Raw genomic sequence first — 72,089 nt, forward strand, 5'->3', positions numbered from 1 at the left:
GTTGACCTGTTTGTGGTTAACAGCAGACTATACTGAACATCACTGTGACAGCAGCCTGCAGTATATGATAGCAAGTCATACAGCAGAGGACCCTAGTTGCCAGTAGCATATGGAGGGAACATAACAGCCTAACAGCTATGTGAAATACAGAATTACTATGTAACTAAAAGAGATGTTGGAATAACTGGAGTTGCAATGTTTTAATTAATATCCCAGGTGCACAGGCATAGCAGTGTTTACTGCACACTATTTAACTCAAAGGAACAGAAATAAAAGAGGTTACTTTGAGGAAAACATCACTTGCGCAGTGTGTACTGAGAAATTATAACAGGGACGTAATAGCAAGCAGTACATAGGTGTAAAAATCACCACCTCATCCAGATAAGTATCGAAGCAGTCAAAGACGATGGGTTGAAACTGTCTCAAAGTAGACATAGTAGCCCATAGAGAGACAAGGTGGATGAAGTAGTTGGACCAATTTCTGTTGGTCAGAGAGACAAGCTTTTGAACTGACACAGGGCTCTTCTTCAAATCTGGGAAACAAAGTCAAAGTTTCACGGCTAAATACAAAATTTGAACAAATTGTTGTATTCTTAATGCAAGGGACCATTCAAGATGAAGAGGCCTGTTAACTCCTCTACAGTCATAGGGAGAAAAGGAAGTGGGGGTGAGTGGGGGGTGGGGAGAAGCAGCTGGAGGTGGTTGTTAGTGGGTTAGAGATTGTTATAATAAGCCATAAATCCAGTGTCTCTATTCAGTCCATGATTACATACCAGACACACCATCCCAAAGCAGCACCCAACCCTGCCAGAACAACAGAAGCAAAATATATGCAAACATATGTGCACTGCTACAATGATCAGCACCCCCCATAGCATTCTTTTCAAGATCCATAGGCCCTACACATGCCTATCACAATACATGGTATGCCGCATACAGTGCACTAAATGTCTCAACAACAACTATGTGGGTGAAACCAGACAATCACTATAGTCTCAAATGAACTCACACAGGAAAATGATAAAAGACAAAAAAGCACCCCGTAACTGTGGGTGAACACTTTTCACAAAGCCATCACTCTGTATCTGACCGTGGGGTGCTGGAACAGGGCAGGCTAGGGGGTCATGGCCCCATCACTTTTTACTGGCCGTGAGGACAAGCATGGGGGGACTGGAGAAGAGCAAATGGGGTATTGGGGGAAGAGGCGGTGCAAGGTTGGGGACTCAGGTGAAGGGGAGGGAGTGGGACTTTGGGGGGAAGGGTGGCGCAGGGGCTTGGCCTTGGGGGAACGGTGTGACGACAGAGGCTCTGGAGAAGGGGTGGTGTGAGGGGGGGACTTGGGTGAAGGGGTGGGCGTGAGGCACTGGGGGGTAGGATGGCACAGGGGCATGGCCTGGGGGGGGCAGTGTGAGGGCAGAAGCTCTGGGGAAGGGGTGGTGTGAGGGTGGGGATTCAGGGGGAAGGGGCAGCACAGAGGTGGAGCTTTGGCGGGAAGGGGTGCCACATGTGGGCAGGGGCCATGGTTCAGACTCTGGTAGCCTCTCCAATTCTAGGAAGCATCTGTCTCCCATGTCTGTCCTCCCAATCCTCATTCTCCAAGGAAACCTGCACAACACTTTCTAAAGGCGAGCCTGAGAGGTTAAATTCATAACTTTGCTAGACACTAAAAATCATGGACTGAATAGAGACACTGGATTTATGGCTTATTATAACCATCTGTGACCCACTAACTAGGTTGACTATATCATAGAATCATAGAAGATTAGTGTTGGAAGAGACCTCAGGAGGTCATCTAGTCCAAGCCCCTGCTCAAAGCAGGACCAACCCCAACTAAATCATCCCAGCCAGGGTTTTGTCAAGCCAGGCTTTAAAAACCTCTAAGCATGGAGATTCCACCACTTCCCTAGGTAACCGATTCCAGTGCTTCACCACCCTCCGAGTGAAATAGTGTTTCCTAATATCCAGCTTAAACCTCCATCACTGCAAATTGAGACCATTGCTCCTTGTTCTGTCATCTGCCACCAGTGAGAACAGATGAGCTCCATCCTTTCTGGAATCCCCCTTCAGGTAGTTGAAGGCTTCTATCAAATCCCCCCTCACTCTTCTCTTCTGCAGACTAAACAAGCCCAGTTTCCTCAGCCTCTCCTCGTTAGTTATGTGCCTCCGCCCCCTGATTATTTTTGTTGCCCTCTGCTGGGCTCTCTCCAATTTGTCCACATCCTTTCTGTAGTGGGGGGCCCAAAACTGGATGCAATACTCCAGATGTGGCCTCACCAGTGCCGAATAGAGGGGAATAATCACTTCCCTCGATCTGCCGGCAATGCTCCTACTAATGCAGCCCAATATGCCATTAGCCTTCTTGGCAACAAGGGCTCACTTCTGACTTATATCCAGATTCTCAATCCCCAGGTCCATTTCTGCAGAACTGCTGCTTAGCCAGTCGGTCCCCAGCCTGTAGCAGTGCATGGGATTCTTCCTTCCTAAGTGCAGGACTCTGCTCTTGTCCTTGTTGAACCTCATCAGATTTCTTTTGACCCAATCCTCCAATTTGTCTAGGTCACGCTGGACCCGATCCCTACCCTCCAGCTTATCTACCTCTCCCCGCAGCTTAGTGTCCCTTTTTGGCCGGGACAGTCCTCTTTTTCAGCTCTGCTCTGGTCATCCCTACATTTTCACTAAAACTGGGCATTTGTCCCTGATTTGTGCAGGCAGTGCTGCCTTCAGAGCTGTTCTCCCCAGGCAGCAGCCACCCCCTCTTTCTGGCTGCAAGGCAGAGCGGAGAGCAGAGGCTGCTGCCATTGGGTCAAGGCAGGCACAGCATCAGAGAAGCGCTACCTTTTCCCCCCAGGCAGCAGCCCCTGCTCTCCGGCTTAACATGACAGGTAGTTCAACCTGGGACAGCTGTCCACTGTTTGCATCACCGGATAGTGAGGAGTTTACTTAAAAGATTGTGCCTCAGAGATGTATAATCCCTTCCCAAGCAGCCTGGTGTTCTGGTCAAATGAGTGTGCTGCCCACATTAGAATGGTGCACTCCTCCCTGAGCTCAGTGACTGCAGCCACTGGTCTTGGAGCAGGCTGCACAAAGAGTAGGGCGACAAAGTGGAAAGTAGAGATTTGTGCTGTTGCTCTGAAGGCACTGATGCCCGCCAGCAGCAGCAGAGGAATTTGCTACTGGCAGGCCATGATGCTTTCTGAGCTGACCCCCACGGCAACAGCCTCACTTGCCAGCTACAAGGCGGAGCAGAGAAATAAGGGTGACATGGTATTGCCACCCTTACTTCTGCACTGCCTCGAAGTCTGAGCCTTCCTTACTGTGAGGCTCAATAGAGAAGGCTTTGAGCAACTTGACCAGGAGGCTGTATAGAAGCACTAAATTAATGTTCCTATCAGCTCAGTGCAAGGTCAGCAAAAAAAAGGTAGGAACCCCATTTATTGACGGGCACAAAGCATAGCTAAATGGATTGTCAGCATCAGCAGGGTTGAAGGATGCCCCAACCGATGGGGCTTAGTGGCAATGCTCTAATTTGTAAACACTGATTTTTGTTGTTTGGCTGACTTGCAGCTGCAGGCTGAAAGCAGTGTGATGGTCTCGCCACAACTCCAATGTTTGCCTAGCTTGGGAGCCTGAGTGCTGAGGCACTTTGAAATCGGAAGGGTTTTTAATTGCACATTTTGTGGTAGCTAAGAGTCCCCCTGAGCCAAAAAAACAGGCTGCCTGCAGTAGAGGCAGAGAGCTGGGTTCAGATTCTGGGCTGAGCCAGTGTTCAGAGAATGCCTTGTGAAGGAACACTTGCAAATAAATTCTACCGTGGTGTTTAAGTAGCAGATTTACCAGGCCATAGAGATCGCTGGTGTAAACCATTTCACTTGGAGATTATCTTGGCCCATAACAAGGAATTTGTTCAGCAAAACAGAGGCTGTCAGGAGATGATAGAGAAAAACGATTTGTGTGACAGAAGTTGCATTGCAAATACGTTATCGGAAAGGCTTGGAGAAAGATTTGTCACACAGAAGTGAAGAACTTACTGCATGCTCTTGTAGAATGCGGGCAAATGAAAGAAAGGGAGTTTTACGATGTAACTGACAATTTTTACACAACATGATTGTCCTACTTACAGCACTGGAAACCTGCCTTTGAGTGCACCAAAAAGTTTAATGGGCTCTGCTGAAGAATATGCTGCAATGGGAGCAAGTACAAGACAGCCTCACTGCATGCCACACCAGAATTCCCACCTTAAATATGTTGGATGAGAATCATCTCTTTGACGAGTGGTCTAGTGTAAAATCAGTTGTCTCCAGTTGTCTTTCAGACTGGAACCATCAGAGAATGCCCATCACCGAAAGGTGGCAGAAGATTTTTCGAGAGATGGACTGTAATGCAGTACAATACACACATCTAGCCAAGGCTGTGGGATTTGCGCTGTGTCTGCCTGGTACTACAGTGACTGTTGAACATGTCTTTTCAATTATGAATTATGTGTGGTCTCCTGAAAAATCACATCTGAATGTCTACACTATGAAGGCTGTCTGGTGTGTGCAAGTTAATTTTTCTCTAGACTGTACTGCATTCTACCACAAGTTGCTGAAAGACAAGCAAACCCTCAGAAAAAGTAGCAGCTTCCAAGAAATACAAATGATATCAAGCAGCTTCACACCCTGAAGAATGACAAGATGAGGAACAATGCCAGTAACCACTGAGTTTTAAGTAAAATATATGAAACCATGAAATATATATATATATGAAACTGCCTTATCTTTTTTGCATACCCTAAGTTATTTCCCCTGAGCACTGACCATCTCTTACCCGGTGTCCCGTTTTCAGTTTAGGGAACTATGGTCACCCTGCCACTAACAACCTCCCTCAGCTGTTCCTCTCCCTTCCTTTCCTCCCTATTATTTGAGGGGCCACTTCACCTTGGATGGTCCCTTTGAAATATGTGTTAACTACTCATGCTAAACAATCTGTTCAGATCTTGTTTTTAACAGTGACACTTTGAGTTAGTTTTCCAGGCCTGAAGTAGAGCTTCATGTAGCTTGAATGCTTGTCTCTCTCACCACTAGAAGTTGCTCCAATAAAAGATATTATTTCACCCACCCTCGTGTCTCTAAAATCCTTGGACCAACACAACAATACCTCATAAAACACACAAAACTTGGCTACAACAATACCCCAAATAATAACCCATGTTATGCTCAGTAGAATATGCCCAACAACACCACACTTCAATATGTAAGTGATCCATATCATCCATTAGTCACTGCTTTAGATACAATCATGAATCAACTCAGCAGAGGCTTGGAATTGTAACATAGATGAATTCTACCTTGGAGCAATGCTAGTAAAAGTTATGAGTAATATTAGGTTTTGCTCAGTGTACACCTGTGGGCATTTCAAACAATACACTTAAAGGAGGTGGACCCAAATATGCATTGTGTGTTGTATGACCTTCTCTATGTATAACTGGAAAGGGAGAATGCAGCATGCTCTGACCACACCTTCGTTTTGCATAACCAAGCCCAAGTGTGCCATGGAGGTAGAACAGACACTATCTCTTTTGTTGCAACTGCTAATCTGATATCACAATAATTGATAATTGGCTTTGACAGTGAAACCCTGAACCCTGAACTGAATCTATTCACTAGGTGGCAGAAAATGGAAAAAGAGTTAAATAAACTCTAAAGTACTCAAACAATTATCGGTAAATAGAAATTCTGTATTGTGACAACTCAACTAACTAGTTCCTTTTTTGTGTGATAATTCTGTAACTGTTATGTTAGTATATAGATCTGTTTGTTAGCCTGGGATAGAATTTTGGGTTTGACTTTTTAGTACTCTTATACTAATAGATTCAAAAAAAGGACAAAGATAGTGATGTTGCTTCTGCCTAGTCAGATGGATTTGTCAGTACAATGGGAAAAGAGAAGAGAAGTTAAAGTGTAACAGAATGGCCGCTGTGCTTCTGCACTACTGCTCACTACTAGGCAGAGTCAGAACAGCTCATTTCATCCTAAACCTAAAATGTTAACAGATAATAGAGATTCTCCTTTGCTGTTTATAGGAGTGTGCACTTTTGGAGTGGGTCTGAATTCCAGATCCTACATCACATTGAAGTTCCTAGTGAGCATAGTGCACAGCATAGCAAGACCAACGAATTCGTAGGGCATGAATTTGATACGTGTCGGTGTGTCTGTTTGTCACTTTTTTGAGGGAACCTTAAATAAACTTACACTTCACCTGTTCCCATTTTCCTAATTGCATTTTAAATAATAAAGAGTTTTTGCCTGGAGAAGATTTCCATAATTTTAGCCAGAAGCGAAACTATGTATGGAGCGAGGAAAGGAATTAGTCCTGCAAAATACTTTTCTTTCAATCTTACCATGACTTTTTAAATCAGCATGTTTGCTCACATCTGGTGTTTTTCCTGGTCTCATTTAATCAGTCCAGTTTCATGTTGCCTGTAGTTCTCTCCATAGGACTGTTTTCTTTTGGCCAAATCCTGCTTTCACTGACAATTATGATCGCACTTATTGTAATGGAATTAGGATTTTACGTATTGAATATAGAAGGTTTTAAACTGCCCATTTTTAAACTCCTTTTTCTGGGCTGCGAACCCCTGAGGTACTGAGTCAAGGTTAGGGAAGCTGTGCATAGTTATTTTTGTGCTTTATAAAATGTCTAACATTTTTGGTGCATAAATCAGTTTTAGCTTTACCTAATTTCAGAGCATAAAGGGCATGTCAAACTTTACTAAACCGAAGCCCCGGGAAGCAGTCGATAACCATGATGGATTTTTATAATGATATAACCCTTAATGAATTATTGTAGTTCTTTAACAAGGTTTTAATAAGAAATTTCTTTTTGCCAGCATGGTTATTAGTTCTCTCATATGAATAGCCCTGGGCTTGTCTTCCATAGAATAGTACAACATAATATTTCTTTCTGTGTCAATCATACAGTACTGCAAAACTCCAAGCCATGAATAAAATACACTTACTTTTTTTAAAAAATTTATTTTAAAGGTCAGGTTTTTAGAATATGTAAGGTGAAAATAAAGATGTGCTGACTGCAAGACCACTGTTAGTCATGCATAATGGAAGAATGCCCACCACAGTATTCTGATCACCAGTCAGATGTTTCCTATACACTAAAGTACCTTTTAAAAAAATGAGAACAATATACATATTTTGCTCTAATTGGTACATGTGTATAATGTACATTATAGTATACTAAACTGATTTTCTTCAGGTTCTTTAAGGAAGCATCTGAACAGTGATCTGAATACTGCAGTGGGCCTTCTTCCATTATATATATATATATATGGAGAGAGAGAGAGAGAGAGAGAGAGAGAGAGAGAGAGAGAGAGAGAGAGAGAGTCAGGAATGGCAACTGTCTGTCTCCAAAAGTTGATGGTACACACACCAAAGCAGTTCAGTTACTGTGTGATGCTGCAGCAACACAAGTGGATAAAAAACTCCATTTCTCAAGCGACAGTCCTTGCTACAAATAGTGCAAGTGCAAGGCACAGGGCCAGAAGATAATGTTGGAGCACTACTAGCACTTGAGGCCTCCTAAGCTTTCTTCTTTGCTATCTTCATTTTCCTCTCTCTCAACCATCAGTCTTTAGCCTCTTTGACTTCCTAGGCACAGCACAGAATTCCAGTGAGGCCTATTGCTAGCTTCATCTTCTCAGCTTGTGGTGTCAATGTTTAAAGTTTTCAAGTCCCACCTGCAGCCTAAGCCTATGTCAGCTAAGTGACCTTGCAACATCCATGAGTTCTCCATACAGGACAGCCTTTGGAATGCATCTGGTGCAATGGAGATGTCTGGGTTTGAGAATAGTGATTTGACTTTGAAATTTTGTTTTCTCAAATACTTTGGTGTCAGGAAATTATTTTCTGATGTGATATTTAGAATATGATGAAGACAGAGAGTTTGGAAGGTGTTTAACTTCTCATGTCTGCTGTAGGTGGTCCAGATTTCACCATCATACAGCAGCATGCTCAAACCACACATCTAGTAGAACCTATCTTGGTGTTCAGTGTCAGTTTCCTGTTATTCCACATGCACTTGAACAGTTGTCCTAATGTGGTGGCTGCCTTTCCAATGTGAGAACTAAGCATGTCATCCAGATACAGTTGATACTAGATAGCAGAATTCATGCACATCTTCTGGTGCAGTCAACACACCTTGTGTTATAATTGTTGTCTTCTTTTGACTCATGTTTCAGAGTAACAGCCGTGTTAGTCTGTATTCGCAAAAAGAAAAGGAGTACTTGTGGCACCTTAGAGACTAACCAATTTATTTGAGCATGAGCTTGTAGCTCACGAAAGCTCATGCTCAAATAAATTGGTTAGTCTCTAAGGTGCCACAAGTACTCCTTTTCTTTTTGACTCATGGTTAGTCCAAATTTGTCAAAAGCTAGCAAAGCTATTGCAAAGTTTCTGGAGCTCCTCTTCACTGTGTGCAGTGAACACTGAATCATTGGTGAAAGAAGTTAATTTAGGAGGTGTTTGACTGTGCTTTTTGCTATTAGATGTGCACTGTTGAAGAGTTTTCCATCTGATCTCATATGAAGATTTACACTGTTGGTGCCAGGTGAGAAAGCACGATGAAGCAGCAGAGAGAAGAATATACCTAAAAGTGCTGGTGCCAAAACACATCCTTGGCTGACACAACTGCGGATTTCAAAGCTGAAAGACTGATCACCATCATACTGGACTGTAGCCTTCATGCCATCATGGAAGGATCAAATCAGATGTATGAGGACTCAGGGCAACCAACTCTCTCAAGCGATTGGAAAAGATCCTTTATGGTGATCAGATCAAAAGCCCCTGTAAGACTCATGAAGGCCATGTAGAGAGGTTTTCTTTGTTCTCAACTCTTTTCTTGAAGTTGCTGTAGTGCAAAAATTATATCCATAGTTGATCTAGTAGCACAGAAGACACACTGACTCTCTGGATAAACACATCAGCGAGAACTTGCAGTCTATTGAGAATGGCCTGTGCAAATGCCTTGCCAGCAATACTAAGGAGAGAATTTCCTCTATAGTTGTTGCCATCTTTCTGATCTCCTTTGTTTTTATACAATGTTATGATGCTGACATCCTTCATGTTTTGTGATAACTCTCCTTCCCTCCAAAAGGTAAGCAAGACATTGTGCAGTTGTTTAAGCACAACCTGGCCTCCTTGCTTCAGTATTTCAGCTGGAATTCCTTCTTTTCCTGTAGTCTTTCCTGGTGCTAGGGAGGTGATTATTTATAGATGGTTCTATATCAAGCTTTTCAGTAGTCTGCAGTATGTTGATTTCATTTAGGATTGCTTCAGAAGCAGTGGTTTCACGTGAATTGTTGGTGACAGTGTTGCATTGCTTTGCTTCTCTCAATGATGATGTCTCCAATAAGAGAGTTGAGTGGAGCAGTCTTCTTGCGTTAAGGACCAATTGCTTTCTTCATTTCATCAAATATATCTCTTAGATGTCCATTCTTAAAGTGTGTTTATATCTCCTCAGACAGATAGAGCCAGTATGCTTGAGCACATTGCTTACATGTTGGTTACAATACAGTCTTGGCCAATATGAAGTTAGCACATGTCTCAAGAGAGGGGTTCATGTTATGACAGAGATATGCTGTGAATTTTGCTTCAATAAATCGAAGAATTTCTGCATAGCAGTTGTCATAAATATAAAGGGAAGGGTAAACCCCTTTGAAATCCCTCCTGGCCAGGGGAAAGCTCCTCTCACCTGTAAAGGGTTAAGAAGCTAAAGGTAACCTCGCTGGCACCTGACCAAAATGACCAATGAGGAGACAAGATACTTTCAAAAGCTGGGAGGAGGGAGAGAAACAAAGGGTCTGTGTCTGTCTGTATGCTGGTTTCTGCCAGGGATAGACCAGGAATGGAGCCTTAGAACTTTTAGTAAGTAATCTAGCTAGGTATGTGTTAGATTATGATTTCTTTAAATGGCTGAGAAAAGAATTGTGCTGAATAGAATAACTATTTCTGTCTGTGTATCTTTTTTGTAACTTAAGGTTTTGCCTAGAGGGGTTCTCTATGTTTTGAATCTAATTACCCTGTAAGATATCTACCATCCTGATTTTACAGGGGGGATTTCTTTATTTCTATTTACTTCTATTTTTTATTAAAAGTCTTCTTGTAAAAAACTGAATGCTTTTTCATTGTTCTCAGATCCAAGGGTTTGGGTCTGTGGTCACCTATGCAAATTGGTGAGGCTTTTTATCCAACATTTCCCAGGAAAGGGGGGGTGCAAGTGTTGGGAGGATTGTTCATTGTTCTTAAGATCCAAGGGTCTGGGTCTGTAGTCACCTAGGCAAATTGGTGAGGCTTTTTACCAAACCTTGTCCAGGAAGTGGGGTACAAGGTTTTGGGAAGTATTTTGGGGGGAAGGACGCGTCCAAACAGCTCTTCCCCAGTAACCATTATTAGTTTGGTGGTGGTAGCGGCCAGTCCAAGGACAACGGGTGTAATATTTTGTACCTTGGGGAAGTTTTGACCTAAGCTGGTAAAGATAAGCTTAGGAGGTTTTTCATGCAGGTCCCCACATCTGTACCCTAGAGTTCAGAGTGGGGGAGGAACCCTGACATGGTGGCATAGTGGTGGGATTAACCTGAAATCATTTTGAGATCCAGTTGAGATTTTTTGAACTAGAAATACAGATTTTAAAAAGAAATTTTTTTTTCCTTTGGAAAGGAAGTCCAGAAAGCAGTTGAAACTGAAAGCAGATTGTTTTTTCTCTGCTTTGTGGCCAAGCAGAGACAAAAGGGGATTATCTTGTGAATTGCAGGTTTTCTTTGCCTGGAGGCAGGGTACTTAACTCCTGCAGGGAAATTCAGTCTTCCAACCCAGAGTTTTTTTTCTTCTTTTCTTCCTAAAAGTAAATAGGGGTTGTGTGTTCTACCCATTTGCTTTTTCTTTGGGCTGGGTAAGCAGGTTTCCAAGTAGTTGAAGGTTTTTTGCTTTAATTTGGGCCCAGAGCAGAGACAAGGGAATTGTCTTTTTCTGTAGGCTGACAGTCACTATCAGAGAATAGGTATTCTATTCCAGCACAGCAAAATTTTACAGCCACGTTTTGTTTGTTTATTTCTAAACCTCGGGTGTAAAGTTAGTTAAAAACAGAGAGGTTAGAATGACCAAATCCTCAGCTCGACTACAGCTGGAATTAGCCAAATTTCAGGCTGAGGAAAAACAAAGGGAACATGAAAGACAGATAGAACTCATGCGGCTGGAGAAGGAGGTACAGGAGGCTGCCCACAAGAGGGAAATGGAGGCAAGGAAGCATGTGGAGGAGGAGAAGGAAAAAGAGAGGAAGCATGTGGAGGAGGTGGAGAGGATAAAGGCCCAGCAGAATATACCAACAAACCCTAGCAATCCTTCTCCAGGTACCACTTCCCATCCCAGAAAGTTCCCCACCTACAAGGCAGGTGATGATACTGAGGCCTTCTTAGAAAACTTCGAAAGGGCCTGCCTTGGGTACAACATCTCTACTGACCAATACATGGTAGAGCTGAGGCCGCAGCTCAGTGGACCCTTAGCTGAGGTGGCAGCTGAAATGCCTAAAGAACACATGAACAAGTATGAACTGTTTAAATCCAAGGCGAGAGTCAGAATGGGGATAACACCCGAGCAGTCTCGTCGGAGGTTCCGAGCCCTAAGGTGGAAACCAGACATGTCATTTACCCGACATGCCTACCACATTGTGAAACATTGGGATGCCTGGATATCAGGAGCAAGTGTTGAATCTCCAGTAAATTTGCCCTTCCTAATGCAAATGGAACAATTCTTAGAGGGTGTTCCTGAGGAAATAGAAAGATACATCCTAGATGGGAAACCCAAAACTGTAATTGAGGCAGGAGAGATTGGAGCCAGATGGGTGGAGGTCGCAGAGAAGAAGAAAACTGGTCGCAGTTGGAGCGGAGACCAGAAGGGACCACCCCAGACCACACCCTATTACCGGGGGCCGCCCAAAGCCCCACCTACCTCCCAAAGAACCCTCCAGACCCCTTATCGTCCCACCACCCCGTTCTCCAGCAACCCACCTCGCCCCAGTGACCCGTCAGCTGGACGATGTTTTAAATGTAACGAGCTGGGGCATGTAAAGGCCAACTGCCCCAAGAACCCCAACAGATTACAGTTCATTGCACCGGAATCACACCAGAGGTCCACAGGCCCAGATACCTCCCAGATACCCTTGGAGCGGAGGGAAACTGTGAGTGTGGGCGGGAAGAAGGTCACCGTGTGGAGGGACACCGGAGCACAAGTGTCAGCTATCCATGCTTCCTTAGTGGACCCCAATTTAATCAACCCAGAGATCCAAGTGACGATTCAACCCTTCAAGTCCAACTCATTCAATTTGCCTACAGCCAAGTTGCCTGTCCAGTACAAGGGCTGGTCAGGAATGTGGACTTTTGCAGTCTATGATGATTATCCCATCCCCATGCTGTTGGGGGAAGACTTGGCCAATCACGTGAAGCAGGCCAAGAGGGTGGGAACGGTCACCCGCAGCCAGGCTAAACAAGCCGGGGGGCCTAGCTCTGTTCCGGAAACTTCTATCAGGGCCCGGTCAGAGGTGATGGACCCGGACCCCAGGCCAATGTCTGCAACAGCAGTAGTGGATCCAGTCCCAGAGACCCAGACGGAACCAGTCCCAGAACCGGAACCAGCCAAACAACCAACACCAGACCCCGTGCCAGCACTGAATCCAGTACTTGCAACCTCAACACCAGAGGGCCCCACCGAACCTGAACTGGCAGCAGCCGATAACCCTACACAAGAGGCTCAGCCGGAGCCTGAATCCCAACATAGTGCACCAGCGGAGAGCGGTTCACAGTCAACAGAAACAGCTCCATCCCCTATATCGCTTCCAGAGGGACCAAGCCTATGTCCCCAATCCAATGAGGAACTGATGTCTCCAGCATCAAGGGAACAGTTCCAGACCGAACAGGAAGCAGATGAAAGCCTCCAGAGAGCGTGGACGGCGGCACGGAGCAACCCACCGCCTCTCAGCTCTTCTAATCGATCCAGGTTTGTGGTAGAAAGAGGACTTTTATACAAGGAAACTCTTTCTGGGGGACACCAGGAAGACTGGCATCCTCAGAGACAGTTGGTAGTTCCAACTAAATACCGGGCCAAGCTCTTGAGCTTAGCCCATGATCACCCTAGTGGCCATGCTGGGGTGAACAGGACCAAAGACCGTTTGGGGGGGTCATTCCACTGGGAGGGAATGGGCAAGGATGTTTCTACCTATGTCCAGTCTTGTGAGGTGTGCCAAAGAGTGGGAAAACCCCAAGACCAGGTCAAAGCTCCTCTCCAGCCACTCCCCATCATTGAAGTTCCATTTCAGCGAGTAGCTGTGGATATTCTGGGTCCTTTTCCGAAAAAGACACCCAGAGGAAAGCAGTACATACTGACTTTCATGGATTTTGCCACCCGATGGCCGGAAGCAGTAGCTCTAAGCAACACCAGGGCTAAAAGTGTGTGCCAGGCACTAGCAGACATTTTTGCCAGGGTAGGTTGGCCCTCCGACATCCTCACAGATGCAGGGACTAATTTCCTGGCAGGAACTATGAAAAACCTTTGGGAGGCTCATGGGGTAAATCACTTGGTTGCCACTCCTTACCATCATCAAACAAATGGCATGGTGGAGAAGTTTAATGGAACTTTGGGGGCCATGATACGTAAATTCGTAAATGAGCACTCCAATGATTGGGACCTAGTATTGCAGCAGTTGCTCTTTGCCTACAGAGCTGTACCACATCCCAGTTTAGGGTTTTCCCCATTTGAACTTGTATATGGCCGTGAGGTTAAGGGGCCATTGCAGTTGGTGAAGCAGCAATGGGAGGGATTTACACCTTCTCCAGGAACTAACATTCTGGACTTTGTAACCAACCTACAAAACACCCTCCGAACCTCTTTAGCCCTTGCTAAAGAAAACTTACAGGATGCTCAAAAAGAGCAAAAAGCCTGGTATGATAAACATGCCAGAGAGCGTTCCTTCAAAGTAGGAGACCAGGTCATGGTCTTAAAGGCGCTCCAGGCCCATAAAATGGAAGCATCGTGGGAAGGGCCATTCGTGGTCCAGGAGCGCCTGGGAGCTGTTAATTATCTCATAGCATTCCCCACCTCCAACCGAAAGCCTAAGGTGTATCATATTAATTCTCTAAAGCCCTTTTATTCCAGAGAATTAAAGGTTTGTCAGTTTACAGCCCAGGGAGGAGACGACGCTGAGTGGCCTGAAGGTGTCTATTACGAAGGGAAATGTGCTGGTGGTGTGGAAGAGGTGAACCGCTCCATGACCCTTGGGCGTATGCAGCGACAGCAGATCCAGGAGCTGTGCACTAGCTATGTGCCAACGTTCTCAGCCACCCCAGGACTGACTGAACGGGCATACCACTCCATTGACACAGGTAATGCTCACCCAATTAGGGTCCACCCTTACCGGGTGTCTCCTCAAGCTAAAACTGCTATAGAACGGGAGATCCAGGATATGTTACAGATGGGTGTAATCCGCCCCTCTGAAAGTGCATGGGCATCTCCAGTGGTTCTAGTTCCCAAACCAGATGGGGAAATACGTTTTTGCGTGGACTACCGTAAGCTAAATGCTGTAACTCGCCCAGACAACTATCCAATGCCACGCACTGATGAACTATTAGAGAAACTGGGACGGGCCCAGTTCATCTCTACCTTGGACTTAACCGAGGGGTACTGGCAGGTACCGCTAGATGAATCTGCCAAGGAAAGGTCAGCCTTCATCACACATCTCGGGCTGTATGAATTTAATGTACTCCCTTTCGGGCTGCGAAATGCACCCGCCACTTTCCAAAGACTTGTAGATGGTCTCCTAGCGGGATTAGGAGAATATGCAGTCGCCTACCTTGACGATGTGGCCATATTTTCGGATTCCTGGGCAGACCACCTGGAACATCTACAAAAAGTCCTTGAGTGCATAAGGGAGGCAGGACTAACTGTTAAGGCTAAGAAGTGTCAAATAGGCCTAAACAGAGTGACTTACCTTGGACACCAGGTGGGTCAAGGAACTATCAGCCCCCTACAGGCCAAAGTGGATGCTATCCAAAAGTGGCCTGTCCCAAAGTCAAAGAAACAGGCTCAATCCTTCTTAGGCTTGGCCGGTTATTACAGACGATTTGTACTGCACTACAGCCAAATCGCTGCCCCACTGACAGACCTAACCAAAAAGAAACAGCCAAATGCTGTTCAGTGGACCGGAAAGTGTCAGAAGGCCTTTAACAAGCTTAAAGCGACACTCATGTCTGACCCTGTACTAAGGGCCCCAGACTTTGACAAACCGTTCCTAGTAACCACAGATGCATCCGAGCGTGGTGTGGGAGCAGTTTTAATGCAGAAAGGACCTGATCAAGAATTCCACCCTGTAGTGTTTCTCAGCAAAAAACTGTCTGAGAGGGAAAGCAACTGGTCAGTCACTGAAAAAGAATGTTATGCCATTGTCTACGCTCTGGAAAAGCTACGCCCATATGTTTGGGGACGGCGTTTCCACCTGCAAACCGACCATGCTGCACTAAAGTGGCTTCACACCATCAAAGAAACTAACAAAAAACTTCTTCGGTGGAGTTTAGCTCTCCAAGATTTTGATTTCGACATCCAACACATCTCAGGAGCTTCTAACAAAGTGGCTGATGCACTCTCCCGTGAAAGTTTCCCAGAATCAACTGGTTAAAATCGTCCTTGAGATGTGGAAAATATTGTTAGTCTTTATGTACTTGGTAGTATATTTAGAGATGCATGTGTCGTATTAACTCTGTTTTCCTAGAGCTCCAGGAAGAAATCCCAGCCAGTGTTTCACCCTAGCTGAGATTTGGGGGGCGTGTCATAAATATAAAGGGAAGGGTAAACCCCTTTGAAATCCCTCCTGGCCAGGGGAAAGCTCCTCTCACCTGTAAAGGGTTAAGAAGCTAAAGGTAACCTCGCTGGCACCTGACCAAAATGACCAATGAGGAGACAAGATACTTTCAAAAGCTGGGAGGAGGGAGAGAAACAAAGGGTCTGTGTCTGTCTGTATGCTGGTTTCTGCCAGGGATAGACCAGGAATGGAGCCTTAGAACTTTTAGTAAGTAATCTAGCTAGGTATGTGTTAGATTATGATTTCTTTAAATGGCTGAGAAAAGAATTGTGCTGAATAGAATAACTATTTCTGTCTGTGTATCTTTTTTGTAACTTAAGGTTTTGCCTAGAGGGGTTCTCTATGTTTTGAATCTAATTACCCTGTAAGATATCTACCATCCTGATTTTACAGGGGGGATTTCTTTATTTCTATTTACTTCTATTTTTTATTAAAAGTCTTCTTGTAAAAAACTGAATGCTTTTTCATTGTTCTCAGATCTAAGGGTTTGGGTCTGTGGTCACCTATGCAAATTGGTGAGGCTTTTTATCCAACATTTCCCAGGAAAGGGGGGGTGCAAGTGTTGGGAGGATTGTTCATTGTTCTTAAGATCCAAGGGTCTGGGTCTGTAGTCACCTAGGCAAATTGGTGAGGCTTTTTACCAAACCTTGTCCAGGAAGTGGGGTGCAAGGTTTTGGGAAGTATTTTGGGGGGAAGGACGCGTCCAAACAGCTCTTCCCCAGTAACCATTATTAGTTTGGTGGTGGTAGCGGCCAGTCCAAGGACAACGAGTGTAATATTTTGTACCTTGGGGAAGTTTTGACCTAAGCTGGTAAAGATAAGCTTAGGAGGTTTTTCATGCAGGTCCCCACATCTGTACCCTAGAGTTCAGAGTGGGGGAGGAACCCTGACAGCAGTCTTTACCTTGTATAGTCTTTTTTTACCAGAAGTTAAGGTAACAGCTACATGGAAAGTCTTTCTGTGTGTTTTTCATGCTACATCATCATTCAGGAGAGTTGCAGTCAATGACATAGCTTCTCTGAGATTTGCAGTGAATTGAACACACCTTCCTTGGTCTTTTGATGAAGATATCTTCTCTGGTGTTTTGTGTTGTTGCATGGGCAACAGCTTTGTTTGGTACAATAGAATTTCTGCAGTGAAAGCCTTATTTTGCATCATACAAGCACATACTCTGTGTCACAGTTTGCACTGTGAAAACTGTGAATATGGAGAACATCCTATAAGTGTTTTCTATGGGTTACAATTAAATCCAGCTGGTGCCAGCATCCAGATCTCTGCTGTCCTGATGAGATCTTCTGGCACTGACTGCATTGGAAGTAGGTTTTGGTAATGCACTGGTACACAGCTCTGTTAGGATATAGATATTCAGGTCTGTCTGTAAAGGCCTACACTCTAAGAATTTAGGTGTATTCTTATCACTTAGCTAGTTATAGAGAAATAAAAGAAAGAATCAAAATCACTGTCTGCCGGTGTAAAGGCCTTCTCTTACTGTGACAGTCTGAGGCCTTGTTCTTAGGCTAAGGCCTTTGCCTAAGCAGCAGAGGCAGCCATAAGCTGGGAAGCATATGGTCACATCCTCACATTCCAAACTAGTCAATCTGCGGCTGTTGGAAAGGTGATCCAATCTATCATCTTCAGAGAAAGGGAAGAGCCTAGAAGATGTAAAAGGAAATTTAGTTTGATAGTTTTCTGTCTGGTAAGAACTCACTTATCAATAGACACAGCTGGGAAACCCTTATGTCTTTACAGATGTAGTTGTGAAATCCTCACTTCTGTATTGTTTTGTCATTATAGTTCCCACTTTGCTATTGTTTATTTGCATGGTCTCTGTCTGGTTCTGTGATTGTTTCTGTCTGCTGTATAATTAATTTTGCTGGGTGTAAACTAATTAAGGTGGTGGGATGTAATTGGTTAGCTAATCATGTTACAATATGTTAGGATTGGTTAGGTACATTTCAGTAGAATGATTGGTTAAGGTATAGCTAAGAATATTACTATATAAATTAGGGGCAAACAGGAAGTAAGTTGAGATTCGAAAATAAGAAAAAAGGAACTTGGATTTAAGCCTGCTGGAAGTTCACCCCAATAAACATTGAATTGTTTGCACCTTCAGACTTCGGGTATTGTTGCTCTCTGTTCATGCAAGAAGGAATGGGGAAGTGGGAGAGTGAAGGAATAAGCTCTCTAACAAGCTCCAGTAGTCTTTGCCCAATATTGATTATTTTCCCCACCCTCTGGTGGCCAGCGGATACTGGCTACATCTTGTGATCTGACTGTGGTGTTGAAGTCTCCCAGTAGAGAGTCACTTGCCCAGTAGTAGCTTACTCATGATGTTGTTGAGCTGCTGGCAGAACAAGTCCCTCCCTTCAGAGGTGGAGGAAAGTGTTGGAACACATGTACTGACACATTTGGTAAAGTCACCTGTGGTAGATACTCTTAGCAATATGATACATTTGGATATTGCAATGGGACATTCAACCATGGGTGCTCATGTATTTTTTAACTGCAAAACCCACCCCGTGTATGGTGTGGTCTTGTTTGCTATTTTCTTGCCAGAAGAAGGTGTAATACATCTTACATAGAGAGCCTGGGTCAGCTAGTCTGTTTTTAAAGAGAGCAGCTACATCAAAGTCAAGCTTCTCAAACTCTCTGTCAATAATGATGGACTTTCTAAGGTCATTGACCGCCATTAGGTCAGTGAGTGGTGGGGTTCCTGGTTTCATTCTAAGTACTTGAATCGTGTCAGATTGTACTGGGTTATGTGATACAAGTAACAGGCTTTACATGCCTGATCTGACCCTCTATACATGATTAACAGTATATATGTAACCCCCCTTTGTAGTTTGTCAGCTCCTGGAATGCAGGACTGAGCCTCTAGGAGTCCTACCCTGTCAACTGCAACAGCAGTTTTCAACCTGTAGTCCATGGACCTCTGGGGGTCTGCAGACTATGTTTTAGATTTCCAAAGGGATCCTCAACTCCATTTGAAATTTTTTAGGCATCCGCAAATTAGGGTTACCATACATCTGGGTTTTTCCAGACATGACCCCCTTTTTTTTCCCTCCAATCTTGGTCCAAGTAGATTTTTAAAATATGAACAAATGTCCATGACTTTTCCTTGCTCATCCTTTCCCCAACATTGATTCTGGTAGAACTGCAATTCCCGGCATGCCCTAATAGTGATGTGTGTGTTTATTGGTTTGCCACCCTTACTTCTGTACTGTTTTTCCTGGTGGCACTGCCTTCAGAGCTGGGTGGCCAGAGAATAGCAGCTGCTGGCCAAGTGCCCAGCTCTGAAGGCAGTGCCACCTCCAGCAACAGCACAAAGGTAAGGGTGGCATGCTATTGACTGCCTCACTAAAAGGGATCCTGCTTGTACAATATAACATCAGGCACACATTTTGCAATGACTTATGGCTACTTGATGACCAATCAACCACTGCTGAGAAAGATATGCTCTACAGAGAAATATGCATGGGCACAACAGGAAGAAGGGCAGTAGGAAAGGCCTGACTGCACATAAAAAGGAAAATTTAAATTTGATTTACATTTATTTTTGAGGCCATTACACTTGTTATTTATAAAAGTTAGATATTCAAAGTAAAAATAAATTGTACAGTAGAAACTGTACCTCTCCCCACCCCAATTCTCCCGGGCAGTTTTCTCTATTTGCAAACTTAAAATATGGTAACTCTACCACAAATGAAAAAAGGTTGAAAACCACTGAACTACAACAACCATGGTTCCAGAACCTCTGAACATCATTTCCCAGCCAGCTTAGAGTCCGTGATGGGGACAGAAAGCACAGAAACTCCTGCTAGGAACAATAGGGATGGAGTAATGTATACAAGCAGTTTGCTAGGCTCAGGTGTAAGTGAAAGCCTTATTTTGCATCATACAAGCACATACTCTGTGTCACAGTCTGCACTGTGAAAACTGTGAATATGGAGAACACCCTATAAGTGTTATACCTATACACTGCGTAGCTCCCTCAGTGGGAGGGGAGAGCCTGGCTCAGAGACAAAAGGACTAGGTTTAGTTTCAGTTTTGGCTGTTTGAGTTTGAAGTTGAAAGAGCAGCGGAACAGCTTAAGGAGTTTTTGATTAACAAAGGGAGATGTTGAATTTCTGTGGGATCCAGTGTGAGACAGTTCCAGCCCTGCAGATACCTGCATCCATGGAGGCAGAAAACCAGTCTGGTGTTGCCTACCTAGAATCAGCTGAGACCACCACAGGACCCTTTCCCATTCAGGAGTGACACATTGTAAGAGAGCCATTTTCAGTCTCTTTAAGCCGGTCAAGTTAGTACTGCTACATTCATCTCTGAACTCATCCTCCACATTCCATCTTCCTGGAAGGTGCCAGGGAGAAAGTTGGGGCTAAGGTACAGTTGTGAATGGTGGGAAGTGGGGAATTTGTTGTATTATTAGCATTTATTAGTTAATTTTATCCCTTTTCTTCCATAAAGACTTTTTTTCCTGTCCCCAATAAAGTCCCCTTTGTTATATTGTTATTTATGAGTGTGGCATTTCATTTGTTGGAGTTTGTATTCATGTATTGTTGTCTGTGTATGGGGTTATATTCCTTGTTAAGAGTGATCGCATTACTCATTTTCCCAAGTGACAGCACTCCTAGTGTCCCAGGCACAATTAGGTGAGGGTTACCTTGCACAGAGGTGTCACAACAAAGAACCCAGGACCTAACTGCGAGGTGACTGAAGAGAGAAGTAACAGATGTGGGGGAAGACGTTTGAGCCATACATCAGGGGAGGAGCTACCTAAAAAAAAAAAACCCTTAAGTCAACAATCAAACAGCCAAGTCAACAATCAAAAATTAGGTTTCAGAGTAACAGCCGTGTTAGTCTGTTAGATAAGCTATTACCAGCAGGACAGTGGGGTGGGAATAGGTATTGTTTCATATTCTCTGTGTATATATAAAGCCTGCTGCAGTTTCCACGATATGCATCTGAGGAAGTGAGCTGTAGCTCACGAAAGCTTATGCTCTAATAAATTGGTTAGTCTCTAAGGTGCCACAAGTACTCCTTTTCTTTTTAATCAAAAATTAGAAATATCTGTGAAACCGTGTCACAGTTTCAGAGCAAAGGCACCTGTAGTCCCTGTCTGTGATCCGCCAAGGGCACCCATTTAAAGATTTCCAATTCCCAGTTATCAACTCTCCTGGGTGAACACATGCATCTCATTCCCTTCTGACCAGGGGTTTTAAGGCTGTATTGCTCCTTGATTTACACTGTGATATCTCCAGCAAGACATAATGCCTAACCGAGCCAACATCAGTGCTTTGTTTTCTCTCTGAAGATTATGATCAGTGTATTGTCTCAGTTATAAGTTACCACACAGCTCCTTTTGAACAAGCACATTTATTTTGAAGGTAAAAGCATTACAAAGAAAATGTATTGAAACAATGAAAGAATCTACACACATGCTAAAAAGCCTATCAGACATCACACCCAACTCCAGCCTAGGGCTCTGATAGGTTTCTGTCCTTCAATACCCACAACTGAGTTTTCCCTATGGTTACAAGTTCATCCATTTTATATCTAGAATCAGACCTAGGCTGGGGAGTTCAGCCATGTCTTTGTACTTTTCAGGCCTTTGACTTTCACCTTCTGTAACAGTAATCAACAAACAAAGACCCTCTCTTCATGGTGTATTGTCAAAGGCTGGGTTCTTGCATAACCAGAGTTGGGTCATTTGCATGAATCTTTCCCTAGGGATTCCCTAGGCAATCCACTTAATGCTTATTGTCCCCAAAGGCCGTAGTTCTCTGGCACATTTTCAATATAGTTTTTGAACTCACAGGTCTTTCATCTGTCACATCTGCCCTCTCAGGAGGTTACATACAACACTGGCCTTACACTAAAATAATGCAATAAGATCTTTTAAGTATATTGCAGGAAATTGCTCTGTCACAAACCTTTACTCAGCCCCTTTGTGTATATGCATTGTGCGGCAGTCTTTAATTTCATGTGCATATACTATAGTGCCTAGAAGCACTTGTCATGGACCAGAACCCCATTGTTGTAGGTGTAAACCCTTCGGGATTTAGAGAACATGGCCCCTTTAAGTCTGTGCCATGAGGGGAAGAAGTGCTGATTGTTCCATGACAAGACAGTGTTGTTGGGTTTTTTGTGAGGGGAGGGGGGAGCATGGAGAGAGGGAGAGTAACAAGGTGTGTGTTTGGAACTCCAGAGAGAAGGACTGCAGCAAGCATAGTGAAGCAGCTGAGAACCTGCCCAAAGCCTGGTAGGGACAAAGTGGCTGACCAGGGACCCAGGGCAGGAGCCAGAAGGAGCACTGTGCCAGAGAGGAATCACATGAGAAGGACAAACCAGAGCTCGACCCAGTATCACTGTTGCCCAGACCTATGTGGGCATGAGTACTGGGGCTCACTGGAATAAAGGAGGCTGTAGCTAGTTAAGTGAGGAGGTTGTTGCTCTGTGTGGCTTTGCAGAGAACGGCAGAAGAGGGCACCGGAGGGGTTTGATGGGGAAAGTTTACTGGTGCCGAAGACAACCAGGAGCACCCAAAACTCACTCCCAGACTGGAACTTTGCTCAGGACTCCTGAACTCTGAGTGCAGACACATTCCTCAGCGTTTGCCACTTTCAGACTGTGGCACCACGGGGCATCTGGGCCTTGTGTTCGATGTACCCCTGTTTTACTGCTCCCCCTAGTTTCCCCCCTGTTGTTTGTCTTCATATATCCCTTTGTGAATAAATATTTCCCTTTCCTATATTCACTATACTATTTCGGTGTGTGTGTGTTTACTCCAGGAACATGAGTTCCTGGGGTGGAAGGGACTTTCACTACTGCTTTACTGCACTCACCTTTTCTTGTCCAGAGCTGCTTGCAGAGCAGACTCCATCTTGACCACAGGGGCGCTAAAGTTACATCGCTGCTGTCCAAACACAAAACAAAAAGGCCATCCCTGTCCCAAAAGCTGACAACCCTAAAAAGTTTCTACTGAGCATGTGCAAACTGAGATTTTTTTAGAGGTTTATAATTTGGCCAAATTAAGCAAATGTTTATTTGATGGCAATAGGCATATTCCTGGCACCAGTGTGACCTCCCTGCCAAAATTCAAGTCCCTGCTTCAAGAACAGAGCTTCTGAAAAAATGAGAATATTTGTATATCTATATCTAATATCTATCTATATCTATATAAACACACACAGGGCTAGTATGTGTCACCCACCGAAATTTTATATTATAAAAAAGTTTAGGCCTTTTTTGTTCTGATTTAGATAAAAATTGTTAAGAAAATGTGCCTAAATCACAGAGAAATGTATTAGATGATTCATTGTGACTCATTAAAGGCCTAAAAATGAATATTACATTAATTCTATCCATCTAACACATGAACAATTACGTTTGATTACTCTGAAGTCATTTTAGTTGCAAACAAGGAAGGATAGGGAATACTCAAATCTGCATGTCAACAGATTTAAAGGAGACTAATTCTGATTAAAACTAGGCATTTTTGTTGGTCAGTACATTTTAATAGCATGCAAAGAAGAAAAAGGCAGAAAGACAAGTTTAAAAGGCAGAATATTGATCTCACCTGCAGCTGTGTGTTTCAGCACATCATTTATTTCCAGCTGTTGTTTCATCTTCTGTTCTTGGTCAGTGGCTGTAGTATTGATTCTTGAGCTGTTTTTCTCCTTCACTGCGTCTTCTTTTCTCTTTTCACTTGGCAGAAGATGCAAGAGATGACAGTGCAGAGACCCAGACAGCTGATGAACTAAGAAGGACAGAGCTCTATGACCCAGAGCAAGAGAATAGCCACATTCTCCCATCACAGCATACATATAAAGTCTCAGCAATGTAACCAGCCATGGCTTCGTATATAGTTCTATATAAATAGTGAATGTCATATTTCTTCTTACATGGATTATTCATGACTGTTTTTTGTTGTTGTTGAAATTTTATGTGCAAATATACGAAGAATGTGAGCATTGTGGACTGTAAATAAACAAATCTGAGTGAGGGAGAATGGGGAGGAGGGACTTCATCTTTGATTATCTTAACTGGTACTTTAAAAACAATTAGATATGGTCATGTTGAGATATGCCAAGGTAAGTTAACTTACCAGAGGAAGCCAGGATCTTGTGACCTGATTTGGTGCAAACGCTACAAAACAATGCATCTCAGCCCTGACCCAGACCTCTTGTTTTTGCAGGCACCATATCCAAGGTGAACTAAAGGGATACTTCCTTCTGGCTAGGTCAGTAGGAGCTGTCGTAAACATTTCCCAGTCAGCAGGAGTCATTTCTGAGTCAGTAGGAGCTGTCACAAGACTTTTTACATACTGTGTATCATACTAGATGTGAGAGTGACCTATCTAAACATTACCAAAATACTTGTGGATAATCAGGTCACTCCATCCATCTGGTATCTAAAGCTCAGCTCTCTCATTCAGTACTGGCCTGATTATGCAATACCTTTCTGCAATAACCATTTAATATTGGTGTAACTCCACTGAAATAAATGGAGTTACACTGTTGTAAAACTGGGGTGATGGAGTACAGAATTAGGTCCTTTACTTTATGCATACTTCTAGTGCCACAACTCTCAAAAAAGGCATCTTTGCTAAATTTTGAAAACATTGAGTCACTTTACTTTTTATACTGAAATTCATAAATTAAAAAAAATCATGTTTTACAATTCTTTAGTATGTCCCCTTTTAGCTTCATCTTAATTTATGTTTATTATTTATGATCTTTTTAGGTATTGGTGCAAAGCAGAATATGGGGTAGATATACAGAATTATGGATACAGATTGGGCTACTGACCATGATATGATTCCCAGGACCAGATTAAGATGAAAGGAGAGCTTGGAAATGTGGCCCAAGTGTAACCAGTGCAGAGAAGTCTTAATTGATCTGCAGACAGCCTAAAACAAATAGATCTGAGAGTGTGAACTACTCCAAGCATATCAAGGGAGTGTTAACCCCCCAAATCATTGCTATAAAGGGCCCTGTCAACACCGCTCCAGCAAAGGATTTTGTATGTGTCCAAAGAAGAAGAGGGCAGTGGGCCCCACCCATCCTCAAGCAGGTACAACCTGGCTGCTGAGGTAGATATTTGGGGTTGGGCAGGGGATGCTGCTGTCACTTCTGCCTCTGTGGTGGGGGAGGGGACCACTGCTGATTTCAAGGGGAGGGAGATCCTTCTGTCACTCATGGAGATCCCTTCTCTTGTCACTGCCACTCCAGGTGGGACATAGCAACAGCATGGGGGCAAGGTCAGAAGGGTGGAACATTGGGAGGTCCAATGTTGGGGTGTATCTAGGCCCTGGAGTGAATTAATCCAACACTAAAGTTTCTACCTGTTAATGTAATCCTCCCATTTGTGGCATTTTGAAAATGCAGTTGGCTCTAGTATACTGATGGTCACACGGTTAATTGCTTCTGTAGATCAACCTCATTGCACACAGCAGGGGCTCCTCATTGGCTGGTGGGCTGGAAGCAAACTGCCAGCCTGTCTGGTTTCCAATGCCAGGTTCAGCATTTCCCTAGATGTTTTCTACTAGAAAATTTCCAACCAGCTCTTCCCATACCCTAACTCTGTGTCCCACCCTCCCTTCCCTTAACCCTAAATTTATGTATTCTCCCATTTGCTCCTTCCCCCATGATAGAGGCTCTGTGCATCTCCCAAATCCCCCTCCCTCTATACCAAGATCCCCCATTCTCCCTCTCCATGCTAGGGCCTTTCTTTGCCCCCCATTTCCCTCTCCCTGATATCAAAGTCACCTATTCTCTCCTCCATTTGAGGAGCTCTGTGTCTCCTGTTTCCCTCATGTCAAAAAGCCACATTCTCCTCGCATCCCCAAGCCAGAGGATCTGTGTTCCCTATTTATTTCATAGCATCCAGAAGCCCCCCAGTGGGATTGTGATACCAGAGGAAAATTAGCTAATCACCTGATTTTAGTTGAAATCAGGTTTTTCTGGGATTCAAATTGTCATCAGAATCAATGGGATTTTGACACCCATCGACCCCTTGAATATTCCCTGCAATTTTGGGTTTGATTGAATGGGACCTTCAGAAGTTGTGCTACAGACAGAACTGCTGTCAAGTTGAGTGTTAGGCCTCACTTCTCTCAGCCAACATTGCAGCTGTAGTTAGCCCCTTCTAACAAATTCAGAAACAATTCTAAAGAAGCACAGACAATGTAAGAAAAATAAATGTTCAAGAAGATCTTCTGGAACTGGCCAAGATTTCTTTCATTTCTTAATATTAATTCCACACCACACACGATTCCAGGGCCATATAGGTGGGATGTGCCCATTCATGAACCTCTGAACATTATAAATTTTCTCAGTGTATTATAATTACAGAAACATCTGTGCTGAATAAATAACTTTGTGCTGAATCACCATGGAAATTTGCAGGGTTGAATAGCCCTGAGAAGTTTTCATTTTTTGTCTGTAGTGAGGTGGTCTAGAGGAAGAACATTAGGCTGCAGTTTAAAGCACATGGAAAGTCCTGGTACAAACCCTCACAAAGAATGCTTTATATATTTTCTGCAAGGGAAATTTATGTTTATTTCTTTGGCTCTGATTTTATCTTTATTGTAAAAAAGGGTCCTATAGATTGGACAAACTAATGCTGTTCAGAGATCTGGGTTTAATTCTTTATAACATTTTACTCCCTCACTTTGTGGAACTGGGTGCGCTGCACAGACAGCTTGTTCAGACACTGGGGAGGGAATGCCTCTTGTGACTCAAGAGCATTTCATTTGCACAAATCCACTAGATCACAGCTTCATCATGCATCAGATACGTAATGAAGAAAAAGTAACATGCAATGATCCACTGTAAAGCCAAATGTTAAATATCACTGGCAAAACAACCATTGCACAGGGGTTGTATCAGTAGTGGCCATTAGTGAATGGTTTAAGGATCAGCTTTCATGGGCTCAGGAAGGAGTTTTGTCCTTTGACTTCCTTCAATTGCAAGTGACATGGAGCCTTAAAGGGCATCAGGTTAGAGAGGAGACACTATGGAGAAATGCCACTAGTTCAGATACTCAATACAATGCTGAGGTCAAAACATTTCATGCAGAAGAATGGAAATAGGAATTCTTCTAGATCACAGCCAAGCTACAATGTGATTGTAGCAGTATAATTTATTGGTGAGTGCATATTGTAGGTCTGCTGCTTTGTTCTATCCATAGGAAATATGATTCCATTACAGTCCTATGTAGGGTAAGTTGATCTTTAACTCATGTTGTAGCAGCTCATTCCTTTCATTTTGGTGATCTCCAGTTCAGTCTCCAGTGTGTAAACCAAAACGGTGCCCATCTCAGAGAATCTGACTGTTGTTGGGGCGAGGGGAAAATATATACACCCTGAAAACACACTTGAGCATTTACTAGACAGAGATATTTTAAGCAGATAAACATTTGTACCAAAAAGCCATGACGCAAAAACTGATGTAAGCAGTGTCAGGATGAGCTCCACCCTGACATCTGGTGGTGAGGTGTGGCAAGTTGTGGAAAAGAACTTCAGGGGCCGATCTCATTTGCATAGGCACACCCACCACGCCTAGAATGAGACCATAGCTGCCCAAATGGTCACTTTGGCTGCTGTGGGATCCCCAGTGTCTCTGTTATTGGGGCAGGAAGAATAAATTGTTATTACCCTGATTATGGGAACTGTGCTTGGAACTGTACGTGGCCTTTTGTTATGATGGAGGGATTCACCATCAACTAAGTAGCACTCGCTAGGCAAGGGTCATGGGTTCCAAAACTGTGTGAATGGAGAGAGGCTGGGGACAAGTATTAATACTTGGTGGCATGGGCCCCTTGGTGAGGGCCTTACATGCTGATTGCACTTCCTCCTCTCTCCACTGTGGAATATCAGAGCTAATTTTGATTTCATTAGAAGTCTAGTTATAGGCTGCTGAGCTCACTTTGGGCTGACAGTGCACCAGCACTGGGGCTCCCCTACTATAAGCTGAATTCACCTAAGAGCTGAAATCACTGAGTGTTGTGTTAAGTAGTGGGGGAGCCTGAAGATATATTGTGGAGCAGTTTGCGGGATGGCTGGTGAAGCAGTTCGACGCGGAGCAGTGTGTGGATGGCAGGAGCTGCTTGTGGGCCGTGGAGCTGAGTGAAGGAGTTCGTGGGGCGGCTGGCGGAGCGGAGCGCAGCTGAGCGAAGGAGTTCGTGGGGCGGCTGGCGGAGCGGAGCGCTGCTATGGGGCGGTCAGCTTCAGATCACGTAAGGTGCCTCTTACCCCCGTCCCCTTTCCACCCAGGTTGGGAGGTAAAGCTCCGCCGATAAACTTTCGAACTCTGGGGCTGCCCTGACCAGGGACAGAGACTTTTGGGGCATTGGACTTTTGGGACTTTGGGTGATTTGGGGTTGCTGGACTCAAGAACCAAAGGGAAAAGGGCATGCCCCAATTTGCCTGGGGTGGGGTTGTTTTGCTCATGGGTTGTGTTATGAATCCTGTTGGTGGTGTTTCCCCAACATAATGCCACATTGTTTCTCTCTGTTATTAAAAGACTTTTGCTACACTCAGACTACGTGCTTGCGAGAGGGGAAGTATTGCCTCTTGGAGGCGCCCAGCGGGGGTGGTATATATTTGTCCCAGGTCACTGGGTGGGGGCTCGAGCCGGTTTGCATTGTGTTATTGGAATGGAACCCCTAGATATTGAACCCGGCCCTTGTTGCTGCCAACTCTGATGGGCAGAAGGGTTACACTTATAGAGGACTGTGAGTTGACAAAAGGTAAAGAAAGGTAAGTGGAAAGATAAATGGAAAGATAATGAAGCAAATAATCAAACAATCAATTTTAAGCACCTAGAAGGTAATAAGGTGATAAGTAACAATAAACATGGATTTGTCAAGAACATGTCAGATCAATCTAATCATGTCAGATCATGTCAGATCGACCTAATACCCTTTTTGACAGGGTAACAAGACTTGTGGAGAGAGGGGAAGTAGTAGATGTGATATATCTAGACTTTAGTAAAAAGAAAAGGAGTACTTGTGGCACCTTAGAGACTAACCAATTTATTTGAGCATGAGCTTTCGTGAGCTACAGCTCACTTCATCGGATGCATACCGTGGAAACTGCAGCAGACTTTATATATACACAGAGAATATGAAACAATACCTCCTCCCACCCCACTGTCCTGCTGATAATAGCTTCCAGCAGGACAGTGGGGTGGGAGGAGGTATTGTTTCATATTCTCTGTGTATATATAAAGTCTGCTGCAGTTTCCACGGTATGCATCCGATGAAGTGAGCTGTAGCTCACGAAAGCTCATGCTCAAATAAATTGGTTAGTCTCTAAGGTGCCACAAGTACTCCTTTTCTTTTTGTGAATACAGACTAACACGGCTGTTACTCTGAAACTAGACTTTAGTATGGCTTTTGATGCTGTTTCACATAACCTTCTTATAAGTAAGTTAGGGAAATATAGCCTAGACAAAACTACTATAAGCTGAGTGCACAACTGGTTGGAAAACCATAGTCAGAGAGTTGGTATCAGTGGTTCACATTCAAGATGGAAAGGCATATTGAGTGGGGACCCACACGAATCTCTGCTGGGGCAGGCTCTATTTAGTATCTTCATAAATGGTTTGGATAATGACATAGAGAGTTCCCTTATAAAGTTTGTGAATGATACCAAGCAGGGACGGGTTTCAAGTGCTCTGGATTAGAATTCAAAATGACTTTGAAAAACTGGAGAAATGATCTGAAATAAATAGGATGAACTTCAATAAGTACTAATGCAATGTACTACTCTTAGGAAGGGACAATCAGTTGCACAAATAAAAAATGGGAAATGACTGCCTAGGCAGAGGTACTGCAGAAAACGATCTAGGGGTTATAATGGATCACAAATGAAATATGAGTCAAAAATGTACTACTGTTGCAAAAAAAAAAAGGCAAACACTATTCTGGGATGTATTAGCAGGAGTGTTGTAAGCAAGATATAAGAAGTAATCCTTCCACTCCACTCAGCACTGATGGGGTCTCAACTGAAATACTGTATCCAGTTCTGGGCACCACACTTCAGGAAAGTTGTGGACTGATAAGAGAATGTCCAGAGGAGAGCAACAAAGATGATTAAAGGTCTAGAAAACCTGATCTTCCAAGTAAGATTGAGAAAAAAATAGGTTTATTTAGTTTGGAGAAGAGAAGACTGAGGTAGGACATGATTACAGTATTCAAGATCATAAAAGGTTGTTGTAAAGATGATGGTGATAAGTTGTTGTCCTTATTCACTGAAGACAGGGCTTGAATTGCAGCAAGAGAAATTTAGGTTAGCCATTAGGAAAACCTTGCTAACTGTCATGGTAGTTAAGCACTGGAACAAATTACCTAGGGAGGCTGTAGAATCTTCATTATTGGAGATTTTTAAGAACAGGCAAACACCTGTCAGGGATGGGTCTAGATAATACTTAGTCCTGCCTCTTGTAGGTGACTGGACTAGATGACCTATTGAGGTCCCTTACAGTCAACATTTCTGTGATTCTGTGACTAGTGAAAAAAATGAGGAAAATGACTGCACTACAATTAAAGTGGAGCAGAGTTTGTCTGTGCTTACCCAGGAAGGACAGCTCTGCTTTATGGTGGGGGCAGGGGAGGAAGGAGGTCAGAAACTGCTGTCAAAAAGGTGTTAGGTGGTCAGCTTTGCAGCAGTGACTCACCCAGGAATGTGAGGTCTGAAGGGCATAAAGGTATTAAACCTGGGCCCTGAAGAATTGATTTGAATAAACATGGATTTGCCTGCACTGTACACTTTATCTGCTGGGTAGTCTCAGACATCTGTATAATAAAGTTGTGGCCTGATTAAAATCCATAACAAGTGTCTCCTGTCCTTCTTGTGGTATACCCAGACAATCATGAATATTGCTGGAGGTAAACAAATGGATTCAGAGCACTGTAGTGATAAGTAGGGATTTGTTGCTGATTCATCTCCAAATATACCCATAAATAGAGTTTTATCCCAATAACTTTGGAGTGTGCATATCAGAGCAGATATTCATGTTTATATAACATTGTAGCTCAAATCTAAATTTTCAGAAAATTGTGTGCACAGTTACCACAATACAAAGTACAATCACACTAATTATGCATGCAAATTGCCAATTATTGATATAACTGGTTGTTCCTATACAGAATTAGGTTGCCGTGTGCAGACCTATTTTCCTGGAAACATAAGTCTAACTCTGATTAGGAAATGGAATTTGTTACCAGGGTGCTGACGCTGTAACAGTGGTCCCTCCAAAGAAACTAAACATAGGCTTATACATCACATCACATCCCTCAAAACTGCTACACTATTTGCAAGATAATTTTAATTACAAATAAAAGGACTATAATATATGCCTGCCTATAAGTTTAGAAAACTAGGCTTATCATACGTGTTTCCTTTAAAACTACTGCTTCAATCATAATATTTTGAATTAGTGTATTGCTATTTACGTATTCACAGTGCTTTCTTTATTTAGGCCCCAATCCTATGCAAGGATCTGGTAACATGAAGCCCTGTACCCATCAGCAAGTCCAGTCAAGATACACCCATAGATCCATGCACATGTGTAATTCTGTTGAAGTCAGTGGGATGAAAGGGTCCATGCCAGTGGATCATGAGGAAGATTGAAGCCTTTCTCCTAGAATTCTAATAATAAGATTTTTTGGGAACCAAATTTATATAGCAGTGATTAAATATTCAAGGCTAGATTCTGTTACCCTTTCTACACTAGGTAGTAACAAATGTGGGCTATTAATGGAGGAAGATACTTTTAATGTGAGCGAGGACTGCAGAATAATCATTTATTTTTCTAATTTTTATGAACAGTGTTTTGCAGATTGCTTTCTAATCTTTCATATACAATGATGCAATTGATAGTAGACTAGCTAGTAGCTTGTAGGAGTCATGGATAACATTGTAGGAGTAGGGGTGGTGTCACAAGGATGTGTTAATAACTGTTATGAGATGTATATAAGAAGCGACAGTGTATGATCTTTGAAGGCTTGATGAAGGGAGATGTTGAAATGTCAGCAAAAAGTTACTTTGCAACCAAATAAATATTGCTTGAAAATAAACTGACATATGAGAAGTTTTGCTGAGGTGTATGATGTGATGTTTATGCTTGTTTACAGACTTCCACCCAGCCATAAAGCCATGAAGCCTCGGGCTGAGATGTGTTATGGACCTCAAAACCTAACCACTTCCCTGGTTTTAAAAACAACTTGCAACATTGGGTCTAGTGAGACCTCTTCTCCTTCTTTGCTACCCATTCCACAGGTTTGTTGTTGCTGGGAAAGAAATATTTTTTAAAAAAATAATCCACCAGAGTCTTCATATCCTTTGAAACCAGTCTTACCTGAAACAGTCTAAGTTTATGCTTTTTGTGATTTGGCTCTGTTACTAAAGTCTACCCTGTGGGTATCTGGGAAATTAAAAAAAAATAACTGGGGTGAGAAGGGAGAAAATTGTCTAGAATTGGGCCTACAACCGACCTTGGTCTGGAACTTCCACAAATTTTAGGAGAGTTCAGAATCTAAAACTAGATCAAAATTGCATAACTGGCTTCTACTTGAACTCAAACCCCAGATCAGAACAGTTCTCTGAACTTTGAGATATTGGAAATCCAGATTCAGGTTTAAGTTCTGCAGCTCAGATCCATATCTAAATGACACTATGTAGTGGGGGGAACTGAGGAAGATGATGTAAGACTCCTCCCAGCAAAGCACTAGGCTATGCAAATACATTTTTATTTTACGTACTTTCTGGACTACCCACTTCATGAGGTTAATCTGGTGCTGTTTAATTGCTTCCAGAAGCTCATCTGCCTATGAACTGATGATTGTTCCTAAGTATTCTTTACATGCAGAAACTCCTCTGACATAATCAACTTTCTACAGACTGGGAAAAGGGTGGTCTCATGGGTGATCAATGCAGTAAAAAAAATTCCAGACCTGACACTATTATTGCCACTCTGTATATTTTTAAACAGTGTTTGCTGAATCACGATCAGGCTTTAGAGAAAGCTCTGCTTAATTTCTGTAGATGCAAAACCCTAGGTTTCCAGGGAGGAGGAAGTGACATTATGCAAAGTACTCCACTTAGTAAGGAACAATCAGTTGCACACATACAAAATGGGAAATGACTGCCCCTAGGAAGGAGTACTGTGGAAGGGGATCTGGGGGTGATAGTGGATCACAAACGACATATAAGTCAACAGTGGAATGCTGTTGCAAAAAAAGCAAACATCATTGAGATGTAGTAGCAGGAGTGTTGTAAACAAGACACAAGAAGTAATTCTTCCACTTTACTCCATGTTGATTAGGCCTCAACTGGAGTACTGTGTCAGTTCTGGGAGCCACATTTCAGGAAAGATGTGGACAAATGAGAAAGTCCAGAGAAGAGCAACAAAAATTATTAATGGTCCAGAAAACATGACCTATGAGGGAAGATTGAAAAAAAAAAAAAACGGGTTTGTTTCATATGGAGAAGAGAAGACTGAGAGGGAACATGAGAGCAGTTTTCAAGTACATAAAAGATTGTTATAAGTAGGAAGGAGAAAAAATGTTCTTCTTAATCGCTGAGAATAGGACAGGAAGCAATGGGCTTAAATTGCAGCAAGGGAGGTTTAGGTTGGACATTAGGAAAAAACTTCCTAACTGTCAGGGTGGTTAAGCACCGGAATAAACTGCCCAGGGATGTTGTGGAATCTCCATTATTGGACATTTTTAAAAGCAGGTTAGACAAACATCAGTCAGGGATGGTCTAGATAATAATTAGTCCTGCCATGAGTGCAGGGGACTAGACTAGATGACCTCTTGAGGTCCCCTTCCAGTTCTAGGATTCTATGATCAGAGCTGTCAGAAAGCACAAATAGTGAAGACATGGAAGAAACTGTTATCCAGATTACAAGTTAGAATTCATTCTCTGCTGCACTTAGGCACTGCATGATATCTAACAAATTCAGAAAAGCAGGATTGTTTTACTGAAGCTAGGACACGTGGGAAGTAGAGCAACCCCATAAAGACATCTCATCACTGATATAAAACTGCCAGTGAGATAAAAAACAGGCTTAGCACTGCTGGTAGGTCTCAAAAGCAAAGAAATAGATGAGAAGTAATGCATATGATGTGGAAAAGTTGGGAAGAGAAGTTCAGGGCAGGAGATAAAAGGAACAAAGATGTTTCAAAAAATAGAAAAGGAATACAGATTTTTCAAACAACTTAGAAATGTCTACTTTAATGGTATTAATTGCATTCTGCCTTTTTTTGAGTTACAAGGTTTTAACAATAATGTATTTTTCTCCTATCATGATGTTCTGAGTTATATATAAAAATTATTTCTAAGAATCATCATATATTCACAATATAATGGTCCTAGGCTGATTATCAGAATCATGAACCATACAAGAATATCTTTCATGGTATGGAAGCTTAGTACAGATACTGTTTGCTGTGTGCCCCTGAATCTAAGTTCTGTTGATGTAAGCAATAGGCATTTGGACTATTATAGACAAATGGAGCGTAATAAGTGGTGTTTCAGGAGACTGTCATTTTGAATGCACTAGAGTACCTCAGCACTTTCTTCAGCTAGCACACTCATGTCAATCATCCACATCAGGGTTTTCATTAGCTCTATAACTGCCTGACCTTGTGCCAGACTTCAGCAGACAGGTAGTTCATAACCCTTTACTGTCAGAATTAGCATTCATGATTCTTCTTAAACTGTGGAGCAAATTTAGAGTTCATTATTAAATGAGGCATATGTTACTACACTTATAACTGATTCAGTCTAGTTATTTTTAGTTTGACCTTTTCTGTATTCATCAAATCAGCTTTGAAACAGACATTGAGGTACCCTTTACCGTTAGTTATAAACATTCTTACAGCTTATGTTTTTTTATACACTATTCTGGCAAATTCTTATTAGGTCTTAGTCGCTGAATGCTATATGAAGTGTTTTGCTGTTAGCTTACTTAGATACCAGGTAAGCTGGCATCATTAGGATGTAAGTGATCATATTCTTCAGCTATATCATCCCTCTTTCTCTCTGCCAGTGTATCCAGATTTGAAAGGACAGAGCTACAATTTCAGGATATAAAAACTGCTACTAAACATGGCAAAAACTGAGTTCAGAGGATGAACACAGCAATTATTGGGGCAGATTTTTTCCTGGTGCAGCTCCAAGGGTGAACTTCGCCCAGTATTATTGTTTTTTGGCTAGCTCATCTTTCCCCTCCTGGGCTAACGCACTGAGAACAGATCAATCTAAAATTCAGACCCACCAGCACAAGTTTAAGAACCATATCTTCGCATTTTTCTTTCACTATCCTAGGTCTCTACATTTTAACATTGACAAGACACCCAACTAAAATTATGCTGGCATTCCTTAAACTTATGAGGGCATCAAAAAGCCTCTGTTACCATAAAGTTATCTTCTCTAATAAATAAATAAATTCTCACTCTTATAGCATTCAAAGACTCTAAGTGATCAACATCCACCAAAATATGAGAATACATGTGTTCTGAAGTTGAGGATAGCTAATGATGACAATATTATTCTATTAATAATGCAGCATAGCATCTGCAACTGTATTCCAAACTGACCTATTTACTTTTATAGAAATAGATAAAAAGGCTCTGATTCAGCAAGGTCCTTAAGCACATATGTCTCTTCAAGCATGTCATTAGTCCCAGAAGCCGGTATGACTACTCGTGTGTTTAAATTATGCACATGGTTAAGTACTTGCTCAGAACCTCCCTGAATTAATTCCTGTTTGAAGTAGAGCTTAGCTTCTTAGAAAGAAACATCTAATCTTGATTTAAAAATGATCAGTGATGGAGAATCCACAGCAACCATGGTAAGTTGCTCCAATAGTTAATTACCATCAGTGTTAAAACATTATGCCTTGTTTCTTGTCTGCATTTGTCTTTACCCCATGGTCCATGAAAGTGATGGATATATTTGCAATTTCAATACTACAGGGAGCTGAGGACCTGCTCTCCCTGTATCAGTTTTTGGGGAGCACAGGCGTGAGGCATCATTATACCATTCTGTGCTTAAAAAGCACAATTGAGCCCATGTATTTTGAATACAAAGTGCTTTGTTGAATTAATTCTTAAGCTCTCAAGTAAACCAACAAAAACAAGGACATTTAGAATGCTGTGTGACACTGCTCTGAAGTACCCCACTGTGAACCTCTATTGACAGTGTCAGAATCACAGATTAGTACACAATGTTAGGCATCATATTTAATTGGGACATGCCATGAGCTCTTTCCTGACTGAAAGCAGAGACTTCCTGTGCATGAAGTATAAGTTGATGGCTGCACACGAGGAAATTATTTGAGATCTTGAAGGGCATCTATTGACACTATGTAGCATCAGAGAGTCAGAAGAGTTCTTGGACTGCCAGCTTCAGGTAGCAGCACCAAAGACCCAAATGGCAAATTCATTGGTTTCAAGGGAACATGGGACAGTAGAAAAGAGAGGACTGGCAGAGGAAAGAGAAGCAAGAAACATTCTTCGCAACCAAAAGGAGGGCCGGCTCTAGTTTTTTTGCTGCCCCAAGCTCCGAGAGCGCAACTCCCCAATTTCCTTACAACAACAGTGTAAACTGCAAGGATGAGGTGATTTAACTCTGTCATTGTTTCAGTCATGTAAAATATAAACTTCCACAAAGCTCCTACTTTGACCACAGTTGGGTCCCTCACTGCTTTTGCCATACTGCTCAGGGAGAAGAAAGCTGACTTCTATAGGAACTGCCAGTTATTGTCCCCTTCTCCCTAATCTCTGGCTTACGTGTCTGTCTGTCTTTAAATTGTGGCCTCTTAAGAACAGACATCTTTCCCCCTTTTAAAATGTTTGGAAAGTGCCTATCATAGCCTGAGCATTAGACTAGAACAATAAGTAGTATATAACAATCAACATAAAATACATAAGAAAGATCTGTTTGAAGTTCATCTTTTGAAAAATAGGAACATTTTTGCTAAAGTGTTCATGAAAAATTGTCCCTGCCCTCCACCCTCACCTCCATCAACATTTTTGATTTTTTTTAACTAACTCTATAGTTGGCTGAAAAATGGGAAGGCATTTTTGCTAAAAAAAAATTGCAAAATATTTTGTCTTTTTTTAAAAAATAACATTTTCATAGATTCATAGAATTTAAGGCAAGAAGAGTCAATTAGATCTTATAATCTGACTTTTGTCTATCACAGGCCTTTACATTTTATCCAATAACTCATGTATTTAGCCAATAACTTCTGTTTGACTAAATCATAAAGTCCAGAAAGGCATCTAAGTCTTGACTTGAAGAGATCAAGATATGGAGACTGCACCACTTCCTATGGGAGTTTTCCACACTTACTGTTAACATGGTGCCTTATTTCCAATTTAAATGTGTCTGGCTTCTGCCTCTGAACCTGCTTCTGGTTCTTGTTATGCCTTCTCTACTAGATTAAGTAGCCCTTTATTACCCAGTATTTTATACTTGTGAAGGTACTTAGACACTAATCAAGTCACCTATCAATCTTCTTTTTGATCAGCTAAACAGATTTAGCTCTTTAAATCTCTCATTGTAATGCATTTTCTCCAGCCCTTGAATAATTTAAGCTCAGGACATTACTAACTGGGAATTTTCTGTCAAAAATATTTTACAGTTTCTGTAAAATCAAAGTTTTCCATTGGAAAATTTTGATTTTGTTGAAACATTTCTATTTTCTTTTGGGATAACTGAAACAAAAGATTCTGTTTTGGGTCAGTTTGATCCTAATCAAAACACTTTGGTTTGTGAAGCTGAATCAAAATGTTTTATTTCAAATTGGTATGGCATTCATCTATGTCTCCTTCAGCTGCTGTGGTGAATCATGGGAGTTGTAGTTCAGTTGTCTCAAGTGCCCATTCTTTTCTGGGGCTGGTCTCTCTGGCTAGACTGTAGCTCTCTGTGACCATAAGAACTCCTCAATTGCAAGGAGCAAAGGGCTCAGCTGTGCAGAACACAATGCCATCCACAGCCTCAGAAACAACTCTGACATCATAATCAAAAAGGCTGACAAAGGAGGTGCTGTTGTCATCATGAATAGGTCAGAATATGAAAAAGAGGCTGCTAGGCAGCTCTCTAACACCACCTTCTACAAGCCATTACCCTCTGATCCCACTGAAGGTTACCAAAAGAAACTACACCATCTGCTCAAGAAACTCCCTGAAAAAGCACAAGAACAAATCCACACCAGACACACCCCTGGAACCCCGACCAGGGGTATTCTATCTGCTACCCAAGATCCATAAACCTGGAAATCCTGGATACCCCATCATCTCAGGCATTGGCATGCTGACAGCAGGATTGTCTGGCTATGTAGACTCCCTCCTCAGGCCCTATGCTACCAGCACTCCCAGCTATCTTCGAGACACCACTGACTTCCTGAGGAAACTACAATCCATCAGTGATCTTCCTGAAAACACCATCCTGGCCACTATGGATGTAGAAGCCCTCTACACCAACATTACACAGAAAGATGGACTACAAGCTGTCAGGAACAGTATCCCCGATAATGTTACAGCAAACCTGGTGGCTGAACTTTGTGACTTTGTCCTCACCCATAACTATTTCACATTTGGGGACAATGTATACCTTCAAATCAGCAGCGCTGCTATGGGTACCCGCATGGCCCCACAGCATGCCACCTATTTTATGACTGATTTAGAACAACGCTTCCTCAGATCTCGTCCCCTAATGCCCCTACTCTACTTGTGCTACATTGATGACATCTTCATCATCTGGACCCATAAAAAAGAAACCCTTGAGGAATTCCACCATGATTTCAACAATTTCCATCCCACCATCAACCTCAGCCTGGACCAGTCCACACAAGAGATCCACTTCCTGGAAACTACAGTGCTAATAAATGATGATCACATAAGCACCATCCTATACCAGAAACCTACTGACTGCTATGCTTACCTACATGCCTCCAGCTTTCATCCAGACCACACCACATGATCTATTTTCTACAGCCAAGCTCTACAATACAACCACATTTGCTCCAACCCCTCAGACAGAGACAAACACCTACAAGATCTCTCTCAAGCATTTTTACAACTACAATACCCACCTGCTGAAGTGAAGAAACTGATTGACAGGGCCAGAAGTTACCTACTACAAGACAGGCCCAACAAAGAAAATAACAGAATGCTACTAGTTGGCAACCGGTATCAAGTGGAGTACCCCAAGGGTCGGTCCTGGGGCCAGTTTTGTTCAATATCTTCATAAATGATCTGGAGGATGGTGTGGATTGCACTCTCAGCAAATTTGTGGATGATACTAAACTGGGAGGAGTGGTAGATACGCTGGAGGGGAGGGATAGAATACAGAAAGACCTAGACAAATTGGAGGATTGGGCCAAAAGAAATCTGATGAGGTTCAATAAGGATAAGTGCAGGGTCCTGCACTTAGGACGGAAGAACCCAATGCACAGCTACAGACTAGGGACCGAATGGCTAGGCAGCAGTTCTGCGGAAAAGGACCTAGGGGTGACAGTGGACGAGAAGCTGGATATGAGTCAGCAGTGTGCCCTTGTTGCCAAGAAGGCCAATGGCATTTTGGGATGTATAAGTAGGGGCATAGCGAGCAGATCGAGGGACGTGATCGTTCCCCTCTATTCGACATTGGTGAGGCCTCATCTGGAGTACTGTGTCCAGTTTTGGGCCCCACACTTCAAGAAGGATGTGGATAAATTGGAGAGAGTCCAGCGAAGGGCAACAAAAATGATTAGGGGACTGGAACACATGAGTTATGAGGAGAGGCTGAGGGAGCTGGGATTGTTTAGCCTGCAGAAGAGAAGAATGAGGGGGGATTTGATAGCTGCTTTCAACTACCTGAAAGGGGGTTCCAAAGAGGATGGCTCTAGACTGTTCTCAATGGTAGCAGATGACAGAACGAGGAGTAATGGTCTCAAGTTGCAGTGGGGGAGGTTTAGATTGGATATTAGGAAAAACTTTTTCACTAAGAGGGTGGTGAAACACTGGAATGCGTTACCTAGGGAGATGGTAGAATCTCCTTCCTTAGAGGTTTTTAAGGTCAGGCTTGACAAAGCCCTGGCTGGGATGATTTAACTGGGAATTGGTCCTGCTTTGAGCAGGGGGTTGGACTAGATGACCTTCCGGGGTCCCTTCCAACCCTGATATTCTATGATTCTATGATTCTATGATTCTATACTAGCCATCCCCTTCAGCCCCCAGCTAAAACCTCTCCAATGCACCATCAAGGATCTACAACCTATCCTGAAGGATGACCCATCACTCTCACAGATCTTGGGAGACAGGCCAGTCCTTGCTTACATACAGCTCCCCAACCTGAAGGAAATATTCACCAGCAACCACACACCACACAACAAAACCACTAACCCAGGAACCTATCCTTGCAACACAGCCCGTTGCCAACTGTGTCCACATATCTATTCCGGGGACACCATCATAGGGCCTAATCACATCAGCCACACTATCAGAGGCTCATTCACCTGTGCATCTACCAATCTGATATATGCCATCATGTGCCAGCAATGCCCCTCTGCCATGTACATTGGCCAAACTGGACAGTCTCTACGTAAAAGAATAAATGAACACAAATCAGACTTCAAGAATTATAACATTCAAAAACCAGTCGGAGAACACTTCAATCTCTTTGGTCATTCGATTACAGACCTAAAAGTGGCAATTCTTCAACAAAAAAACTTCAAAAACAGACTCCAACGAGAGACTGCTGAATTGCAATTAATTTGCAAACTGGATACAATTAACTTAGGCTTGAATAAAGACTGGGAGTGGATGTGTCATTACACAAAGTAAAACTATTTCCCCATGTTTATTTCCCCCCCCTACTGTTCCTCACATGTTTTTGTCAACAGCTGGAAATGGCTTACCTTTATTAACACTACAAAAGGTCCCCCCCCACCCCACTCTCCTGCTGGTAGTAGCTCACCTTTCCTGATCACTCTTGTTACAGTGTGTATGGTAACACCCACTGTTTCATGTTCTCTGTGTATATAAATCTCCCCACTGTATTTTCCACTGCATGCATCCGATGAAGTGAGCTGTAGCTCACGAAAGCTTATGCTCAGATAAATTTGTTAGTCTCTAAGGTGCCACAAGTACTCCTTTTCTTTTTGTTCTCTAACAGTAATTCCTGACAGACCCAACAAACTCACTACACCCATGACATGTCATTCATGGTATTTATCCAAATAAGTTCAAGTGAGGTATCAACTTATGTCATACTGATCCCCATAATCATTGTCAGATATATATCTGGATGATATTTATGGAATTGTGTATATATTGGAAAATATACCTTAAAGTCTGAATCAAAGCAGGATTGAAAAGCAGGTTTTGAGGAGACAAAGGATGTTCATTCACCTTTCTGCCTTGATTGACATGTAAAATAAGTATGATAAGTCAACACAATGGAAGCCATTTGTCAATGTGAGGAGGTAAAGGCAACATGGAGCCAGCACACCAGGGAATAAACAATGAGGTCATTCTGACTCTTGAGACAAAACAATTACTTATAAGGAATATGAGGGGAAGGCAAAAAGACACCCATTCATCCTTCACTGAGGAAACAAAAAAGAAAGTGTGTTTTTGCATTTATGAAATGGAGATTCCAGCCATGTTGCTTGGAGGTGCTGGGAGATTGCTTTAGGTCAGATAAAGTACTTTAGAAAAGGGTTTTAGGCTGTTAAATTTGTTGCCTGATCTATTCACTGTATATTTATTATATTGGTTACTTAAGAATCTCCAATTAGCTCTCTGTGGTTTGGCAGAGTCTAGTCCAAGATCAGGTCCACAGTTATTAGAATTAGTATTATTTTGAGTACTCCATTGTGCATGAAGGAGACAATTACATTTAGGAAAGGTGTTCTGTCCCTATAATATTTTTATTTAGCTCAATTACAAAAGTCAGAAACACTGCAAACCAGCATGGAAAGTAGAGATAATATAAAATGAGCATCCGAGCATCCCTTGTTGAAAAAGTTGAAGTGTTAGTCACCATACTTGTCATAATCCTCACAATCATTATCATCACTAGTGAGCATTATCCTGGCACTCCTCGGTCATGAAGGCTAGGATACAACTTTTATAATGTGTTATGATGATGCTTACTATGTTTAATGCATATTCAGTAGAGGTTTGCTTATCTATATTTCCTCACTCTAATAATGTTGGGGTGTCCTCCCATAGATTACTAGACCTTTTACCTCAAGTTCATTATCATATATGTCCATTAGTTACCATGGCATTATTGTGGTTGGACATCTGCTGATATTCCTAATTTAAAATATATGAAGCTGGTATAAACTGGCATTTTGTGGTTACCTGCCAGCAATTTAGTTATAATTGTTTATTAGAGCACTATATCTTGTGATATCTTATGCTCTAGGGTTATTTCTGGTTCATTGCTTATGCTAAGACTTTTGGGGCTTTCCACATTGATTAGTTTAGCTAAACACTCCCATTATGAATCATGGTCCCCCTTCTGGTTGAACCACTGCAGTGCATTATGGGAGTCACAGAATCACCACATATCATGGGACATGAATTCTGGTCAGAGTCTGGCCCATAGAGGGCAATGGAGGCACGAGGCACTTGAACTACAACTGCTCTGAGGCACTGCAGCAGCTCAGGGGGACACAGATTAAGGTTGAGCTATGGTACAGAAATTTCAATTTTTGACTAGCTCTACTACTCCTGCACATATCAAGAAGGTTTCTGTGAACTGTTTAATATCTTAAGTTTCTCTGTGGTATTTCCTGGCAGCACAGGTTTCTACACTCATCACTCCTTTGAAATATGTATGTGAGAGTCCAGGAAGAAATGAGGAGGTGTTTTGGGCTGTAATACCATCAGTACACTGAAGCTGTTATCATCCGTGTCAGATAGGAATGCAAAGATGCACTAGGGCCTGATGCTAGGCCCCAGTATAGTCAATGGAAAGCTTAGGAGAGAAGTAGGCCCCTACCTAAATCCAAGTTGAGAAAGAGCTTTGGGCATCGTGAGCCTGCTGAAACTCAGCCCAAAGCGGAAGGGAAGCTGGTGGGTCAGAGAAACCACCGAGAGGAAATGGCAAAGGTAACACCTGCTGCCTTTATTGAGGGGTTGCATTAACTTATTATCTGAGAGTCCACAGAATCAAACTAAAGAGCTTTTATCAAGGTGTGTATTTATTCTTTTCATACAAAGTAACAGTGTATTGAAGGCTTACAGCAAGGGGAGACTTCCCCACAGCTTTCACCCCTGAGCCAAGGCCCACCCTCTGAGCTTCCCTTCTGAGCAGCCCCTTGCTACCTGTTCCTCCTATTTATATCCTCCCAATTACTTCATTAGCCCAGTGATTACCAACCAGGTGATCATAATCTAAACCCCCCTCCCCGCCCCAAAAGAAAATCTATAATTGCCCCCAGCTAGGCCTGAAAGCTTCTTCAGGCTGCAGCAATGTCAGTGATTAGGATGCTGCTGATAGTGTCCTATCACAAACAGGAACAAAGACCACACCACCTATCACAGAGTTGTAGTTGTAACCACACCCAAGTTTGACCATGGCCTTTGAAAACCTGGATATTTTGTTTACCTGGACTTTCCTGGGAAGGAGGTGAGTAAATTGAGGCTAAGCCTTAAGCCAGCATCACTGTTACAAAGCATGTCAGCAGCAGGTTTAGTTATTTTATTTCCCTTTTCTCTCCACCATCACTGAGTGGCTTCAGTGAGTTTATTCCTGAGGAGGATGAGGACGAACAGCAGCAATCACTTATTAGGTGGCGACTCACACAGCCCCAAAATATGGGACATTCTGGTACTTCCTGGAGGAACCTGTGTCCACCCCCACTGGTGTGACCTCACATGCATGGAGCATGCACAGTCATGCTGCACAGGGGATGCCATTTTGAAGAGCGTGCTGCCCTGCCCCCGCTGGTATGACATCACATACCCCATGTGTGCAACGTCACAGTAGCGGGGATGGGACAGCACACTCTTCAAAGTGGCATCTCCTATTCAGTACCAGACAAAACAACATCTAGTTTTGTCTCAGTTGTGGACAGGAGACAAACCTTAGAGCAGCGGGGCTGTCTGACTGAAAACCAGTCAAATGGCCTGCCTATCACATATGTGTTTGGGAGCTATGTCCAAGTAAATCTCCATGTGGTGAGCTGAGGACAGAAGAGCCTGCAGAAAGCAAGCCTTCAACTCAAGCCATGATGACTCTGCTGACGGACTCTTTAAAATTGGATTGAAGCCACACTTCAAAGAAGAAATCTAGTTCAAAAATAAGACTTTTTTTTAATTCAGAGCTGATTTTAAAAGTTTACCTGATCTGAAGGTGTGTTGGGCTTTTTTTTTTTTAAATGACACCAGTTTCTCTTTGAAGTCCAGCTTCCAGACAAGACACATCAATTTTAAAGAGTCTCTGAGCACAGTCATAGCAGCTCAAATTGAAAATACTAGAATGAAGGTGGACAGTATTGTGTCAGAGTTCGACATGCATTACTTTTTTTTTTGAGATAGTGATCAGAAAAAAGTAAATTTCATGTACCCTCATTAAAAAAGTAACATAGAAAAAATGGTTGGAAAGTTCAGAATAAATCCCTAAAGAAAATATTCTTACTTGGATTATCAAAATCTTTACAACCAATTGGCATGCTTGTAGGTTATTAAGAAGGGAAGTAACCTTACTGAAGTCAGTGGAGTTATACACATGTAAAACACCAGCGAAGTGAGTTCTGAGTCTGGCCCCAACTGTAGTATATGCATTAAACCCGGCTATCCCTCAAAGGTAAATGTTTCAGCATTAAAGGCCCAATCATGTTCCCACTGAGAACAATTAGAATTTTGCCATTATCTTCAATGGTAACAAAAGTGTGCTCTAAGAAACCATCAGCTCTCTGTAGTAAAGGAAAATGGAACCATAAATTAACTATCAAATGTATCTGATATAATCCTGGCTTTAGTTTACTTTTCCATTATTTTTTCAGTATATATTTTGGATAGCTGCATGAGGTAAATTGATATAATGGTGCCTGCTCAGCACTAGTTTGTTGGACAAAAATTCTAAAGAGCTGTATGAAACAGATTTTAGAGAAGACTCTATTGGGCAGAAAATTAGAGCTAGGTCCTCCTCAATGTATAACATGCTGTCTCCAGTAATTGTTGCTTTCTGATTAAGGGTATTTTCAATTACGTATTCCATCAGAATGAGATGTTGAAAGAGGGATCTTCCATTGTTTGTGCAGTGTTGATGTAGCCCTGTTGGTTCCAGGATATTAGAGTGACCTGAAGAAGAGCTCTGTGTAGCTCAAAAGCTTGTCTCTTTCGCTAACAGAATAAATTTAATTGGTCCAATCAAAGATATTACCTGACCCACCTTGTCTCTCTAACTTTGAAAGAGAGGCTTTTAAAATTTATTTAGGTGTATTTGTGTAAGTCTCTCATTCATTTATTGAATTGATTAAAAGGGGGGCATTTTTTTCTTAAGATGAGTCATCCAAGTGATGCCTGACCTAGAAGTGAGAGTCTAAAAATGTAGCTAATGGGTCTATGTTTTGTTTAAGATTAAAGATGTAACTGTGACCCCATTAAAGATAATAGCAAATCTCCCATTGACTTTAGAAAGGCCAGGATTTCACCCACTGGATATGCTTCTCCTCTCACTTATGCAATTAATGTCATTTATGTCAATACATTTGTATAAAGTGACTAGAAGGTGGGTGTACAACATAGCGATTCTGATCTGCTAGCATTTTACACCATCTATGCACAGATGTAAATATTGCCACCAGGAAAAAGGCAGTGGAGAAACAGGCCTAGAATGTACAGTTGCACAGGCTTAGGATGTACAGGAGTCTGACATACCCATCCATTTTTGTGTCCCTCCTGGTAACTGAGTTGAATATGCTTTGGATTATTTGGAAGATCAGAGATCTGCATTTGATTGATAGTAAATAACCACCCCTGATGGACTGTCAAAAGCTGTCTGGAATAAGTATTGTTAAAATTGTAAGATTGTAAGCTGCTCTAAAGACATAAGAAAGTATAATTAAGAGTGCAAAATAGTTAATATTTATTACTTATTTGGATACTGCTGATGTTCACAACAAATGGAGTGGGAGGAGTGGGGGTCAAAGGCCGAATCAATCCTGCTCCTTTAGAGCTTTCCTGCACTGAGGGGGACTACACCATTCAGAAGTCGGGGACTGGTACCCCTTCCCAACACAAATTTATTAAGAGAAAGATGTCTTCTCCTTCCCCACACAAGGAAGCAGCAGTATCTGTTACTAGAACTGTGTTCTCTAGGGGATTGAAGGTACAACTGGGACCCTTTTCTTCTAAATTATGTTTCCCCACACACACACTCTTCCACTTCTAAATGGTGTCTAGTTCCCCCTCAGGCTGCTGAAACCAGCCCTGCAGAATAGATCAATGAAGAGCTACCCTCCCTACCATTTTCTTTGGGAATGGGGGGCTTACCTTACTCTTAAGTGTCCCTATTTTTAACTTCTCCCCACTTCCTTCATCCCAGCGCTCTTCACAGGTCTTTGTGAGGCCTAATGCAAATTCAAGAAAAATATATATTATCATTATAATTATTATTTACAAAACCAAAACAAGAAGCAATTTGAATTTAGATGAAGTTGAACCCATGAGGTTCAGTGTGGGGAGATGGAAGGGGAGATACCTGGTTTCATCGTGTCCCATTTCTAGCTACAGAACATTCAATATAATACTGGTCCTTCAGGTAGTATCCAATCAATTGGCCAGGTTCTCCTCTCCATTGCATTGGATACTATAGTGAAGTCAGTGAAGTTATTCCAGATTTACTGCAGTGTAAAGGAGATCAGAATTGTTGCATTATCCAGGCCAAGTTGAATACTTTTCAACTTGAATTAACTTTTCCAGGCAGATTTTGAGCGGCACTGTCAAATACTTTAATAAAGTCTAGATATATTACATCTGCTGACTTCTCTGCATTCACTAGTTTTGTAATTTCACTCAGAAGCATGATCAAGTTTATCTGGCATGATTTGCTCTTTATTTCATTATCCTCATTTCTTTTACGAAAGTCTCTTTTCTTTTCTTTTTTTTAAATTTTGTGACCTCAATTCCTGTGTTGCTGCTTTTAAAGAAGGGTAAGTCCAGCATCTTCAGTTCTTTCTATCTTAGATATTTATAAGGCATCTTAAGCCTTGATATATGAGCATCAAGGAGTTTTTTGTGAAGGATGACAGGTATTTAATTTGGAGGTTTTTTTCCCCAGTTGATGATGATGAGAAGCATTAGAAATCAGAAATTGGCTTGAGCCACAACACTCAGATCTAACATCAGATCCAAATCTTTAACACCTTCCTTCAGAAGACACAGTGTTGATCAAATATAGGGTTTCAGTTCAAGCCAATATGTATTAGAACTTGATGCTGACTTCAGAGTTTGTAAATGACTCAGTGTTCTTTACTATACTAGTAGTTTCAATGTTGGAGATTAACAAAATAGTTTTCAGAAAAATAAACTGACCAAAACATTTTGTGAAGGAAAATCATGCCCTGCTCCATCCAGTAGCATTCTTTCGGCATAGCAAAAGAACAATTTTAGCAATATTTTACTTGAACTTCCAAGATGCTTTTCACAAAATCTCTCACAAGAATATATTAAGAAAACTAAGTAGACATGGGGTGAGAAAATAACTGAAAACATGAAACAAACAATAGGAACAAATGATTTTAAATACAACAATTTAACAAAGGGTTAATTGGATTAACCTATGATCTATGCTATAACCAGTAATTAAGACACTAATGATTGGGAAAATGGGTGAACAGTGATGTAATGGAATTTGCAGACAATACAAAATTATTTGTTATTTGTTAGTCAAGATGGGTAAGGCTGTAGCACCTCATCTCCTTGTACCTTAGTTTCACCTTCTATAAAATGGGAAAAATGAAACTTACCCATCTTAGTAAAGCACTTTCCAAAACTATGAATGGAAAGCTCTAGTTATATTGTAAGGGTTATAGCTATATTTTCTATCTTCTTAAGAATAGCTGGACAGACAATTTTCCCTTTACATCCATATCCATCTTTATGTTCCACTCGTCATCTGGGAAATTTGTGGTCAGTCAATTCACTTGATCTGTAAAAGAGAAACCCACCTATCTTACTTTCAGATTTTAGTAGCCTACTGGAGTTTATGCTTCAAAATTCATTGTTATAATGAAAGAAAACAAATAAACACGAGAGACATCCCTCTGTTTCCACAAAACTAAATATGTTTTCATTAATGTGGTTGAGGCTGTTTGCCAAGAGCTTCAAAACTATGAATATTTGAGAAAATCTGAAGATATATAGATAGAGTTATGGATGCCTGAGTTCTTCAGTTATCCAGCCCCAAAAAGAGTGACTGATCTTGCTCCCAGTGAATTCAGTAGGCATAGGTCTGTCGCACCTCCCATGTAACCACTTCCCTTCTCTTTACCAGAAATGACAAACAACAGAGAAAACAGAATGCATAATGAAGCTAAAATATTCACAAATCAAACCATCTTGTGAGATTTCAAGCAATTTGTGGATTTGTGTGTATAATAGCTCAAGAGCAGTATTTTTGTGGTAGTTCTAACTGATACCAGGAAGCATACAGTCGTTATGCATGCACAAGCGCACACACAGAACAAAAGTCCCATTCGGGCACCCTATGTTTACATGAAGATAACTAATCCTACTAAAAGATTTTGCTCAAGTTCATTTTGAGAGGAGATGGGAGATGTTTCAGATTGGATCTCCTTTTAAAGAAAAATATGAAAAATAATTCATTTCCACATTTTATTAGCATGCTAAAATGTATAGGAGTATATAAACATTGCAGACAGATCTATTTGTCAGGTTTTGAATACATATGATTACAAATACTTGTCAGTCACCATTCATACAAACAGAAAAGTTGTTGATGAACCAACACTTCTGAGTTGCTGCAAGTGAGGGAAATTTATATTTTTTGAAGAAATTAGAGAATCTAACCCTTGTTCATTTCAAGGTTATGGAGTTCAGGATGCTTAAGACAGAGGATCCTAAAGAGAGCTCCAGGGACAGCTTCCCTCTTCTTAAAGGATTAAAGATGCCACCCCTTTTCTTTCATTTTGTCTCCTACTTGCCAATCCAGGTGCTGGAATGGAGACACCGGTTGGTGACTGTCAAGTGGGGCCCTCCTGGGGTTGGTTCAGTGGTTCTCTAACTCAGCATCACCCCTCTTTTTGGGAGGCAAGAAGTTAACTCCTATGAATGGGCACTGTAGAGACATGTTTGTAGAAGGTTATAATTTAGAGACTCTCCCTCATAAGGGACAGTAGTATGAACATAGGAATTTGGAGATGTACCCTGGAGGTGGGGGTTGGAAAAACTGTATGACTGTGTGCAGCGGTTCATTGGAGATGTTCTCCAGTTTGTTTTATTTGACTGTTTTATTCCTTTCTCATTCACTGGTTTGTTGCTTAATGAGCCCCAAGATCCTTACATGGTGTCAGAATTGCTGAATGAGAAGGAAACTGCAGTCATTTTGAAGTTAACTCCTGTGTTTGCAACTGAAAGCAGAGACAAAGGGAGGCACCAGAGAAGCAGGTGGAAGACTAGGCCCAGAGGCTTTTGCATATATTTGTTGAGCACAATACCAGCTTGACTAGCTTAAGAAGGGTGGGGGGAAGCCAAAAATGCATGTGTTGCAACCTCCATTCAGTCTGCAATTGCCAGGCAATATTGCAGAGAACTGGAAAAAAAATCAGACAGAAATTTGAATTATATTTAGCAGCCATGGGGCAGAGGAGAAAAATGATAAAGTGAAATCAGCTATCTTTGTGGATGTTGTTGGAGAGGAAGTACTGGATATTTATAGATCCATTGTCTACAGCCAAACTCTACGATACAACCGCCTTTGCTCCAACCCCTCAGACAGAGACAAACACCTACAAGATCTCTATCAAGCGTTCTTACAACTACAATACCCACCTGCTGAAGTGAAGAAACAGATTGTCAGAGCCAAAAGAGTACCCAGAAGTTACCTACTACAGGACAGGCTCAACAAAGAAAATAACAGAACGCCACTAGCCATCCCCTTCAGCCCCCAACTAAAACCTCTCCAATGCATCATCAAGGATCTACAACCTATCCTGAAGGACAACCCATCACTCTCACAGATCTTGGGAGACAGGCCTGTCCTTGCTTACAGAAAGCCCCCCAACCTGAAGCAAATACTCACCAGCAACCATACACCACACAACAAAACCACTAACCCAGGAACCTATCCTTGCAACAGAGTCTGTTGCCAACTGTGTCCACATATCTATTCTGGGGACACCATCATAGGGCCTAATCACATCAGCCACACTATCAGAGGCTCATTCACCTGTGCATCTACCAATGTGATATATGCCGTCATGTGCCAGCAATGCCCCTCTGCCATGTACATTGGCCAAACTGGACAGTCTCTACATAAAAGAATAAATGAACACAAATCGGACATCAAGAATTATAACATTCAAAAACCAGTTGGAGAACACTTCAATCTCTTTGGTCATTCGATTACAGACCTAAAAGTGGCAATTCTTCAACAAAAAAACTTCAAAAACAGACTCCAACGAGAGACTGCTGAATTGCAATTAATTTGCAAACTGGATACAATTAGCTTAGGCTTGAATAAAGACTGGGAGTGGATGTGTCATTACACAAAGTAAAACTATTTCCCCATGTTTATTTCCCGCCTCCCCCCCCCCACACTGTTCCTCACACATTCTTGTCAACTGCTGGAAATGGCCTACCTTGATTAGCACTACAAAAAGTTTCCCCACCCCCACCCCGCTCTCCTGCTGGTAATAGCTCACCTTTCCTGATCACTCTTGTTACAGTGTGTATGGTAACACCCACTGTTTCATGTTCTCTGTGTATATAAATCTCCTCACTGTATTTTCCACGGCATGCATCCGATGAAGTGAGCTGTAGCTCACGAAAGCTTATGCTCAAATAAATTTCTTAGTCTCTAAGGTGCCACAAGTCCTCCTTTTCTTTTTGCGGATACAGACTAACTCGGCTGCTACTCTGAAACCTGGATATTTATAACAACTTTAAATTTGAAGAAGGTGAAAGCATGAAGTAAAGTAAAATGCTAACTAAATTTGAGCTTATGCTCAAATAAATTTCTTAGTCTCTAAGGTGCCACAAGTCCTCCTTTTCTTTTTGCGGATACAGACTAACACGGCTGCTACTCTGAAACCTGGATATTTATAACAACTTTAAATTTGAAGAAGGTGAAAGCATGAAGTAAAGTAAAATGCTAACTAAATTTGAGGAACATTGCATGCCAAAAAGAGATGAAACCTTTGAGAGACACACTTTTTTACATGCATGCAAACTGATGACACCATGGAGCAATATGTCACAGAATTAAGCAAACAGTAAAACCTGTGATTTTGGTGAGCTGACAGAGTCTCTGGTCAGAGATAGAATCATTTTTTTTGTAATTAAAGACAATGTGTTAAGAGAGAGACTGGTCCATGAAGGAGACTTAACTTTAGAAAATGCTCTCCAAATATTCAGGGCAGCGGAAACTTTGAAAGCACAAGTCAAAGAGCTGAATCCACCAGAAGGTGTTGTCCATATTCTAAGTAGAAAAGAATATAGCTAGAATAGAAGACTGGAACCACTCACTATGAAAACCATTGCTGGGAGGAAGACTGGGTACAGATGGTCATGTGTAAGGTATGGATCACAGCATGGCCCCAAACAGTGTGTTCACTTTGGGAAAATAATCATTGTGCAAAATGCTGCAGATCCCAAATGCAGAAAAGTCAAGTGCATCCAGTTAAAGACAATCTGGTTGATGAGCTTTTCACAGATGTACTTTGATCTAGTAAGCCTGATGAGAGGAACTGGATACTGAGTATGACAGTGAATGGAACAATTATTCAACTGAAACGGGACGCATGAGCTCAGGTTAATATTCTGTCGGAACAAGATTATGGAGACTGAAAATAAGACCAAAACTGGGATCATTAAAATGAAAGTAACTGATTATCCTGGAATAAATACATATATCAGTGAAGGGGAGGTGCGTTGTTAGCATCAACCATAAAAACACCATGTACAAGCTCCCTTTCATTGTAGTGCCAAAGGAAGTGACACCAACTTTAGGCCTAGCTGCATGTGAGAAACTCATTCTCGTAAAATGGGTGCTCCAGAGGTGAAAGTAAGCCTGTACAGCATACTGGCAAGAGCCGGTGCGCCTTACTGGGGTGGCCTGGCTTCCCCAGGTGGCAATTTAAAGGGCCCCCTTAAAGGCTCCCTTAGCCCCAGGCCCTTTAAATTGCCACCAGAGCCCCACTGCTGGAGCCTGGAGGTAGTGGCAGCGGGGCTCTGGGGGCTATTTAAAGGGCTGGGGCGATAGAAGCAGGGGAGTCCTGGGCCCTGTAAATAGCCCCAGAGCCCTGGAGTAGTGGTGGGGCTCCGGCGGCTTTATATATATATATATATAGTGCATGTGTTATTAGATAGTCAGTTGTTAGCTGTTATATATAGATATGAGTTAATTTTGTTATTCTTTAAGAGGGAAGATGTAGAGATATGTTTGTAGAAGATTGTAATTTAGAGACGCTGCCTCATAAAGGACAGTGTTATGAACACAGGAATTTAGAGATGTGCCCTGGAGGTGGGGGTTGGGAACCCAGCATGGCTGTGTGTAGTAGTTCACCAGACATGCTCTATAGTATGTTTTATTAAAGTTTTATTCCTTTCTCATTCACTGGCTTGTTATTTAATGAACCCCAAGATCATTACAGGCACTACACTTAACAGTAGAGGAATACCTGTATCTGACTAGTGGCAACCCCTCCGTCAGTATCAGGGATGATCCCAGCAACAGATTCCTTAAGGGAATTACATATACACCTTCCCCAGCAATAGGGCAATACGCCTGGTCCCCAGTGCCTAAATGTACGGAGTAGTATTCTCTGCCCTCTGTCTCTCAGAGGGTGCATGTACGCTGCATTTTGAAGGGCGCCTCCCAGCTGGGCCAACAGACTTGAGCTAGCGAGGCTCACGCTGGCACTCTAAAAATAACGGTATTGACGGCCCTTTGAAGTTGTGGCTCCGGCTGGAGTCAGGCTCGGAAGCTCACTCCCATCTTTAGGTTCCAGAGCCCAAACTCCAGCCCGAGCCGTAACTTCAGAACTCAGTCTACACAGCTATTTTAGAGTGCTAACGAAAGCCCTGCAAGGCCAAGTCTGTCAAACCAGATGGGAGGCTCTCTCCAAAATGCAGTGTAGACGTACCCTAAGTGGCTAAAACCTACATGGCCAGCAACTCACCCCCCCAACCTTGAATATATCCCCACACTCACCTTTCGCTGACCAGTCTGCTCTTCTTCAGCAACATCTCTCTCTCTCTGTCTCTCTCTCTCTCTCTCCCTCCCACACACAGCAGCCCTGGACCAGGAATGTGAGAACTCCCATTGCTCCTCTCCACATATGCAAACCTCTCTACACCACCTCAAGTCTTCTTCCACTAACTGCTCTTTCCTTCCCTGTTCACTGTCCTCCAAAGAATCCTTCTACTCAGTGCCTTCCAGCAGTCCCATTACACTTTTCCTAAAGGATAGAGCACCCCATTTGCATCCTAGGAAGCACAAAAGCTCATGGAGCTCCTACTCATTACCATTACTGTACTCATAACTGTGATTTAAAAGTCCATTCTAATCCCAACCTTTAATCCTGAACATTTATTGGTCACTAGCAATTTGCCTGATCTCCATGTCTGTGCATGAAACAGCAGGATGACAAGCTAGTAGGGCTGCTCAAAATTTTTCTATTTACATTATTTTTAACAGAAAATTGGGTATTCAAGTGAAATGATTTTTTTAAAAAAGTGTCTGATTTCTATGTTTTGTTTAAAAAACTTTCCATTCAAACCTAAAATGTTTTTTTCCCAAAAATTCTAAATATTTTGCTCAAAAAACAAAAATATTGGACCTGAGAATACATCATTGGAAACTGCAAAATTTGATTTGGATATGCTACTGCCTTATGGGAGCTGCAATTTCATTGTTTTACATCCCCCTATGGGCTGGCTTCCTGGCTGGATTACATTTTATGGTGCACCATAGCCTCGAACTCCCATGATGCAGAGCCTCCCCTTTCCAAGAAGGGAGACCATCATGCATGATTGGAGATATAGTCCAGCCAGGAAACCCAACCCCTGGAGGAAAACAGGAACACGAGGAACCTGATCTACAGTTCCCATGAGATACTGCAGCAACATTTCTTAATGAACTATTCTGGGGTTTCATCTAAATGTATTTAGTATTCAAATATGCATTATTTTTTTTTCCATGGAAAAATATTTTCCAACCAACCCTACCTGCAAGGCTTGATTTTTTTTTTTGGAATAAAAAGTCCCCTTTATATCTGATATGTAGAGGCCAGTCATCTAAAAAAATGTTTATTTCACTAGGGTCATGTCCAAAATACACATGTTCATAAGGTAGTGTATGTTACTCATTTCTAAGTGGGAGTACGTAGTTGTAACTATAAACAGCTGAAGAATGTAACAGCAGGTTGAGGTTGTAGCAGGAAAAGAAACTAATAGGAAATTGTAAAGAAATCTACAGTGAATATGGCCTAACTTGCCTATATTATCTTACATGGTCTCACATCTTCAGGTTGCTTTTCCTGATAAACCCCATTCTTCTATCCCCTAGCTACATAAGAGGCTCATACTTAAAAAGAAGTAATTTACATAAGCCTTTATATCACCTATGAATTTGGCCCTTAGTGGGATTAGATGCCCTAATTTCCCCCACCTCCCATATTAAAGATGATTCTATGATTTTCTGGCTATTTTGGATATTCACCTCAACCTTGATGCTGTAGTCTCTGCACCTAGATAGGTTTCAGAGTAACAGCCGTGTTAGTCTGTATTCGCAAAAAGAAAAGGAGTACTTGTGGCACCTTAGAGACTAACCAATTTATGAGAAAACCTGGATTTGTGCTGGAAATGGCCCAACTTGATTATCATACACATTGTAAGGAGAGTGATCATTTCAGATAAACTATTAGCAGCAGGAGAGTGGGGTGGGAGGAGGTATTTTTTCATGCTTTGTGTGTATATAAAAAGATCTTCTACACTTTCCACAGTATGCACCCGATGAAGTGAGCTGTAGCTCACCTAGATAGGTGACTCATACATGCACATGCACTAATAATAATAGTAACTGTAGTCAATGTATACATAGAAGGCCCTTGTGATTAATCTAGTGCTCCCTTACAAGAGTGCACAAGGTCCAAGTACTAGCAGAATTGCTGTGGCTCTAGTACATGAGGGCAGACCCCTAGCAAGTGATGGGTTTGGAGCAGATTAGAAAAAGGGCAGGTTGTGTGGTCAGTGGTTTATAAATATTTAGCCGCAATGCTACACGAAAACAATAGAGAAAAAATATCAGGTACTTAGTGGTGTGCTTGCAAAAACACTGGAGTATGAAAGTACAATAGTTAAGATAAGACAATGAAGTCAAATAAATTGTCTTCATTGTTGTGCTTTCATTGGCACCGAAGCATACAGTGATAAATGGAATCGATCTGTTTGATGGAAATCATAAACCTTCATATTTATTAAACAATTGTTAATACTTTTATAACATTGCCGTTGTACGTTCATTACATGCTCATTGCATTACAGCAACTTTATTTCCTTGTTTCATTGTTCTGGTGTCATTGTGCACTGAGAACATGTGTAAGACAGGTCTATTTTTAATGTTATACAGTACAGTATGTGAGGAAGGTTCAGTTCTTAATGGAAGTGTCACATCATTTCCAGATCAAATTATCTAGTTTTAACAGCTAAAGGGAAACAAATTAATCAGGAGAAAACAAGCAAATGAACAAACAAACAGAATACAAAATAATACAAATGGTTTGGTTCCCAGGTGTTGATTGAAATGTGTGAAGGTCAGGTTTACCAGTTATCACATCAAGTGTAAATCGTTAAGTATAAGAGTATTCTCCATTAGTTATTATAGTGTTTATAGGAGGAGTATATACAAAGATTTCAACAGCAAAGAAAGTGTTGTAGTATTTTGCTATAGTATTTACCCTGTAGTATTTTGCTGATGACGAGACCTATGTCAAAATAAACTCTTTATTATGAACAGGAATTATGTAAGGCAATAAGGTAAGAAAAAACTTTCTACTAATCTGTGGCTGCAGCCTACAACAGCCCTGTCCTGAACTTCCTTGTTTCTGCCCCAACAGGAAGCATATCCCAGCAAACAAAGGACTGCATCAAGAGTGTACCGAAAGTGTGGCATTTCTGCACTTCCTGGTGGACTTACCCTATAGCACGTTGTCCTTTTTTAGATCTCCTTTAGAATTTAAAACTGTTAAATCAAACTATCAAACTATTACAAATACAGCAACTCCTTAACTCTTTAGGATTCCTAATCAAAACCCTAATATGCCTCGATTAATCTCTACAGCAATTCTTATCTGTAACAGAATGTTCAGTCTCAGAGTCAATAACAGGACCAGTTTGTGAATTGCTTTCACCATGTATGTCTGGTGTCACTTCACTTGTTTTGGCCAAGTTGTCAGGTATTTTGAGCAGGTGCTTATGATTCCGTCATAAGGTTTTGTCTTTATCTGTGATTATTGAGTATGAGTGAGGTGACTGGCCAGTGCCTATCCTGCCAGATTCCCACAAGTCTTTTGTTTTTTTTTTATCTGTGGAAGAGGCCTGGGTCCTTTATTGTACTATTCTATCTAACTATACTTTCCCTGTCTTTTCCTCACTATCACATACTCCTTAGTTATCCTGTTTTGTCTCATATCTGGTGATCAAGTATTTATATGTCTATTGTAGAAATTCAGCAGGTGACTTTCCATAATGCAGCAGTGTAGCTCTGTAGTTGAGTAGTGCTAAATATGACTCTTCTCTTACATCCAATGTTTTTGAGCAAGTTATTCACTATATGTACTCCACATTCAGTTAATATACTGATTTGAGGATATTAGGGTCTAGATGTCTCTTGATGAAAGTCATACATTTTACCAAAGTCAAGTAATTGCCTCTTCTTGAACTGTGATCCATTGTCAGTCATTACTGTCCTTGAAATTCCATGATGAGCAAATACAGTGGTGCTTCTCAAAAGTCTCTTTTGGTGTATTGCAGTCAGTGGTTTGTGATTAATTTCTGCTTTGAAGCTATGACCCTAGAGCAGTGGTTCCCAAACTTGTTCTGCCGCTTGTGCAGGGAAAGCCCCTGGTGGGCCGGGCCGGTTTGTTTACCTGCCGCGTCCGCAGGTTCGGCCAATCGTGGCTCCCAGTGGCTGTGGTTCACTGCTCCAGGCCAATGGGAGCTGCTGGAAGTGGCAGCCAGTACGTCCCTCGGCCCGCTCCGCTTCCAGCAGCTCCCATTGGCCTGGAGCAGTGAACCACGGCCACTGGGAGCCGGGATTGGCCGAACCTGCAGACGCAGCAGGTAAACAAACTGGCACAAGTGACGGAACAAACTTGGGAACCACTGCCCTAGAGCCACAAAATCTTGTACCTATATATGCCAGATTGTATCTATTTTGTTCAATTTGTGCATACATCTTCTCTGTTACTCTCATAGACCTAAATACAGCCAATCAGTTCCATGACACGATAGTAGTACTGCTCCCAGCTCTCCTTTTGAGGCATCTGTGGAGAGTATGATGTCTTTCAGCACTGCAGCACTGGAGCTGATGTCAGAATGTGCTTTAAATCATTTAGCTCTTTCTCATGCTCTAGCATCCATGTCTATTCACTAACCTTGTGGAAGAGATGGCTTCGGTGAGCTCTGCAAGTTTTACAGTTAGGTATGTATTTGCTGATATAATTCAACATCCCTTTGAATTCCTTTTTTTATCTTCAGGTCTCAGCATGTTCAGCAATGTTTGAAATCCAGCCAATGAATCTAATTTGCTGATAGATTTGGCTCCTGCCATCTCAGACAACAATTCACTTCCAATGGGCATTTGGAAGTGTTCTCTTTCAATGCTTTTGTTCAGTTTCTCAGGTCCCATGCAATCCTCCTCCTTTTTATCCTCTTCAGTTACTAAAGAGTGAACTCAATCTGCAGGTTCTTCTATTCTTCAGTTTATACCATTTGCTTTCATGTTTTGCAATTCCTCGTCTAGCCGGTTTCTTAAAGCTTGTGGAATTTTTCAGGTAGTATGTATTACAGGTTCTGCATCTTGTTTTAACCATATCTTGTGTGCTACTGGGAGCCACCCATGTCCTGGGAATAAATCTTCATATTATGCTATTAATATTTTTGTATCTCATTATATGTTGATTTCTGTCTCTCCGTGGCATACATGCTCCTAATGAAACCAAGCACCTCACATGTGTGGGCCCCAGACTGGTTGATTACCTTGGTGTACTACCATAAATACTTGTTTTATCATTTTCCCTTTGTATTCAAGTGCTGGTGTGTACTCTCCCAACTCTGAAATGTTCCCTCCTTGTAGTCTTTCATAGACACTTTGGTTCTTCCATTTCTATGTTGTCCTTACTTTGTCAGGCTGACAATTTCCTGAAATATTCTTAATGAACATTATTGAATAAAGTTAAACTAACCAGAATTAGATTTAATACCTCTGGGGTCCATTGTATTAAAAATGCAAATGTGAATGTGTTATCATGGAAGTGTACAGGACTTCTTTAGGAGACTGAGTAATGCAGTCTCTGGAAGGTATTAGAAACTTAAATGGGCTTTTTTCGAATGATTCATGTGAAGTCCTAGTAAGTAACTGGGGATAAGGGGAATGCAAATGACCCACCTAGAATCCTCCCTTTTGAAGCTAAGCCCTGGGAAGGAAAACCTATTGTCTACTAATTTCCTTCTCCTGGAAACTTCAGATCAAAGACCCCGCTGAACTGTTTAAAGGGTAGACTAATTGTGTTATGAGTATGCTTGTTCTGAGCTGAACATGTGATGAACTTGAAACCACAAGGCAACCCCTTCAGTAGAGTACTGAAGGAGACTCCTGCCAGAGCCCATGTTAGGGTTGGGGTGATCTCTGGTGATCTTATTAGCCTGTGAGCAGGATCTTTTAGTGTGTTCAGTATGTTTTCCCTTTAGTGCATTTACCTTAGGAATAAAATAGGCTTGAGTTCAAATTGCTGCATGGTAACTATAACTGTGGGCAGTCACACTGTTCACCATCTCTGAAGCAAAAGCAAGAAGACCTGCTCAGGCAGCCGGCCTCTGCTGGAAATTACACAATGACTGCAGAGAACTGTTCAGCTTGTAGATATCCTGGTAGGACAAGATAAGAGAGAGAATGATGTTTTCACCCAGGAGAGGTGATGGCCACAGAGCCAGAAGCCTGAGAGTGGATAACCTTGATGGGTCATTGAGGGGAAACAGGTGTGGTTGTCCTGAAATGTGACACTTACATCTGTTTGGATTTCTGTTATTACATGTATTTGTTCACCAATCTATATATCTATACGTAAGTGCCATTTGTGCATATTTTAATTAGGCAGTCTTGATTTTTCAGCCTCCTCCATTACTGTACTTACGAACAGCTTTTTCTCTTCATTTGAGAAATCCCTTCCTGCACTTAATACATGCACTTTTCTGCTTTCTCTGCACATTTTAGCATAATGGCTCCTTTTTTTAAAAACAGGTTTTTGCAGATTTGCCTGAAGCCTGGACAATACCTCTACTCGTGCTGGTTGGCATATCACTAGCATTGTCTCCTGCTTTCCATGTTTCTGTACTTGGCCAATGTAATTTCCATGAACTTTTCCTTTGCTGGTTTAGGTATAGTACACACAGTCATCAGTGCTGTGCTTTTCTGTAAGCTTTTTATTTGAGTTTCTGTTTGTTCTGCTGCTTGCCCTTTCTAGTGTTAGATCCATCTCCTTTAATAGCCATTCACAATGTTTTAATGGTTACACTTCAGAACAATGTGGTCTTTAATAAGAGTCGTAATAGTGCACATCCAAAGGACTGACATTTTAGTTTTACATCTGTGACAAACTTCTCTATTGTTTTCCCTTCATCCTGTATTCTCATCATAAATGTATATCTTTCAAAAGTAACATTTCTAGGGACAAAATGGTCATTAAATATTTTCATTATTTCTGCAAAGCTTCTCTCTCTCTCTCTCTCTCTCTCACCAACCACAACCTATATGGAACATACTGTGTACATCAAAGGCTTCTGTGTCTTCCTCTGTTAAGAGCAGAGTGACCTTTTGCTCATCCTCAAATTTATTTGCACCATGGCTTTCATATAAATTTCAGATTGCCATTTTTACTTTCCCCAGGGATATGTAACATTGCCTCTGATTCTCAGGGCTGGTGAGGGTATTTCATGCAGTTGCACAGACTGTGTAATAGCTATATCAGTGATACATTTTCCACCAGATCTTCCAACACTCGTAGTACCATGTTGTATCTTGCTGACTAGCAGACTGGTGTCAAAATAAACCTTTTATTATGAACACAGCTATGTATAAAAATGGGGTAATAAAATTTCTCCCATTCTATGCAGCTACAGCCTGTGACTCTCCTGTCCTGGGATTCTTTGTTTCCACCTCAGCAGGAAGTATATCCCAGCAAACCAAAGACTGCATCTACAGTGTTCAGGAGGTGTGGCATCTCTACACTTTCTGGAGGACTTACTCTAGAGCACAGACCCTTGGAGAAATAAAATATTTAATATTATTTAAGGATGGGTCTAATACATCAAAATCCAGAATGAAATCAAACACAACTGAAACCCTCAATTGATGTGTTTGGCCTACACATGGAACGTGGAATGGTCTCTTAATGGACAATCGTCCAAGAGACAGTGCACAATGCTTAATGGAAGTGTGCATGGGTATATGCTCTAAGGACCACCTTAACAATGATTGTACAGGCAAAGTCACATTCCTTTCTGAACTAATGGACAATTTCACCAGTGTCTGGAGCAGGTTGGCAAAGAAGCCCCAAAACATAGCTGAAATAGTAAGAGGGCAATTATTGTAATCACAGGAGGTGTGATAGTGACTTCATTCTAGTGAACAACCTTTACCTATCTGCCTACATGCCTGTACTAAATACATGTTCTTGGACTTCTGTTTGTGAAAGATTAATTTGTTAAGGAATATGGGTCTCTGTATTCTGGTTTCTGTGAAGGATTCTCCTACTCAAGTCAAAAGAGATGAGATGAGGGCAGAGCCTTTGACATCCTTCAAGCTTTTTTGCTTTTATAAGAGGAAACTCTCATAGTTTTGAACTGCAACATGCTCCATTTTCATAATTTATTGGTCCCAGAACACACACATCCATAGTTTTCTTTTATTTGATTTGCTATTAGCCTTAGACTTTTACAAATGCATGCAGCTGAAGAAGATTACTTTATTTTGATTGAACAATGGTGTTGCTCTCTGTAAACATTTGATTGGGAGCACAGTGTTGAAGCTCTGAAGTGTATTTCATTGGGATGTTGTAGAATTACAAAGATCAAGGCTTCTCTTAATGTAAAATAGCAAAGAAATGTCTATCGTAATTCATGTCACTAGAAAAAAAACAAACTGTTGGCACTATTCAAGTTAATCTAAAGTCAGAAAAGTCATATTTCTGCTTCTGATGTCAATAGTTATTCATATATAATTAAAATGACAACATAACATGTTTCTTTATTGTTTACACATAATGGAATTGACATGAACAATTTGGAATATTAACATTCAAATGTCTACTATGTCAGAATGCTCAGTGACCAACTTGAGATTAATTTTGTTAATTAAAATAAATGTAAATGATACTTTAAATGCTATAGAAATGTTGACCAGCACATGGTCTGGACATTATTTCTGATGCTGGATTTCTCCATGAATATAAATCATCTCTTTTTCAAAGCAGTTAAAGCAATTAATTGTCATTAAGGATTAATGAACTGATGACCTTCTGGTTTTAAAATGAGGAAGCTTTTGAGATATCGGAGTACCCCAAACCATCTTAAACTGAAATCTCTCTCTTTAATGTATCCTGCTACTCAAAAACATCTAGACCATGTTTTGTTAAACTAGAGGACTGGGCGGGGGGTGGGATGAGAGAATTTCTCAAGCATTAAAAGTTTCAATCAGAAATGATTATTTGTGCACCTTTCTCAACATTTGCCAGAGGACTGAGCTAGAACACCACTGTACTAACTAAACTGGTTTCAGTGGGCAACCAAACAAGTATTTAAACATATATACAACAGTGGAAGGCTTTTAAGTTTGCTAACTGATAAGTTTATCAACTACAGAAGACAAAAATTCATCCTCATGTGACTAGGCAGGTGCTGGGCAGAGACTATTATCTCATATGCAAAATGCTCCTTTTACTTTTTTATTTGTCTTGGTCCTCCCTCACCTCCATCGAGTACAAATGCTTGTCCATCCTGTTGTGTCTCGTCAGAAATCTAGATTGTAATCTCTCTGAGACAGGGATTGACTTCTTATTATTTGTCTGTGTACAATGGGGCCTCAGTCTCCATAAAGTTTAAGACCAGAAAAAAAACATTAGATCATCAATCTGACCTGTACATCACAGGCAATTAAATGTCACCCGGTTACCCTTGTATTGAGCCCAATAACTTGTTTAATTAAAGCTTAATTTCTGTTTGGCTAAAGCATATATCCCAGAAAGGCATCTGGTTTTTATATGAAGATGTTTTATCTCAGATGTAGAACTTCACATTTGGCTGTACTAAAAAGCATTTTGTTTGAATAGATCCAGGTTACCAAGATTCAGATCACACTGTATGACTGACCTGTCATCATTATTTACCATTCCATCAATCTGTGTCATCTGCAAATTTGATCAACAGTGATTTTATATTTACTTCCAAATCACTGATTAAGGACCTAGTACCAATCCTTATGGTGCTTCAGTAGAAACTCCTTCCCATTCAATTATGTTTCCTCATTGATCATTACTGCTTGAGATCCATCAGTTAGTCTGTACTTGATTAATTTTATGTGCACTTTTTTTTATATTGACAGGTTTCAGAGTAGCAGCTGTGTTAGTCTGTATACACAAAAATAAAAGGAGTACTTGTGGTACCTTAGAGACTAACGTTTCCTTTATTTGAGCATAAGCTTTCGTGAGCTACAGCTCACTTCATCAGATGCATTCACCACTTCATCAGATGCATTCAGTGAAGTGAGCTGTAGCTCATGAAAGCTTATGCTCAAATAAAGGAAACGTTGATCTCTAAGGTGCCACAAGTACTCCTTTATATATATATATATATATAGTTTAGTGTTGTTGTTTTAATTAGAATATTATGTAGTAAAAAGTTAAATGCCTTAGAAATGTCTAAGTGTAGCTACATGGTTACTATTATCCATCAAACTTGTTATGCTTTCAAACAAAGAAATCAGAATTGTTTGACAAGACCTGTTTTCCATAAAAGCATGTTTGCTGGCATTAATTATATTCCAATACTTTAAATTGTATTAACCAAATTTCATTAAGTGTTTTTCTTATTTTCTCCTGGACTGATGTCAGGCTAATCCGCCCATACTCATCCCACTTTCCCCTTTTGCCACAACAAGCACTTCTTCCAGTCTTGAATTTCCCCAGTATTCCAAGATTTATTAAAAATCTAACCTCAGCTGGAGAAAAATCTCTGAGCCACCTTCTCTAGGTCTCTTGTCTAAGTTATCTGTGCCTTTTGATTTTAAAATGTTTGTTCTGAGAAGATGTTTAACCATTCTCCATGCTTACGAATTAATTGGAAAGTACTTCATCCTCCTCCTGTGATATAAGTACATCACCCTGCTTCTTTCCAAATACCAAACCAAAATATATATTGAGCACTTCTGCATTTAGTGCATCATTATTAACAATTTACCATTTCCATCTAGCAGTGGACCTATACAGTTGCTAGGATTTCCTAAATGGGAACACTTAGTTCTACTGTAATACAATATAATAACAATTAACAATATTGTATCAACCTCTTATTCAAAACCCTCATGATCCTAAGATTTTTCAAAAAGGATTTTAGTTGAATATTCCCAAACATACTAATATTGTTCAAACTGAAACAATAGCAGTGAGCTTTCAAGCTCCTCTTTAAGCAGTACATCTATTATTATACTAATGATTGCAAACCATATGGTGAAACCAATAGGGTTGTGTAGTGGGGCGGCTGCCCCACTCCGTGAGGAAAAGGGCTAGAACAGGCCAGAGAGGTTGCACAGACCAGCAGCCAATCAGCAAGGGCCTGTGGAGAGCCAATCAGGCCAAAGGAAGAGGCAGCCAAGCAGGGCCAGGCTGGGTCCTATATAAAGGCTGTCTGGCAAAGGAGAGAACAGTTGCTTCTTGCCTAGCAAGGGAGGAAGACTGGTTCCTGATGTAAGGAGGTAGCACCTTGACAGAGCAGTGCTGGGCAGGCTCAGGAGCAGAGGAGAGCTCTGACTCAGATACCTGCCAGGCTGCGGCCCCTGCTAAGAAGGGCTGAGAAGGTGCACAGGGCCAAAGGGGTAGTGGCCCAGGGAAGATAGGCAGACAAGAGAGGAGGGCTGAGAGAGACTGATGTAAGAGGGTTCCTGGGTTGGGACCCAGAGTTGAGGGTGGGCCTGCCCCCCCCTTGCACTGTACCTAGCCACAGAGGAGGGTGGCCGAGACAGACTGTAACTTGCCCCTGAGGTGAGAGGCTAGACTTTGGGGTTGTGGTTGGCCACTGAGGCAGCTGCAAGCCGAAGGACTGTCGTTATCTCTCCCCTCCCCCCACCCCGAAGGGGGTGAGAACATATTAGCGGACACTGCTGGAGGACAATGTCCTGAAGCGGACACCGCCGAGCAGGGGCAAGGTGGTTCCCGAGCAGCAGAGCAGACAACGGGCGAGACACCATGCACAGAGGGCGCTCCACAGAGGACAAGAGCTAATTCCCGGAGCAGCCAGCAGGAGGCTCCAGCAGTGGTGAGCTGTGACCCCCCTCACAGGTTGTCTTTAGATATACTAATTATATCAAGAGCCAACAATAAAGCAGGTGATACCTAGAGACCTCATGCAAGGCCTAGTTCAACCAGCAGCTGGCAATATATTGTTTTCCTATTAAAAGAATAAAATAAAAAATGAAACAAACTGAAACTAGAGAATAGTGGGCTAAACAAAAAACAAAACAAAAAACCCCGCTTTCGATTACCAAGCTTTTTGCAGTCAAACAGGCGAAGTAATGTAAATAGTCTAACAGCTCTATACTACCTTATTCATTGAACCATTACACCAACAACATTTTGTTCTTACTGGATTAGTTGTGTTGTCTTATGTATCATTCTATTTTTTTGTATTGAAACTGTACCTAACTACAATAGCTATCAGTGTTGCCTTTATGACAAGAAAAAAAAAAAGATTTTCTTTCTTTCTAACAGTATTGAGAAGCAAACCCAATAATTCCCAGATTTTTTTTTAAAGATGTTAAATTAAATGTTAAGTTATTTTGTACTACAATAACAGCGATGAAATAGTGCAAATAAAAATATAATGAAATGGAAAAGCTCAGAAAAGTTGCTTATAAATATTAAAACATGAATAGTTTCAAAATGAATGATCAAAACTAACCTTACCGCTCCTGACATAGATACATGTCTATTACATACATGAACAGAGTTTCCAAAGAGATATAAAGATATAAGGGCTGAGGATAGCAGTCTAAAAACTGTTAGAGTGCAGGAAAAGAAGTATTCTAATACATTAGGGGTAATACTGCACAAAGTATGAAATATATGAAAGGAGATATTCATGTATGTCAGACTTATTGAACTGAGTGAACAAGGAATACAAAACTAATGAATGGCCATTAACATGAAATATGGACTACAAAAACTTTAGACCATCTCTGATCTGAGGATTACAACCACTGAGGTTTCAGAAGACTGAAAATGTGGATACACATACAGAGTGACATTCATGATGCAGCAGCTTGGATAGGAACAACTCCATAATGTTAACCATATTTCATGAGTTTTACAAATTCCGAAACTCATCACAATTTCCCACTCTCCCAGTTGTACCCCCCCTCCACACCCCGGTTATTTTTTTTACTAGCTACAGGGATGGTTGGAAAAAAACTGAATTTTGGCCAAAAAATTTTTTGGTATTTTTTTTTTTTAAATGGTCACCTCTTTTTAGAGCAGCTGTACTCAGCAACTTTGAATGAGAAGTTCATGGTTTCTCAAATTAAGCACCCAAAATGGTTACATTCAAAATCAATGAGGCAGTCTGTGCAGTTGGAAAGAAATATCAGATACTAAGGACATACCAAACTCTGTAGTTTCTCACTCCCTTTCCCAACAAAGTAAAATATATCAAGACCAGTAAATTCCTGTGATTTAACTAAGTTTTTTTTCCTTTGCAAAATACTGTATGTAATCATTCAAAAGATATGTTTAAACCAAGATTGAGTTGAGGGTGACCTCTTTTTCTTCTGCTTATATTATTGTGCTTTCATTCTGGGAAAGGGAGGCTATTGATTAATCATTAATTGATCATCTCTTTTTTCCCCTTTTGCATCTTGGCTTCCTTTTGAGAGATTGTTCTATCAGCTCTTTAATCTCAGAGGGTAGATTACGGATCTTTCATAAGAAAATCAGGAACCATCCAATTCTAAGTGCTACATGTAAGTCTTTGCTATCATTTGATAAATTAAAAGGGAATATTTACCTCATACTAGAATCTGTCTGAAATCCCAATTGAAGAAGAATTTATATAGAAAAATCTAGCTGTGCAAATGTGACAAACATACATTAGGTGAGATCACTGAACACAATAAACCAAATGTTAAAGTCAGTTTGAGGGGCCTACTCATCGTTTCCTTTACAAACAACCTTCCACTGGTACTGAGTCAGCTCCATAGCTAAGGAAGAGATATCTGGAGAGAGCTGTCAAGGAGCTGTAGCTGGACTATCCTTGTACCCTGGTCATCTTTAGCTGCCAAAACATCCCCTTACAGTGAGTGCAAATTAGAGCAACCCTGAATCGGGGAGTCACAAAGGTGCTTTACAACAATCTTTGCCCCTCCCCTCTCCATCCATCTATGAACTGTGCTGGGCATAAATGGCTGGTACCAAGGATCTGATTCCCTGGGTCATTCTCCTCTAATAAGAAATTTGAATTGGGACTAACACCAGTGAAGATAACGTCATGAAAACCAATCAAGTGAAGATAACGTCATGAAAACCAACACTGTGAAAGGACAATCAATCACAGTGTTTCCCGTTTTACATATCTACCAAATACATTTGTTTTCTTCTCTTTGCACTATCAAATGTATACAAACTGTATGAATAACATTGTTTCCCAACCTCCAATTAACTATTTCCAAAATTTCTCTAATGGACTATATTGCCTTTCCAGTCAATATCAATGTAAAACTTGGCTTCTGCCCCACTTTTTTTTTCTGCAAAATCTGTGTAAGAATCAGCCTCAGCCTCAGCAACTAAATTACATCCGATACAACAGTTTATAACATTGTGATCTGCAATCACTGGTCTTCACTGCTTCAAGCCATCTCCCATTATGCATTGTCCTTTTTAGGTGCTAGCGAAATTAATGTAGAGCAGGATCATTTTATACCATAGGTGCCGACTTTTGGTTTTGTTGGTGGGTACTTTTGAAGAGGTGTGTGTATCTGGGGTGAGGGGAGGCTCTGCCAGTTTTTTGGGAGGAGGCTATTTTCAGCATATTTATACACTTCTTTCATAGTCTAGTTATTGAATGTGTGTCTATCATTGGTATCTTTATTTTAATAATGATTAAATTGTTAGGAACTACATAATTACATTATATTTACATAAATATATTTACATAAATACATTATACATAACTACACAAATTACATTATATTAAAATCATTGCAATCATCTACAAGCTGACTTCACCTACATCCCAGTTTAAAGACATTACGTATCACTGTAGCTTTCTGGATAACTGTCAACAATCTTATTTACATCTAGTTCCCTGGTATAGACTTGATGCACGTTAAGGACAGCTACATTATTCAGTTGATTCTGTCCCATTGATGACTGGAGATCATTTGTAAGCCTTCTGAAGATGGAGAATGAGTGTTCCATAGTTCAGGCTGATACAGGCACAGTGAGAAGGATTCTTATAAATTTGCAGTACTCTGGAAGCATAGTGCATAGTTATGTACAGATAACTCCAAGATCTGTTTCTTGATAGATAACAGATCCCATCATTTTGTATGTATAGTTGGGATTATATTTTGTCATGTTCACTACTTTGCATTTAACATTGAATTTGGTCTGCCATTTTATTGCCAAGTCACGCTGTTTTGTGAGATCCCTTTCTAACATTTTTCAGTTTGGAATTAACTATTTTGAGTAATTTTGTACCATCTCTAAATTTTGCCACATCACTTTTTTACCCCTTTTCCCAGATCACTTATGAATATGTTGAATAGCACTGGTCCTGATACAGGCTCCTGGTGGACACCACTATTTACTTTTCTTCGTTCTGAAAATGGACCATTTATTCCTACCCTTTGTTTCCTATCTTTACTAGAGTGCCTAGCAATGGCCATCTAACCATCCTTAATTTAATTTTATGGCAAGCCTTTTGATATCATAATCACCCTGCCTCTGTTTATAAACAAACTCCCTGCCACAAGGGCAAAAACTGTTAGCAGCACAGAAGTTATCAAATTCCACACTCAAGATCTCTCTGAGGCTAGGGCATGCCCTGCGAGCAGACCTCAGGTACAAAACTCAGTGGGGGCCAGGAACCACAATCACTGGTAGGTGCTGAGCATCCTCTATTTATTTCCATGGGTGCTTGACCCCTGGAGCACCGACGGAGTTGGTGCCTATCTTTTATACTGATCTCTGTTACTCTTGACGACTCAGACAGGCACATATGCTTTATATAGTGTTTAAATGTCAGACATTAAAACCTGTCTGGTCTTAGGTTTGTTTGTTCATACAATATAATGAGGTGGAACTTTAGTTTGCTCTTATACTTTAAAAAGAGTAGTTTTACAAACACCTAGGATCAGATTTGCCATTAGAAAGATAAACATAGTACTGGAAATAATACTTCCAAGCAGTAATACTCTAATGGAAGTCTACCAACTCAGCTGACTGATTTTTGGTTTAATCAAATTTGTTTAGTGTGTGAATTTGAAATATTTAGAGCAGAGGAAAGGGGTACACTACATTAAAGTTATGCATTTTTTTCCCCGTGTGAACAATGTGAGCTGAATCACCGTGCACAATAGTATGTTTATTCTGAACCAGTGAAGTTTTTCCCCTGTCCTTCACACAGAACCTGAGTTAATGGCCTTTGAATGCAAAACACACCCTCACTCTGGTGGAGGTGAGACTAATGAGCTCTTCTGGGCCTATTCTGCTCTAATGAGGTGCACCTGCAAGGCTTGTTCTTCCTGGAGCTAGGGGAGCTTAAAAAGGGAAAACCTGATACAGGAAGGGGTGGTGAATAGGAGAAGGGCTGTTCTACTGTTTAGAAGTGTGTGCAACAAGAGTGATGTAGTGGTGGGAGTCTGCTATAGACCACCGGACCAGGGGGATGAGGTGGATGAGGCTTTCTTCCGGCAGCTCACGGAAGCTACTAGATCGCATGCCCTGATTCTCATGGGTGACTTTAATTTTCCTGATATCTGCTGGGAGAGCAATACAGCGGTGCATAGACAATCCAGGAAGTTTTTGGAAAGCGTAGGGGACAATGTCCTGGCGCAAGTGCTAGAGGAGCCAACTAGGGGGGGTGCTTTTCTTGACCTGCTGCTCACAAACCGGGTAGAATTAGTGGGGGAAGCAAAAGTGGATGGGAATCTGGGAGGCAGTGACCATGAGTTGGTTGAGTTCAGGATCCTGACGCAGGGAACAAAGGTAAGCAGCAGGATACGGACCCTGGACTTCAGGAAAGCAGACTTCGACTCCCTCAGGGAACGGATGGCCAGGATCCCCTGGGGGACTAACTTGAAGGGGAAAGGAGTCCAGGAGAGCTGGCTGTATTTCAAGGAATCCCTGTTGAGGTTACAGGGACAAAACATCCCGATGAGTGGAAAGAATAGTAAATATGGCAGGCGACCAGCTTGGCTTAATGGTGAAATCCTAGCAGATCTTAAACATAAAAAAGAAGCTTACAAGAAGTGGAAGGTTGGACATATGACCAGGGAAGAGTATAAAAATATTGCTCGGGCATGTAGGAATGTTATCAGGAGGGCCAAATCGCACCTGGAGCTGCAGCTAGCCAGAGATGTCAAGAGTAACAAGAAGGGTTTCTTCAGGTATGTTGGCAACAAGAAGAAAGCCAAGGAATGTGTGGGCCCCTTACTGAATGAGGGAGGCAACCTAGTGACAGAGGATGTGGAAAAAGCTAATGTACTCAATGCTTTTTTTGCCTCTGTTTTCACTAACAAGGTCAGCTCCCAGACTGCTGCGCTGGGCATCACAAAATGCGGAAGAGATGGCCAGCCCTCTGTGGAGATAGAGGCGGTTAGGGACTATTTAGAAAAGCTGGACGTGCACAAGTCCATGGGGCCGGACGAGTTGCATCCGAGAGTGCTGAAGGAATTGGCGGCTGTGATTGCAGAGCCACTGGCCATTATCTTTGAAAACTCGTGGCGAACCGGGGAAGTCCCGGATGACTGGAAAAAGGCTAATGTAGTGCCAATCTTTAAAAAAGGGAAGAAGGAAGATCCTGGGAACTACAGGCCAGTCAGCCTCACCTCAGTCCCTGGAAAAATCATGGAGCAGGTCCTCAAAGAATCAATCCTGAAGCACTTGCATGAGAGGAAAGTGATCAGGAACAGCCAGCATGGATTCACCAAGGGAAGGTCATGCCTGACTAATCTAATCGCCTTTTATGATGAGATTACTGGTTCTGTGGATGAAGGGAAAGCAGTGGATGTATTGTTTCTTGACTTTAGCAAAGCTTTTGACACGGTCTCCCATAGTATTCTTGTCAGCAAGTTAAGGAAGTATGGGCTGGATGAATGCACTATAAGGTGGGTAGAAAGCTGGCTAAATTGTCGGGCTCAACGGGTAGTGATCAATGGCTCCATGTCTAGTTGGCAGCCGGTATCAAGTGGAGTGCCCCAAGGGTCGGTCCTGGGGCCGGTTTTATTCAATATCTTCATAAATGATCTGGAGGATGGTGTGGATTGCACTCTCAGCAAATTTGCGGATGATACTAAACTGGGAGGAGTGGTAGATACGCTGGAGGGGAGGGATAGGATACAGAAGGACCTAGACCAATTGGAAGATTGGGCCAAAAGGAATCTGATGAGGTTCAATAAGGATAAGTGCAGGGTCCTGCACTTAGGACGGAAGAACCCAATGCACAGCTACAGACTAGGGACCAAATGGCTAGGCAGCAGTTCTGCAGAAAAGGACCTAGGGGTGACAGTGGACGAGAAGCTGGATATGAGTCAGCAGTGTGCCCTTGTTGCCAAGAAGGCCAATGGCATTTTGGGATGTATAAGTAGGGGCATAGCGAGCAGATCGAGGGACGTGATCGTTCCCCTCTATTCGACATTGGTGAGGCCTCATCTGGAGTACTGTGTCCAGTTTTGGGCCCCACACTTCAAGAAGGATGTGGATAAATTGGAGAGAGTCCAGCGAAGGGCAACAAAAATGATTAGGGGACTGGAACACATGAGTTATGAGGAGAGGCTGAGGGAGCTGGGATTGTTTAGCCTGCAGAAGAGAAGAATGAGGGGGGATTTGATAGCTGCTTTCAACTACCTGAAAGGGGGTTCCAAAGAGGATGGCTCTAGACTGTTCTCAATGGTAGCAGATGACAGAACAAGGAGTAATGGTCTCAAGTTGCAGTGGGGGAGGTTTAGATTGGATATTAGGAAAAACTTTTTCACTAAGAGGGTGGTGAAACACTGGAATGCGTTACCTAGGGAGGTGGTAGAATCTCCTTCCTTAGAGGTTTTTAAGGTCAGGCTTGACAAAGCCCTGGCTGGGATGATTTAACTGGGAATTGGTCCTGCTTTGAGCAGGGGGTTGGACTAGATGACCTTCTGGGGTCCCTTCCAACCCTGATATTCTATGATTCTATGATTCTATGATTCTACCTCAGAGACTGCTGACAATAATAGAGACAGGTCAGCCAAAAGG

This window comes from Lepidochelys kempii, chromosome 1 (genome assembly GCF_965140285.1).
Source record: "Lepidochelys kempii isolate rLepKem1 chromosome 1, rLepKem1.hap1, whole genome shotgun sequence".
NCBI classification, from domain to species: domain Eukaryota; kingdom Metazoa; phylum Chordata; order Testudines; family Cheloniidae; genus Lepidochelys; species Lepidochelys kempii.